This window comes from Argopecten irradians, unplaced genomic scaffold (assembly GCF_041381155.1).
Source record: "Argopecten irradians isolate NY unplaced genomic scaffold, Ai_NY scaffold_0152, whole genome shotgun sequence".
Taxonomy (NCBI): domain Eukaryota; kingdom Metazoa; phylum Mollusca; class Bivalvia; order Pectinida; family Pectinidae; genus Argopecten; species Argopecten irradians.
The window spans coordinates 1-71,481 of NW_027187619.1; the positions used below are offsets into that span (position 1 = coordinate 1).

At 36.4% G+C, this 71,481-nt stretch overlaps 2 protein-coding genes and 1 long non-coding RNA gene across 16 annotated transcripts; 1 reads left to right on the forward strand and 2 right to left on the reverse strand.

Moving 5' to 3' along the window:
- Positions 1-7,542: 7,542 nt before the first annotated feature.
- On the reverse strand, positions 7,543-28,547 carry LOC138311900 (uncharacterized). Of its 4 annotated transcripts, none has more exons than XR_011206785.1 (6): positions 28,093-28,533; positions 24,189-24,284; positions 17,560-21,732; positions 15,715-16,028; positions 9,515-15,428; positions 7,543-9,376 (listed from the first exon to the last, which is right to left on the reverse strand). XR_011206785.1 is itself a non-coding variant. In XM_069253051.1 (5 exons), exons 1-3 carry the CDS (start codon positions 28,168-28,170, stop codon positions 21,559-21,561), a joined length of 348 nt encoding a protein of 115 aa, XP_069109152.1. In that variant the 5' UTR covers positions 28,171-28,547; the 3' UTR covers positions 7,543-15,428; positions 15,715-16,028; positions 17,560-21,558. The 4 variants fall into 4 exon arrangements, 2 of the variants coding, with proteins under 2 accessions (XP_069109152.1, XP_069109153.1); XR_011206786.1 differs by having other exon boundaries at positions 7,543-15,428; positions 17,560-20,056; positions 20,118-21,732; positions 28,093-28,483; XM_069253051.1 differs by having other exon boundaries at positions 7,543-15,428; positions 28,093-28,547.
- A 6,555-nt stretch (positions 28,548-35,102) lies between these two features.
- On the forward strand, positions 35,103-43,846 carry LOC138311899 (uncharacterized). 2 transcript variants are annotated; one of them, XR_011206784.1, is made up of 5 exons: positions 35,103-35,350; positions 37,612-37,721; positions 38,515-38,628; positions 40,555-40,691; positions 43,127-43,846. It is a non-coding gene; the product is annotated as an uncharacterized lncRNA (long non-coding RNA). The 2 variants fall into 2 exon arrangements; XR_011206783.1 differs by lacking the exon at positions 43,127-43,846 and adding an exon at positions 42,086-42,169.
- Positions 43,847-49,997: 6,151 nt separating this feature from the next.
- LOC138311897 (uncharacterized) lies at positions 49,998-59,554 on the reverse strand. 10 transcript variants are annotated; one of them, XM_069253041.1, is made up of 6 exons: positions 59,009-59,554; positions 55,598-55,729; positions 53,632-53,854; positions 52,360-52,701; positions 50,939-51,177; positions 49,999-50,679 (listed from the first exon to the last, which is right to left on the reverse strand). In XM_069253041.1, exons 4-6 carry the CDS (start codon positions 52,474-52,476, stop codon positions 50,598-50,600), a joined length of 438 nt encoding a protein of 145 aa, XP_069109142.1. In that variant the 5' UTR covers positions 52,477-52,701; positions 53,632-53,854; positions 55,598-55,729; positions 59,009-59,554; the 3' UTR covers positions 49,999-50,597. The 10 variants fall into 10 exon arrangements, with proteins under 10 accessions (XP_069109150.1, XP_069109142.1, XP_069109143.1 ...); XM_069253042.1 differs by lacking the exon at positions 59,009-59,554 and adding an exon at positions 57,119-57,240; XM_069253049.1 differs by lacking the exon at positions 59,009-59,554 and having other exon boundaries at positions 49,998-50,647; positions 55,598-56,193.
- Between the last annotated feature and the right edge of the window lie 11,927 nt (positions 59,555-71,481).

The following is a 71,481-nucleotide window of genomic DNA, read 5'->3' on the forward strand; positions in this document are numbered from 1 at the left end:
CGGTGAGATTAACAGGTGAGGAAATTGGGGCATCCATAACCTGGTCATGTAAATCCTTTGGTAATCGCACTGTTGGGACTTGGTTAGAGTCAGAATTAGTCCAACGGTCAGTTGTCTCCCCCTTTTTGATGTATGGTTGTCTTCCTTTCTTAAACCGTCCAGCGTTTTTCTTTGAATTTACCATTATCTTGGTTCCAAAATAATCTTTTCCTTTGAGTGTATGGGTCTGTTGAATGTTTCAGAGGCTGATCATTGCTCTTTATATACACAGCAATATCCAATCAGGAGGCTTGTATCAGTAATCCTATTCATTAGAGTCGGGCTGGACACTTGACAGGCAGACACCTACCCCCTATGGTTTAAGCACCCAATCAGTTACAATCTAAACTATCTATCTGTCTTTCATCTCTGCTGCTCTAATGTAAACATTCTGTAATCCTATCATTTGGTGTCATACTGTTTGGAAAGAGGTGATTCTTTATTGTACTGTCTGTTTCTTGAATTTTCTCTCTCTATTTTTACACTTTATTCTGATTTTTTTGCACAAAGTCCAAAAAATAGGGGGTATAGGAGTTATGGGTGAGTTATCTCCCCCTGATCTTCAACTTTATTTCAGTTGTTCATATTTTTCTGTAGTAAACTAACACTACTATAGATATAACCAACACCCAAAAGTCTAGGTTAAGAATTTATTGAGATATTTAATTTTACATTTCAAAATAGATTCATTTCTCATAAATTTTCTTGCAGGAATCTCCATCTCCGACACGGGTAGATAACTTGCAGTAGCAGACCAACGCATGCAGTGAGCCAACTCCCACTTTGGAATCAGACCTTATGGGCATGTAGCTTTCCAAAAATGGTAAATTTGAAAATTATGTGAAATGCTATAGGGACCGCAGAATCAAACCAAAAATAGAATCCTGGAAATCCCCTTTTGGGCACAAGATTTCATAGAGGGGTGAATGTTTCGGAGGCTGCTGATTGGGTATTCAGGGTGGATAAGTTTCAAATGTTTAATTTGTTGTTTGGGCAATACATGTAGATGTAAAATATGTAAAGAAATTTTAAAATTCTATCAAGTCTGTTTCTGACAGGGTGAGTTAATAAAGATTGGAATTTTATGAAAATTTTGGTCATTTTTTGGTGCGGAATTCAACATAAGATGGCACCCCCCACTTAAAAGTTTAGCAAGATGGTAGATTTGAAAAAAAATTTATTCACAGGTATGTGAGATGATCTTCTTCAAAATTAGTGATGGTTGACCAGACTTGAAAACTTCATTTAACCTGGACATTGGCAAACGTTAACATTATCGTCTATGGCAAATCATTTGGTTCTGCGGTCTCTATAGGATGACAACCGGATATGACGTTTTCATCAGTCAGCGTCCCTAGACACCGATACATTGGACCCGTATATAACTTAACTACAAGAGAAATTATCATGGAGGTGTTTTGGCAGAATTTACAGCAGAAACTAGATTCAAGAGGCCAGTTTAACGGAAACAGAAGCCCGTGTAGAGTGTGGATAGGGGCTGTAGACCAACGTGGTTATGGGCGCATAGTGGTCAAATGGCCAAATGGACATAGTACGACCGAGCGAGTACATCGGGTGGCTCTGATGGTAAAGTACAGGTGGTTTAAGACTGATTTCCCACGAAAGGACATTCACGGCAAGACTCTAGAGGTCAGTCACCTCTGTCATAACAAGCTATGTTTTAATACTGAACATGTAGTTATTGAGACGCACGAGGCAAACCAGTCCAGGAATCATTGTAAGCTTCAGAACCAGTGTTCGGGTGGTCATCGTCCCTCATGTCTACTGTGATCAGCAGGTAAGTGTGACAAATATTGTGTTTTTGATGTCAAGGTCGCCTAATATCAAGGTCAAGTGACACTTACATACATTTCTATAGGTATTCACATTGACCGAGTATTAAGGCGACCTGAAATTATACCAAAAATTATACCCATTGCCATTTTGAGTTCAAACTTATTCTGGGGCTCTGTTAGGCACTTTACGTAGGTTGGTGGTTTTCCTCCGGAGCCTCAGGCTTTACACAAAAACTGAAATTCCTTAAATGACCACGGCCTCTATGGCCTCATCAATCAATCTGTCTAGCCGTCTGTATGTCTTTCTTTCTATATTTCTGTATAATTCTGTCATCTATTTAAACCATCTTGATGGGTTTTTTTAGCCCACCATCATCAGATGGTGGGCTATTCAAATCGCCTTTCGTCCGTGGTCCGTGGTCCGTCCGTCCTTCCGTCCGTTAACAATTCTTGTTACCGCTATTTCTCAGAAAGTACTAAAGGGATCTTTTTCAAATTTCATATGTAGGTTCCCCTATGGCCCTAGTTGTGCATATTGCATTTTGGGACCGATCGGTCAACAAGATGGCCGACAGGCGGCCATCTTGTATTTTGATAGTTAAAGTTTGTTACCTCTATTTCTCAGAAAGTACTGAAGGGATCTTTCTCAAATTTCATATGTAGGTTCCCCTAGGACCCTAGTTGTGCATATTGCATTTTGGGACCGATCGGCGAACAAGATGGTCGACAGGCGGCCATCTTGGATTTTGATAGTTAAAGTTTGTTACCGCTATTTCTCAAAAAGTACTGAAGGGATCTTTCTTAAATTTCATATGCAGGTTCTCCTAGGACCCTAGTTGTGCATATTGCATTTTGGGACCGATCGGTCATCAAGATGGCCGACAGGCGGCCATCTTGGATTTTGATAGTTAAAGTTTGTTACCGCTATTTCTCAGAAAGTATTGAAGGGAATTCATGCAAATTCCGTACATAGGTTCCCCTAGGGCCCTAGATATGCATATTGCGTTTTGGGACCAATCAGTCAACAAGATGGCCGTCTGGCAGCCATCTTGGATTTTGATAGTTAAAGTTTGTTATTGCTATTTTTAAAAAAAGTACTGAAAGGATGTCTCTCAAATTTTTATATGTAGGTTCCCTTAGGGCCTTAGTTGTGCATATTGCATTTTGTAACTGATAGGTCAACAAGATGGCTACACGGCCGCCATCTTGGATTTCATTGTTGAAGTTTGTTGCCACTATTTCTTAGAAAGTGCTGCAGCGATCTGTCTCAAATTTTATGTGTAGTCGTGTTTGAAAAAGTTTGAAAAGCAGGGAAAAGATCCCTCTTTCCATTGTCAGACATAGATCATTCATTGGTGGGCGCCAAGATCCCTCTGGGATCTCTTGTTTCTTCTGTTAAATACATTTTCTCTTTTTTTATTCTAATATTTACATGAAAAAAACAACTAAGATTATGTTTAAGTTTCAATACTTTAATGTTTCATTTTATTTTTTTCAATCATAACTCTGTCTTTCACATAAATTTCTTCATCAATTTTACATTCATGTAATTTGAACATTTTGTCTCTTTTAGTTCTCTTCTGAACTTTACGTTGTATTGAATTACTTCGCGATTTCTCAAATAAATGTCTATTTTGTTCTTTTTCCAGATGTTTCGTCACAGAGCTCCCTGCAGCAATAGGTGATCCAATAGCACTACACAGTTCTCTAACAGCTTTGCCGGGTCCATGGTTCACGGTATACACAGCCCTATGAGCTCTCCCAGAAAAGTTTCGAGTAAAGTTCACACTAGGGGGGGGAGTGACCTCTTCAGCCGCCTGTTCACAGATTCCACCTTTTGGGTCGACAGATTCCAAAGAGTCATTTCCAACACAGAATCGCCAAGACGACTGTTCACCTTTTCCATAAGTAAATCTTCTCCGCCACAGATCTTAAAATCACTTGGTAAGTATGTGCTGTTTGTAAGCCAGTTCTTTGTTTTAGTCCCAATACACACTAGAGATTTGGTTTTACACACAGAATGTTTACCTTGATAGCACTTCACGATTGCCTCCCTTACACCGCGAGCCGCACGTTGTAAGGGAACTAGACTACCACAGTGTCTGTCATAAAGGTGAGATAACTCTGCCTGGCATCGAGCAGCTAGATCACAGCTGAATTTTCTCTTGATAGTTTGTCTCTCTTTCCTTGTTGATCCTGGCATTATTTCTTCAAGTTTAACACACTTAGAGATGTTTTTTCTAAGATTTCTTGTTATATGAATAGGGTCCAGATTGTGTGTTGGCTTTGTACTTGAATCACCGAGTTTATAAATCTTTTCAGCTGCCTTGAATGCACCAGTGTCCGAGTCCGTGACAAGCTTGTCTACCTCCAGACCATCTTCTCTGAGCTTCTGCAGACTTTCAAAACAGTATGCTTGCTCATTACCAATCGATGAGGCTACAGGTAAGTTTCCTTTACAGTCTCTGGTATGTTCACTACTACAGGGTGGCCACTTATTGCACAGTTTGTTTTTGGTGACAAGGTCTAACACATACTGTTCCTTGGTATTGTGTTCTATGCTGCTGAACATTACTTGAGTTGCTGGCTGAAATGGTGTCTTTCCTCCACCTGAATATAATGGGTTGTTGTAAGTCGCATCAACCATTAGGTTAACTTTGTTCGGCTGATTTCCTCTCAGGGTGTTGATTTTTTGTACACGCTTCCGTAGTTCACTCATGTCAGTCTTGTTAATTTCCTCAATTTTGTCACACACTTTGTTAGCACTTTTCTGCATTCCTCTCTCTGAGGGGGGAGGGATATTGGCACTCATCAGGGTAAGTCTCATTGCAGCGTTACCAATTCTACTCTGTGTAAGTCCGACTTGTACTGCAGAGTTCATTTTCACGGTGTCTCGCCCTTTCTTCCCTGGTTCCTTCATGCCTTCATATAGAGAATACACACCTGACACATAGGTGCACTTAGTACATCTTAGTCCTATTCTCCATCCCAAGCCCCGACACTCCTCTGTTGTAAAGTTAAAATCTAAATTTCCCTTGCATGAAGGCTTGTGACTGTAATGTTGGTGTACGGCATCATTCCACATATCTCTCATTTTCCCAATGTTTACAATTCTATTGGTCTCCAGTTCCTCACTCTCACTGTCAAAGAGAAATAGAGAGGCAATTAATAGAATAGTAAACATTGAACATGATATTATATGAATGTCTAATAAGTCTCAATTTTATGTAAATCTTATGTTTTTCTTATGTTTCATGTAGCTTATGACTTACCTCGAGGATGCATGTTTGGCGACCGGTAAAGGACGAAGCATTCTGTGAGAATCGGTGAGATTAACAGGTGAGGAAATTGGGGCATCCATAACCTGGTCATGTAAATCCTTTGGTAATCGCACTGTTGGGACTTGGTTAGAGTCAGAATTAGTCCAACGGTCAGTTGTCTCCCCCTTTTTGATGTATGGTTGTCTTCCTTTCTTAAACCGTCCAGCGTTTTTCTTTGAATTTACCATTATCTTGGTTCCAAAATAATCTTTTCCTTTGAGTGTATGGGTCTGTTGAATGTTTCAGAGGCTGATCATTGCTCTTTATATACACAGCAATATCCAATCAGGAGGCTTGTATCAGTAATCCTATTCATTAGAGTCGGGCTGGACACTTGACAGGCAGACACCTACTCCCTATGGTTTAAGCACCCAATCAGTTACAATCTAAACTATCTGTCTTTCATCTCTGCTGCTCTAATGTAAACATTCTGTAATCCTATCATTTGGTGTCATACTGTTTGGAAAGAGGTGATTCTTAGATCTTACTGTCTGTTTCTTGAATTTTCTCTCTCTATTTTTACACTTTATTCTGATTTTTTTTGCACAAAGTCCAAAAAATAGGGGGGTATAGGAGTTATGGGTGAGTTATCTCCCCCTGATCTTCAACTTTATTTCAGTTGTTCATATTTTTCTGTAGTAAACTAACACTACTATAGATATAACCAACACCCAAAAGTCTAGGTTAAGAATTTATTGAGATATTTAATTTTACATTTCAAAATAGATTCAATTCTCATAAATTTTCATGCAGGAATCTCCATCTCCGACACGGATAGATAACTTGCAGTAGCAGACCAACGCATGCAGTGAGCCAACTCCCACTTTGGAATCAGACCTTATGGGCATGTAGCTTTCCAAAAATGGTAAATTTGAAAATTATGTGAAATGCTATAGGATGACAACCGGATATGACGTTTTCATCAGTCAGCGTCCCTAGACACCGATACATTGGACCCGTATATAACTTAACTACAAGAGAAATTATCATGGAGGTGTTTTGGCAGAATTTACAGCAGAAACTAGATTCAAGAGGCCAGTTTAACGGAAACAGAAGCCCGTGTAGAGTGTGGATAGGGGCTGTAGACCAACGTGGTTATGGGCGCATAGTGGTCAAATGGCCAAATGGACATAGTACGACCGAGCGAGTACATACCTCAAAAAATACCTCTAAGTTCACAGGTTTGATGGAAGCAAATACTAAATCACTGAACAACTTCAAGGCCCAGCTTATAGTGTTTATATGTCTGTAATTTGTTTCATTATTTGTTTCATTATATTCTAACTCAGGTGACCGTTAAGGCCCATGGGCCTTGTCTTCTTCTTGCTTCAATACTCTCATGTGGTTTAATACAGTTCAGGATTTGTCCATTTCTGTTCACAAACTGGTATAAATCAGCTTTCCAAAGTAACTAGTCGATACACACCAGACCGGTGATCTTTCAAACTTTACATTTAAAATATTTCAGGTACATATGGTCACAGCATCTATATTATTAATTTCATGATCCATCATGGGTTACGTCCCCTTGCATCAACATTACGTTAGGGGTCACGTTCTGGTGACCTTTCAAATATGCCAATCAAAATGTTTCTTCCAGATCGTTTCATGAACAATCCTTAAATTCAAGGATTTCCTTTCCTTAACTTTTAAATTCTGCATAGGAAAGCATTACGGATTTTTTTTAACTTAAGATTTCCTATGGAGAAGTCTAAGTTAAGGAAAGTTTGAGATACTGGTACCTGAGAATCTTGGAAGTGAATCTCAACGGACTAGATTGTCTAGTTGGGAAAAGATGTCGGAATTATTTTTTTCGTGTACGAAGTCAATTCGCCCAAAGAGCACAACAAAGTCAAAGCCAATTGCCTAATCTTTGAATAAGTGTATAATTAGCATTGAATTGTTGGTAAAGACTATGATGCGAATTTGGCATAATTCTAAATTTAAAACGGACATGGTTAATTTTCTGATCATTCATGTTAGGCCATACAAAAAATATTTGTGTTTCCGGTAACCCGACCAACTCTATAAAATTAGAGCCTACTCAAAAACTTTTTATCAGTTTTGTCCTCAAGCAAACAAATAACAACCTCAATTTTGTTTGGTTTTGCACAAAATTAGGAATGTGGGTACAAATGCGGTAAATTTAAGACACTAATAATAACCGGGAAATCAAATCCATGGTTTATATAAGGTTGAATAAAGTCTATTTCAGTTTTTTTACTGCAAGAAACAGGGATGAAGAGGAAAAATAATGTATATAAAAAAATTCAAGGGTGTTACCAGAAACAAGAATATTTTTTTATTTGGCCTTAACCTGACCCTGATCAGAACCTGCAGCTCGTTTGCTGCTTTAACTCACTGCAATTAAAGACAACATAATCAAATTGATGTTGAAATGGTCATTTATTTGATGACGTAGTTATCATCAAAAATTGGTTGTCATACAAGTATTGTAATCGCATTACGTTATAAATGAGAAACAGCAAAGATGGGGTTCAAATCTTGCCATCTTGCTGATACAAGATATATCGTGTACATGTATTCATGACCAGGGCTAAAAACCAGAGATAAAACTGTAACACAGAAAAAACTCTGGAAAACTTTCTGAAAATAGTGAAACATAAAAAGTTATCTTGCTGATACAAGATATATCGTGTACATGTTTTCATGACCAGGGCTAAAAACCAGAGATAAAACTGTAACACAGAAAAAACTCTGGAAAACTTTCTGAAAATAGTGAAACATAAAAAGTTGTCATACACAAAGAAAAATATGTAGTACATGCATATAGAAATATAAATGAGAAGCAGCAAAGATGGGGTATAACATATACATCTTGCCATCTTGCTGATGCAAGGATATATTACTCTTGTATTCTTATCCAGGGTTAAAAACCAGAGAAAAAACTGTAATACAGAGAGAAAAAAACTCTGGAAAACTTTTCTGACAATAGTGTAACCACAAAAGTTGTCGCACACAAAGACAAAACTAATTCAGTAAACACATATAGTAAGCACTTCCTAAATATATATAAACTAGCATTAAATTAGGACGCGGGTCATAAGTGTGGGTTAATAAGTAATGAAATTAAAATACAAATTTCTTAATCACCGTACAATGGCTTTTTCTTGAAAAGTTATCTGCAGACTGGGAAGTGACAATGCCCCCCCACATGCGGTATATGTAGACACATTGATACAATATAATCTTTTGTATTGATGTCCGAAATAAAAAACCAGAGATAAAACTGTGATACAGAAAAAAACCTCTGGAAAACCTTCTGACATTAGTGTAACGACAAAAGTTGTCATACACAAAGACAAAAATATGAAGTACATACATACAGATATATAAATGAGAAGCAGCAAAGATGGAGTACAAATCTTTCTGATACAAAGATATATCACTTTTGTATTCATGTCCAGGGTTAAAATTCAGAGATAAAACTGTAATACAGAAAAAAAACTCTGGAAAACCCGACAATAGTTTACCATATAATAGAGAAGCAGCAAATATGGGGTACAAATCTTGCTGATTCAATGATACAATACACTTGTATTCATGTCTGAGGTTTTAAAACCAGAGATAAAAAAACTGCAATACAGAAAAAAAACTCTGGAAATCATGACAATAGTTTACCATATAAAAGAGAGGCAGCAAATATGGGGTACAAATCTTGCTGATACAATTATACTCTTGTATTCATGTCTGAGGGTTAAAAACTAGAGATAAAACTGTAATTAATACAGAAAAAAACTCTAGAAAACCTTCTGACAATAGTGTTACCTAAAAACTTGCAATTATGCAGTACATACATGTACATATAGAAAACCCTTAGATATAAATGGGATGGGAGTCATTAGGGGAAGGGGGTGGGGGTGGGTGGTATTAAATAATTAATAAGTTATGTTGGTAAATTTCATAATCACTGTACACTGGTTATCTCGTTTTCAGATTTCATTGGTCAAATAATCTGCCGCTGATAATATAATATTGTATCTAGTATTCATGTCCAAGGTTAAAAACCAGAGATAAAAAACTGTAACACAGGAAAATAAACCACCTCTAGAAAAACTTGACAATAGTGTAACCTATAAACTTGTCATACATAAAGACAAAAAATGCACATATATATGGGTGGGTTATTAAACAACAAGTGTTGGAATTAATATATATTTCCTAATTTAGCCGTACAATGGAAATATCTTGAAAAATTATCTGCAGGCTGAGACAAGCGGGGCCCTTTGATTGATTGATTGGGCTTAACGTTCTTGTTTGGCCCTTAAAAATGAGCAGTACCTGACATGTAGTCAGATTTCATTGGTCAAATAATCTGCCACTGAAACTTTAACTGACCAATGATTAAGTGCAGGATTCAAGGTTTATTTATTCTCTCTGACTCATAAAAGTATGTAAGAAGTCAAATTTTTGTAATAAATATGTGATATATGGCATAAAGCAATCAAAATATTAGTGCTCTTAGCATATATACATGTACATATATAATTGAAAAGTAATCAAGAGCACTTAACAGGTAATGAATTAGGTCAGAAAGGCTACTTGATAAAGATTGATTTTGAATTAGTTTACATAAATTTTCTAAGAATCTGCCATTTGTATCTAGGTTTTACCATTAAATATATTGAACTTTCCTTGCATTAGTTCTTGACTTGAATAAGTATTAGTGCATTTATTTTAGAATAAGATTTATTTCTTAAAATATTACTGATTCCTGTGCTCATTTTAAAAAGATAAAATACATTGCCAATGTTGATTTACATAAATTACAATTTCTCTCATTTTGCAGAATACGAACCTATCTTCGATTCATGATTCTTCATGTAGATTAATATAAGCGGTTCTAAATGTATACATAATTTTGCTATCATTTCATTAAGTTCTAATAAATTACTTTACTATGTCAAACTGTGTCAATATCGTCATACAGTTTCTGAATAAATTGATGACTTAGTCTTAAATTCATCTTTTGTAAACTAGCTATTTGATTATATATATTCAAACATTACTTTAAGTCAGCTCTGGATAAAATATCTTTAACATGTGACATTAATTTAAAAGAATTTACAAAAGTTAATTGATCTAATATCTTTAACATGTGACATTACTTTAAAAGAATTTACAAAAGTTAATTGATCTAATATCTTTAACATGTGACATTAATTTAAAAGAGTTTACAAAAGTTAATTGATCATTTACTTAATGTTATAAGGTTGTGCAAAACATAATTCTGTATTTTATTTCAATAGCAAGCTCGCCAAAGAGCATGAAATTGTTTGTACACTTTCTTGATTTAAGGATGCCTTTACAAAATTGCAAATGTCTTTTTCTATAACATTTGTATTTTCAAATCTTCACACTTTGTATGGATACATTTTCAAAAGAACTGGCATTACAAGTGAATTGAATATCAACAGGAATAGATAAGTTTCTTTTAGATAGCAAATAGATTTACTTGCTAAAGCTAACATCAAAATAAAAAATGTATATATACCTAGATATGTATACCCTTCTAATAAATCTAATTCTGTATTAAATAATATACCTAGATATGTATACCCTTCTAATAAATCTAATTCTGTATTAAATAATATACCTAGATATGTATACCCTTCTAATAAATCTAATTCTGTATTAAATAATATACCTAGATATGTATACCCTTCTAATAAATCTAATTCTGTATTAAATAATATACCTAGATATGTATACCCTTCTAATAAATCTAATTCTGTATTAAATAATTGAAGTTGTTGGACTGGTTTACAACTTGAGAATATTATGATTGTTCCCCTCGATTTAAGATGCTTCACCGCCGACAGAGCATAAATGATGTTCATCATTTGAACAATAATTTGTAATTAATCCTGTCTATTCATGCCTAATTAACACCAAAAAAAAATAATATAAAATAATTTATTTCGCCTTAAGTGCTTGTGCAATCAGTACTTCATTCCATATAGGATATAGTGCCATAGAATTTTTTCGGGATACAATTAATTATTTTTCATATTTTTAACTTGAAGTAAAATTAAAAGCTCAAACTTTTCAAAAGTGGTAATGGTGTGAAGTAAGTAACTTTTGTAACTGAAGAAAAATACTAAATCGTCTGCTTCTGTTTTTGATAGTGAAAAAATACCATTTGTCAGCGGTGGAGCATCTTTAAATAGGATTTGACGTTTGAATCTATTTGATGTTTTTAAATGATAATTTATTAATTAGGTTAAATGATAATTTATTGATGACATAATTATAAAAAAATTGGTTGTCATACAAGTATTGTAATTGCTTTACATTTCTATTCAGCATTATAAATGAGAAGCAGCAAAGATGGGGTTCAAATCTTGCTGATACAAATGTACAATGATATAATACTCATGTATTCATATCCAAGGTTAAAAACCAGAGATAAGACCAACATAGTAAAAACTCTGGAAAACCTTCTGACAATATTGTAACATAAAACATTGTCACACCAGAAACATATGTTTTTGTTGACGTAAGATGGACCTCTGGTTTATACATTAAAGGCATTTTCCCTTGGCTAACTTTAATTCATAGTTTTGCATCAATACAAAGATTAAACATATCATAGTCATGATTTTTGAAAGCATGAAAATAAGAAAATTATACTTTAATTTTAGACAGTCAGACATTCAAAACTGGAAGTGCATTTTGTATTACATTATTGTATGTAAGTTAAAATGTTATTTTTTTATTTCCAAAGTCTACTAAAACTATCTGAAAATTATTGAACTTTTATAACATATCAAAGTTATTCTCCTATATTTAACTATTTAAGAGCATATTTAAAGAGCATATATATCGTTAGCCTATACAGAAGTACATCTGCCAATCTAAAAATGGCCCATATATATGTTTCTGGTCACACAAAGACAAAAAATGCAATACATACATAGAAAACTCGTGATTTTTGTAGACGCTTGATGATTCTTAACAGATGCATAAGTGCTTTAATTCTTTTGAAACCATACATAAAAATGATATTGGTCAAGGAAGTAATATCAACAGTTATTTTCCATATAACACTGGATCCTTATAGACAAAGGGACAGATCGCCTTGAAAATTCAACAATCTTTTGTCCACACTGTTAGAATTACTTATTTGCCCCATATAAAAATGATATACAATGTACACGTATTTGTTTCAAAATAAAATTCATAAATCCCATAATTTTGATTTTTTGTTCACTTACGTACTGATGACATCTACAGTACCTGTAGGTGATATTTAGAAATAAAGTGAGATAACTCCTTAATTGAATTTGTTATCAACGACAAATTAAGACAGTATAGTTTCAAATTGATCTATCTTACTAAATCTTATTCCATATCATATTGATTTTTCAATGATTATTTTATTACCACACTTTTTTCAATGCTATTTTCTGGTCTACAAGGCAGATGGTCATAACAGCTCAAGCCAGTATGTGTAGAAGGACAATGTTTTCAAAAATAAAAAAATATAATTTTTGAAGTTTATCTTAGAATTATTGACTAAAGAATATAGAAATTAAGTCCTTTGGAGTGAGAATGTGAATTAGTAGTTTTAGTGATAGGGTCAGTTCGTACGCGCCTCCCACGTCAGTCCCGTCTAGTCGTTTGTGTCCTGTCATTTGGGAGGTTTTTCGTCAATGTCTTGCAGAGTGAGTAAAAGGATTAAAGAACTTTACTTTTCTATATTCATTAATTGAATAATATAAAATGAAATTTGGAAAAAAAAAAAATTACCCAAAAACAGGCCACACAATGACAATTTTTCCAAAGATTATGATCAAGAATTATTTTTCAAAACATACTTGTTATTGCAAGAGCAAAAAATGACCCTTCTGGCCTTCATAGACTAAAACATAACATTACTAAATGTGTCATTTTTAGAATATGAAATTCTGAATTATTTGGAAAATATAAGTCAATATAATTTGAAATCAGAGACAAGAATTTGAATTTGTTATCTTCAGTTGTGCAATGTTAGATTTTTTAGAATAAATAGATGTAATTATAATGTATATTCTTAACCTTAAGACTTTATTTTCAAATGATGGGAGGTTTCTGTTATGATGAAAAAAGGCATTCATCTTTTATAAGAATAAACGTGCTAAAAATCTTTTGTCTCCCTTGACACTAGTTCACTAGATAAGTCTCTTTATCAAAAATAGTTTTCTCCTTCTACCATCATACTGATATGATCTAGTTGCTAAAAACATAAAGATGATCCACCGCTGACATACAGTATTTTTTCTCTATCAAAAACAGGAGCAGATGAATTAGTATTTTTCTTCAGTTACAAAAGTTACTTACACAATTACCACCATTGAAAAGTTTGAGCTTCTTTTTTTATTTCAATAGAAAAATATTAAAAATAATCAATTTTGTTCAGAAAGAAATCCATGGCACTATGCCTTATATCGAATGAAGTATTGATTTTGCATGTACCAAAAGCAAAATAAATGATTTAATATGTATTTTTGTATTAGAGACATACATACATCATTAACTATCAACTACCGTTCAAATAATAATGGGTATCGTTTATGCTCTGTCGGCGGTGGAACATCCCAGAGTAACAAAATTCAATGAAATATTTCGTAAATGATTTTGGCACTAGTGTGAAAACTTTTTTTATTAAATCGATCCTGGTATTAAGGATCTGCTCTGGTTAAAAGTAAAATTTGTCTGACTATACAAACGATAATCTAAAGCAATATTTTGCAAATTACGTGTAGTTGTCTGATAAGTTTAATATTCATGAAATTGACAAAACCAAAGTTTGTTTTAAAGCAAAAATAATAACACACTGTCAACCCATATTTTTGCTCAGAACAGCTGTGTATGTCACCCCTACCCCCTAAATTTTGAAGATGAAAATACCTCGTTTTTGCCAGATTGAACGCTTCCCAGAAAAAGTTCTGATGACTGACTTTTTCTAAGATTTTGCAGCTCAAAGTTGTTTCTAAAACCATCATAAAAACAGGGGGTCAGCGTGTTTGGTGTTTTGTCCAATTACAAAATGTGTTATTTTTCAGCTTTTCTTGTAAAAAATTCAAAGAAGTTGATCTTTCACTAAAATGTAAAAAATAAAGACCAATATGTTATAATCTCCCCCTTAAATGCTTATCATTGACATCTCAGTGATCATAACAAAACGATTTACAGCAAAAATTAACTCAATATATCTAAAACTGTTGTTGCACTGACAAGTTAAGTAAAACTAGTGAAGCTAAAAAGGTGAAATTTCACCTCTCTACAAATTTAAAATGTAAAAAATGCACATTTTCAAAATGGCCGCCAAATCAAACTCATATATGAAAAATTTACAACAAAAAGAAGTCCACTTCGTAACATATTTTTATATAGCAACTTGCTACAAATTAAATGGTGAAAATTAGTTTAAAAAAATCTTTAATTAAAGATGAATCGAGACTTCAACGAGACGGAAACCTCACCAGAGCAGATCCATTAGTGGTATTCAGTTTGTATTGATAGTGTGTATAACTGAAGTATTGACCTTCAAAGTTTAATAATTCATTAACATCTTTATCTCTCTTTAATGAGTGAAAAAAAAGAAACTGACTTTGATTTACAAAATGTAATTTACTAAATTTCATAACAGTACCTGAATGGAAAGGTACCGGTATCTGCCAATCACTATTTATCAGGGATCGTCTGCCATCGGGTGTCACTATCCTGATAATTGACACTATCTTGATGGTATCACTATCGAACATTTTGGATTGTCAACAGGAGTCACCAGACTTCCTTCTTTTGAGATGAGATAAGAGCCAGGCACCAAATGAGGTGCAGATACTGGAGTTGCCATTCGGGTTGTCACTATCCTGGTGGTTGTTACGATCCAATGGTGTCACTATCTTCATGGTTGTCGAATTCCTGATGGTTATGGCTATGGGTTCGAATCCCATGTGGGGCAGTTGCCAGGTACTGACCACTGGCCGGTGATTTTTCCCCGGGTACTCCGGCTTTCCTCCACCAACAAACCTGGCACGTCCTTACATGACCCTGGCTGTTACTATTCTGATGGTTAATTGCCACTAACCTCATGGTGGTCACTATCCTGACAGATGTCACTAACTTGATGGTATCACTTTTCTCCGATGCCTACCGTTTTGGGTTTGCCAACAAGAGTCGCCAAACTAAAACTTCCTTATCTTGGATTGAACAGCCAATGAGTCCAGAGCCTTGCAGAACCCCAAAAGTGGTCAAGATACTGCAGCTGTCATTGGAGAGAAATAGTGAAATCATTCAGTAAAGTGGAAATCATGATATGACATGTTTAAAGTTTCTTTTAAAGATTGCGGTTACAAAATTCCACTAATAAAAGATAGCTGCATGTTAGCTACTTGGCAGACATATTTTTCCCAAATTACTACTCAACAAGGGTACTAGGGAAACATATATACAGATTGTATGTTGATTCGAAATAACATGAGCAATAAAACTGCAATTTAACTTTACAATTAGATGTAAGCTTTACACATGAGGTTTTATAGTAAATGTACCTGTTTGGAGCTCTGCTAATCACTAATGGTCACCATCACGGAACGTCTGCCATCGAGCATCACTATCCTGATGGTTGTCATTTTTTTGATGGTGTCGCTATAATCCTGATAGTTGTCACTTTTTTATGGTGTCACTATAATCCTGATGGTTGTCGATATACTGGTTGTCACTATCATGGTGATCATCACAATCCTAAGATGCCAATTATTTTGAATTGCCAACAACAGTTACAATAATAAAACTTCCTTTTCTTGGGGGTGAACAGCCACTTAGAAGAGTTATGAACCTTGTAGATCACCAAAAGATACTGCAGCTGCCATTTGGGGAGAAAAAGTGAAATCAGTTAGTTTGGTGAAAATTATATGATATGATTGAACCCAGTGGTTACAAACTTAACTATTTAAATTCAAATTAGCTGTCTGTTAGCTATTTTAGACATATGAGCCCCAATATGCAATGTGCTCAACAAGGGTACTAGGGAAACCTTTATTCTTGCATGAAAATTGAGAGAGATCCCTTTGTAGTTTTGATAAATTATCAATGGACACAAGAATTCCACGGAAGTGGATGTGTCGCCTGCACAGCATCACAAAAATAGTTATTTACAGTTGAAAATATTGTTAATTATTAGGTGAAGTTATCAAGTCCCGTAACTCTTGCAAATATGGATGGATTTGGACCAGTATCAAACCACTCCCAGATCTTATTAATCAATATACCAAAGGAGAAGGTACGTTAAGACTCGAATATGGCCTCAAAATTAATTCTCCTGTAAAGAACAACATATTTTGCCATATAACAGCTGAATACATTTGCTAACACATTACATCTCGAAAATATCCCGCATGTGCCAATTATGTTCACTATGACGTCATCAACATGCAGTTTCCCGCCATTTTTCACAAAAATCCTTGAAAAATCATACTTTTTGAGTGGTTTTCTCTAAAAATGAATGTGGCCGCCTTCGTGGAGCAGAAAGAGATTTTCACACGTTGTGTATCGTGTATTTACGCATATCCATGCAAAATGTAAAGTTGCTCCAAGGTGGCGGCCAAATTCATTTCAAGCCTTTTCTAACCTAAAGATGATGAATTTCTAGCAAAATTTGGCGAGAAGAGGAAAATCATCAATTTGATGACGTCATAACATGGCTATAAAAAAATGTTTTAATGAATGGCAAGTATGAGAGTATTTATTGATATGAAATAGATGGGGATCAGAGTTATTTTTTTCGGCCTGAAAAATTAAGGCCAAATACTGGTCCTATCATATCTGCTCCTTTGGTTGAAATTGGACAATACCAAAGTTATCAAGTGAAAACCATGGATTTATCTGTTTTGACAATTTTAAAGTCCCATTACTCTTGGAAATATTGATGGATTTTGACAATTATTGAACTCATCCGAGATCACATTGATAAAAAGCAATATACCAAATGGTTGAAATTAGACAATAAATACTAAAGCTATTGAGTGGAAACCATGGATTTATCTATTTTGACAATTTAAGGTCCTGTAACTCTTGTAAATATTGACAGATTTTGACAATTATCGAACTCGTCTGAGATCTTATCGATATAAAGCAATGAACCTTTGATTGAAATCGGACATTAAATATCTAAGTTATCGCACAGAAACCATTTCCCAGACGACGACAGTGCAGACATAGTGATACCTAAGTATTTCCGAACGGACACTGGTCCAAGGATAAAAGATAATTTGAATGACCCACCACTTGATGGTGATGGGCACAAAATACACACATGCAGTTGCAATAACACTGTAGTTTAATTTTACAATTCAATTATAGCTTTTTTTAATATAAGTTTTTAATAGTAAATGTACCTGAATGGAGCTCTGCTAATCACTACTAGTCACCATTACGTCTGCCATCGGGTGTCATTATTCTGATGGTTCTCAATATTGATGGTTGTCACTATCCTGGTGGTTGTCTCTATCCTGATGGTTGTCACTGTCCTGATTGAATCACTATCCTGGTCCAGATGCTCTGCTAAGCATTATGGGTCGCTATCAAAGAGCGTTTTCTATCTAGTGTCACTGTCCTGATGGTTGTCGCATATCTTCATGGTATCACTATCCTGGTGGTTGTCTCTATCCTGATGGTTGTCACTGTCCTGATTGAATCACTATCCTGGTCCAGATGCTCTGCTAAGCATTATGGGTCGCTATCAAAGGAGGTTTGTCCTGATGGTTGTCGCATATCTTCATGGTATCACTATCCTGAAAAATATGAAAATATTTGAAATTATTATGACATCAGGATCATGTCATGTATTGCCATTGTGAATTTTTTTTATTTACAATATTTACATTTTTTATTTACAATATTAACATTTTATTTTTTTTTTTTTTTTTTTTTTTTTTTTTTTTTTTTTTTTTTTTTTTTTTTTTTTTTTTTTTTTTTTTTTTTTTTTTTTTTTTTTTTCATTTTTTTTTTTGTTTTTTTTTTTTTTTTTTTTTCATTTTTCATAAAAACACAATTTTAATACCCCAGAACATTTATACATTTGAAAGCTGCCAAGGTTGGGGCCTTGGGGTCAGCCTTTTAAATATAAACAGATGTCCCCTCACAGGGGGGCTTTCATTCGTCACACGTTAACACTAACGATCTTTCTAACTTATAACTTTCTTTCTAACTTTCATACAAACTTTCTTAGAAACATTTTTTCAAACTTTCATAAGCTTTCTTACAAACTTTCATCAACTTTCTTACAAACTTTCTTACAAACTTTCTTTCTAACTTTCTTTCTAACTTTCTTACAAACTTTCTTACAAACTTTCTTTCTAACTTTCTTTCTAACTTTCTAACAAACTTTCTTACAAACTTTCTTTCTAACTTTCTTACAAACTTTCTTACAAACTTTCTTTCTAACTTTCTTACAAACTTTCTTACAAACTTTCTTACAAACTTTCTTTCTAACTTTCTTACAAACTTTCTTACAAACTTTCTTTCTAACTTTCTTACAAACTTTCTTTCTAACTTTCTTACAAACTTTCTTACAAACTTTCTTTCTAACTTTCTTACAAACTTTCTTTCTAACTTTCTTACAAACTTTCTTTCTAACTTTCTTTCTAACTTTCTTACAAACTTTCTTACAAACTTTCTTTCTAACTTTCTTACAAACTTTCTTACAAACTTTCTAACTTTCTTACAAACTTTCTTTCTAGCTTTCATTCCTTTTATTACATACAATTTAATTCTACAACTTCTCTACCTGTTGTCCTGGATTTAGATGGCATTGTGCAGGAACGGGGAGGGAGGGGGATGCAAGGGCAAATGGTTACTTTAGATACCTTAGATACTTTAACGTGATACTTTATAAGGTCGACCTGAAAGGTCAGGATAACCTAACAATTTCGCAGAAACTTGCCTAAATTTCCAATATGGTCCCAACCAAGTGTTTTTTTCCGGGCCTATGCAAAATCCAAGATGGCCACTACAGTGTCCATTATCTAAAACTACTTCTACTAGTATGATTTAGTAATACTTGTCTGAAATTATCCGGACATGATTTCAAACATATGCTATTTTTTGGATTGATCCGAAATCAAAGATGCCTACCCTGACCACCATCTTCTATCTATCAACGCAACATGTCTAAAACGATCCTGACATTGTCCTTACCAAGTGTACTTTAAAATACATTTTCAACGATGGGCACAAAAATTGCCATCTTGAAAAAAAATTCATTTCCTTTTTCAATGGAGCCAAGGTTGTTAAATGACTTTATGGTCTCCTGTATTTTAATTAGGGACCTTTCACCTTTTGATGACCAGTTCAAATCCCACGTGGGGCAGTTACCTGGCACTCATTGCTGGTCAACGGCATTTCTTCACCGATGACCCTGGCTGTTAATTTGGTCAACTGCAAGTGTACATATAGAAAGTAGCGGTTAGAATGTTATTTACTAAATGCGTGCTTAATTGTGCTAGGGTATATGGGTAGGGTAATGTGAGTATTGTTAGGGACAGGGACGAAATATTCCTATTAACTACTTTCTGTACACTTCAGTTGAGTCAAAATTAAAGCATTGCAGTCGTATCACTGCAAGTGTTCAGTGTCCTCAAAATCTTAAGTTATACCTCAAATAACAATAATTGGGTACTGCAAATGGTCAGTATCCTCAAAATCCTGTGATTTACCAAGTCTTGCAGTCGTATCACTGCAAGTGGTCAGTATCCTCAAAATCCTGTGATTTACCAAGTATTGCAGTCGTATCACTGCAAGTGGTCAGTATCCTCAAAATCCTGTGATTTACCAAGTATTGCAGTCGTATCACTGCAAGTGGTCAGTGTCCTTAAAATCTTAAGTAAGTTATACCTCAAATAACAATAATTGGGTCACTGCAAGTGGTCAGTATCCTCAAGATCTTAAGTTATACCTCAAATAACAATAATTGGGTCACTGCAAGTGGTCAGTATCCTCAAAATCCTGTGATTTACCAAGTATTGCAGTCGTATCACTGCAAGTGGTCAGTGTCCTCAAGATCTTAAGTTATACCTCAAATAACAATAATTGGGTCACTGCTAAGTGGTCAGTGTTCTCAGGATCGCAAGTTCTATCTCATAACAATAATTGGGTCACTGCAAGTGGTCAGTATAATCCTCAAAATCCTGTGATTTACCAAGTATTGCAGTCGTATCACTGCAAGTGGTCAGTGTCCTCAAGATCTTAAGTTATACCTCAAATAACAATAATTGGGTCACTGCAAGTGGTCAGTATCCTCAAAATCCTGTGATTTACCAAGTATTGCAGTCGTATCACTGCAAGTGGTCAGTGTCCTCAAAATCTTAAATTATACCTCAAATAACAATAATTGGGTCACTGCAAGTGGTCAGTAGCCTCAAAATCCTGTGATTTACCAAGTATTGCAGTCGTATCACTGCTAAGTGGTCAGTGTCCTCAAGATCTTAAGTTATACCTCAAATAACAATAATTGGGTCACTGCTAAGTGGTCAGTGTCCTCAAGATCTTAAGTTATACCTCAAATAACAATAATTGGGTCACTGCTAAGTGGTCAGTGTCCTCAAAATCTTAAGTTATACCTCAAATAACAATAATTGGGTCACTGCTAAGTGGTCAGTGTCCTCAAAATCTTAAGTTATACCTCAAATAACAATAATTGGGTCACTGCTAAGTGGTCAGCGTCCTCAATATTTTGTGATGTATTTCAATTAACACCTTATTGGGATCACTGCATGAGTTCAGTGTCCCACAAAAACTTTAAACCTTAAAACTATATATATTGTATACCAATTTACAATACCAATAGACCAAAATTTCAGAAATTTTTCAAGAATTTAAAAAGTGGACACTGGCAGCCATCTTTGAATGCAATCCTGGAAAAAACCCTTTATGCACACTCCAAAGAGTATGTCTGTCAAAACCTTATAGCATTACATGATATACCTCAAATAACCGGAAGTTGTATCACTACACGTGTTCATGTGTTCCTCACAACCTACCACATAACCATATCACTGAATGCATTCCGTATCCCAAAAAATCTTACAAAAATGTACCTCAAACAACCTTAAGTTGTAATAATAGTAATTCGAAACGGAGCAAAAACAATGTCCCTTCTTCGTTTAGGGTACAAAAGTATGGAACGGAATTTGGGAGGAAATTACCAAATCACCTAAATGGGGACTGATCTTAGATGTTGGAATGAACAACCAATTAATGGTGTATACTACTGTATACATTTTTGGGTGAGGGACAGGAATTGGGACGATTTTTGAGGGGTTACCACATCCTCAAGCAACATCATTCCATGGACAAACAGATAAAGGATATTACATTACAATACATTATATATGACATCACATTACATAATCCTTATGCCAAGCTGGTCTGCGGGTGGCACGACCAGATCTGCGGATAGGAACAGGTGATGCTGGGACTGGTACTGCGGGGACAACAGAGCTGGAGCTAGGCTGGTCAGCAGCAGGGACAGGGAAAACCTCTCCTCGGCAGCAGCAGGTAGCGTACACAACCTGCAAGATCACAAGTACACATTTCAGTAAACAAGTATAGGCGCATATTACAAAATATTCAGCAGATATACAAGAGAGAATATTGCTGAAATATTGGCCAGATATGTTCATGGTTTATGAAAAAAATGATATCATTTATGAATATGAAAGACTCGTGAGTATGTGAATATGAAGGATATGGATATACTAGTAATCAACTTGAGGGCAAAGAACAATATTTATTTGTATGTCACAATTTATTTTTAAAAACTGTACGTACATTTTTTCATCCCGAGTGCAGATTATCCTTATTCTTCCTACACATACATTAATATGTATATGAAAGGAACCATGGCACAAATAACTTCTCCAAATATTGTATTAGATTTGTGTTCTCAGCCATGTTCCTTTTTGCTCAATTTTGACCTATTGTATTCCATGACGGCCATCGTGGTTTAGGTTACTGGTCTATAAAAGTTGCACAAAAAAAGACCTCAAAATAATTTTAGCCACTAGTAACAATACGATCTATAACTTAAAAACAAAAATGAACTTGCTAACGGATCCCTGCTGAGCAGTGAATAAAGAGAGATAACTCTTACTGGTTTTAGAAAATTTGAAACCGTGACAAAATTTGTTATTTTACTCACAATTATGGTATTTTTCACTTTAAAAATTTAGAATTTGATTTAAACATCTTTGATGCTGGTCAAAAAAATTAAAACGGTCGACACATCTGCAGGTCACCAGAAATGACCTTACGAAATTTCATGGCAATCCGACTTTAAGTTTGAGAAAATGGTCAAAGTCCCGGCAGAAAAAGAAGACGCAGAAGAAGAATAACTTATTAAGTTAGAAATGTATCAAGAAAATATGTAAGAATCTGAATATAACCTTAACTTGTTAAATAAACTAGATAGACCATTCACACCTAGTCATATTCATATTTTATTTAAAAGTATTAAGGGATGTAAACTTAACGTATTTTTGTCTAATTGAAAAAAATAAATGCTTGGTAATTAACAGAGAGGAAATACATGCATACACAGGAAAAGAACAAATATAAAAATACCTTTTCAAAGTTACCAAAGATACATCAATACAATGGTTCCAGTATAGACTACAACACCGTATACTCCCTTTGAATAATTACTTAAAAATTAAAAATATTTCTGAAATAAATTATGTAATATCTGTAATACAGAAGTTGAAACCAAAGAACACATATTTTGGTATTGTCAAAAATCTTTCCAAATATGGCAAGATATGAAAAGAAAAATATATGTAAAAACTAATAATGTTAAAAAACTAATTATGTTATGGAATTTAAATTAGAAACAGTACATGTTTTGGTATTGTCAAAAATCTTTCCAAATATGGCAAGATATGAAAAGAAATATATATGTAAAAACTAATAATGTTGTGGAATTTAAATTAGATACAGTACTCTTTGGTGAGACTGAAAATTTGTCAATACCACTCAATTTTGATATTCTATAATAAATTATGAAGTTTTGTATTTTTTCCTGTATCATGAAAAAAACAAAACATAAATATGGAAGGTTTGATGGAGTTTTTGTTTACAAAATATGATGTTGAAAAAAAAAGCTGTCAATACCAAATAGGTGTATTGAGAAATTTGATAAAATATGGATCAATTGGAAATACATTTTTGAATAGTTCTTGAAAATATGCCAATCAATGTTTTGTATGATGTTTTATGTTGTAGTACTTTAATATGTATGATTTGAATTCTTTTTGGTTTGTTTGCGTATTGTCTATAATTCTTTCTATGTGTGTGTGGTGTTTTTTCTATTTTTTGTTTGTTGATACAAACATTACATTTTCTCTAGTTCTACTACAAACATTAATCAAAAACAATAAATTCCAAATCATTGTTATCAGAATACTCAATACACATGTAATTTTCTTGATTTGTTTTCTGCAAAAAGTTACATATGCATGTCCCTTCAACTAAAATGGCTTTCAAAATTTATCTATAAAAATTATATTTATATTGGTACATGCTTTGAAGGACAATATTGTTTGAGGAGTTGACCTCATGATCAGGGCACCCAGCTCTGGCAGCTCTTATCAAAACACTAATGTGTATGTATATACACATCATATACAGCTGGGGGAATAAAATATACATGATATTTGTACTGTAAAAAACACACACACACACACACACACACACACACACACACACACAATAAGTTCCCTAGGGACTCCATTGGGGGGGGGGGGGGACTTACAAATTGTGAACTATATGACCCTGGGATCACGTAATTCGGCTTTGGCTATGAGAGGCTTCTGCAAATTTCTAATGAATTTGGTTAAGTGGTTTTAGGAGAAGTCGTCGAAGATATAAATTGTTTATCGCTATACAAACAGAAGGCGATTAGGTTAAGTCTCACGTGACCTGAACACTTTTTCACGGTAGGGAATAATGAATTTTACATCTAAAATCTTACCACAGCCTCCGCAAGAGAAAGTCCACGGCTAACCACCACTGCGAGCGACGTCGCAACCCGGTCAACCAAACTGCGGAAGGAAGTGTAAAACACAACCTGCAAAGAACAAGAACGACAGAAGTTCAGATAAGATAAAAAAAATCACGACACACATCAACAATTGCTTTAGATTTATACCGGTCGTGTGTAATATTATGAAAAAACACATGGATAATATCAAGATTTTCTTTGGATTTCTTTGAAATGGGGGAGAATCCATTGCTGTTAATTTATCGAAACCCTATACATATATGCTTGCATACATACCAAGCTGGATACACATTCCCTAGGTGAAGGACACATGGCAAATGATGAGTGACCTTATAAACCTATTTCATTTGTCTAGGAAGCTGTTCCTGTTATTTACATCACAGGGATCTGAGAATTAGTTACAGATTATATATAATCATGGACCCACCAGAGTACCCCAAGACCATTACGTTTGATTGGATCCCGTGTCATCTGGAAAATCCTGTTGATATTGAATCTATTGAAAACCACAAGGTTTGACGAATTAAGCTGTGAAAGTCATTCAAATGACTTCAGAGATGCCTTATAAATATTAGCCTCAACACATATACTGTAAAGTTGTTGTATTTTATGCGTTATGTATGTTTAGATGGAAACATACCTGCAATTATAATTTTACAATTACTAATAACACTGTAAAAATGTGAAATGAAATTGTAGACCACAATTTGGCTTCATGGTCTGACCGTATGTACTCATTTCAATTCACTATAAATATAAATATAATGCCAAAAATCATTTTCAGCTCTTATATGTGCTTGTAAAATAAAAACCTATGGATAGAAAGTAGTGTAATTCTCAAAAATTGGTTACTTTTGGTAATGAATAACATATTAAAAACTCATCTTGATTCACGAGTATGAAAAATACGGCACCTATAACTTTAAAAAGAAATAATTGATACCATAAAACATGTATATACTATTGACTAAAAATTTGTGTTAGGTCCCTGTGTTTAAACTTGTACATCTAAAATGTTTGTTTTTCCCGTGCGAAGTTGATCGGGTCACGACAATTACGGAAGTGTTTCGTACATGTATGTTCACTGGAGTTTTGACGTTCTGTCAATAACAGATAGTTGAAATATATAAAAAAAATACCTCTATATATACTATTTTATATAATGACTTATGTATAGTATAAATATAAGAAATACCTCTATATACTATTTTATATAATGACTTATGTATAGTATAAATATAAGAAATACCTCTATCTACTATTTTATATAATGACTTATGTATAGTATAAATATAAAAAAAACACCTTTATCCTATTTTGTATAGTATATAGGGGTATTTTTGATATTTTTTTTTATATTATTGACAGAACGTCAGACTCCTGTGGTATGTGCCTTTAGCCTATACATTGTAGCTACTAGTACATCGATCGGGCCAAGAAAATGTTTTCCGGAGTTTCCGTGAATTTATTGTGGGCCACATTAATTATTTCATATTTTTTTTATGACTTCACATTTGGTGTCAGTAACGTATTACCCAGTTTTATTCAACATCTTATGCAGGGATCTAGAGAACGTGGCAATTTTCTTGTAAATGTTTGCGATTACAAAAAAAAAAAAAAAAAAAAAAAGGCCAAAGAGGCCTTCACCTGAGTGCTGCTACAGAAAGAGCATTGCAAAGTTGGTTCAAATCTGTTAAAAGTATTTATGAATCAGAATAAACTTTAAAGTTGAACCTTCGTATTAGAATTTTTATTTTGATAGTGTATTATGTTACCAAACCTTATGCTTAAAATTCCAATTTGCTTTGCCAACGTTAAACAACAAAACCAAACTAGAAGTCAGTCAGTGTCAGTGATTTTATAAATTTCACTATTTAATCTATGAAGAGTATTTGGTTCCATCAAACCTGTGAATTCAGAAGCAGACATTTTGGCCCCGCCCCTCTGGTCCCTGGGGTCAGCCAAGACCAATATGGATATGGTGTTAAAATGCTATTTCATGGCTAATAATTCTAACCCAGTTTGACTCATTTCCTATTAAAACTAAGCAAATAATGTTCATAAATGTATTTTTCCTATATAAACTATAGTAAATTTGACCCTTCCCCAGGGGAAAGTCTGAGATCCGAGGGCCATGCAATTCACAATTTTTGTAAAGGGCCTTATGACCTTCCAATCTATGAAGAGTAACTGGTTCCATCAAATCTGTGAATTCAGAAGAAGATTTTTGAAGTTTTAGCCTATTTGACCCCTTTTGGCCCCGCCCCTAAGGCCCCTTGGGGTCGGTCAGGACCGATATGGATATGACGATAAAATGCTGTCACAGGCAAAAAATCTAACCCAGTGTGGCTAATTTCCTATGAAAAATAAGCAAATAACATTCATAAATGTGTTTTTCCTATATAAACTATAGTAAATTTGACCCCCCTCCCCAGGGGGAAACATGAAACCCCAGGGTCATATAATTCACAATTTTCGTAAAGGACCTTAAGACCTCTCCATCTATGAAGCGTATTTGATTCTACCAGTTCCAAAAGAAGATTTTTGAAGTTTAAGCCTATTTGACCCCTTTTGGCCCCACCGCTAAAGGCTCCTAGGAGTCGGTCATGGAAAATTTGTTAATAGGATTCAATGGCCATTTCATAGGGATAATTCTGACAACATTTAACTAATTTTCTATTATAAATGACCAAATAATGCTCCAAAATGTGTTTTCACTACATAAACTATAGTAAACTTAACCCCCTCCCCAGGGGGAAACCTGAGACCCCAGAGTCATGTAATTCACAATTTTTGTAGAGGGCCTTGAGACCTTTGAGTATTTGATTCTGCCATTTCTGGAATTTCAGAAGAAGATTTTTGAAGTTTTAGTCTATTTGACCCTTTTGGCCCCACCCCTCAGGCCCCTAGGGGGCTGGGACCATATAATTCACAATTTTGGTGGACCTTTGGCTATAAAATCTGCAAAATTTCAACAAATTTGGTTCAGTAGTTTTGGAGAAGAAGTCGAAAAAGTAAATTGTTTATCGCCATACGACGCACGACCGACGACGACGGACAAAAGGCGATTAGAATAGGTCACTTGAGCCTTCGTCTCAGGTGACCTTAAAACTGAAAAGTTACCTATATTGTACCTTTAACAGAGCTCTATCTAAAGTTTACATGTATACTATGATATATTGTCAATCTCCTTATTTATTACATATAACTAACAATATTCAGCATCAAAATTACATCAGCCACCTATTTCAATCATTCGCTAAGTGGAATTAAAGTTATAGTAATAGCACAGGCGTTTGGCTCTATAGACATTTTCTCCATATATATATGTATGATACTGTACAATATTACATAAAGAGAGCAAAATGTCTATAGAGCCAAATGCCTGTGGTAATAGTAAGTATACCTAACAGGCTTTACAACCTTTAGAAGTTGGAAAGTATTTATACATGTACAGTATCTCTTTACTATACGAGTTTGAATGTATAATTAAGAAAAAAAGCACAGACCATTTCCACGCAGCCTCGCTTTCAATGCTTTCAACTTTTCTTTACTTTAATGGTCAGAACTGGGAAACTAAACTTGACCGTCGTATTAATATGTGAGAATTTTTGGAAGGCCAATGAACGCATTTAGACTGGTTTTCTTTGCCCGACTATTCATTTTAAGTGTAATTATTACTTTATTAATATTAAAATATTTTTAAAATCAGAATCATCTATTATATATATATTGCCGTGAATATGAGAAGGCTTCATAAGTTGAAATAACTTGTTCCCGATCCCATTGTTCTTTCACAGATAAAAAATGTTTTAAATAAGAAAATAACTTAAAACTTTAGTCTGGACTAGGAATAAAAACGAACGTTACATACCTTACCACAGTACACAAACTTGCCTAGACACTGAAGGATCACCTCCAATGCCAGGAAGAGCGCAACGAAGAGTTCCATGATGAATCTTGGATAGGTAGCAAAGAGCGTGCAGTATCGTCAGAGAAAATCTGAGAAGTGGGCAGAGATCTGGCGCCAAATTCAGAACCAACAATAGTCCTCGTGCCACGTGACCAGCATATTAATCCAGCCAGTAGGATACTACGACCGGTTAGTGAAAAGTGGTCAACTCACCACATCACGGGGATCACACAGGGATACGAGAATTACTGATTTCTGATTTAGACCTTTAAAACGTCTAAATATGTCTTAGGGCACTCTGGTCTAAACTGTGACTAATTCTCAGATCCCTGTGGAGGATCTGGAAATTAGTTTAGAACGTTTCTAAATTTTTTTTTTTTAAATTTAGACCCTTAAAATGCCCCATATTCCCAATGAACGTCTTAGAATAGTCTAAGACCTGGCATGAATTTCAAACTAACAGTATAAATATATCCAGACGTCTTGTGTCTCTCACCTGTTTTTTTTAGAGTATTTATCTTGCAATTAGAAAATTAGATAATTAGCGAATTGACCCACGATTTGTTTGTTTTTAAATCCAAACCATATAATGATGATATATATACCATAGGAATATCCTATCCAATACATATTGTCAGAGAGGAAGTAATTTATATGAAAAAGTAGCCTAATTCACCCTTTTGGCCCGCCTCTCAAGCCCCCGGGGGTCAGCCCTATCATTTGTGCAATTTTGAATCCCACCGTATATGGATGCTGCTATTGAATTAAGAGTGCTATCCCGTGCATATTTTCTGAGAAGTCGTTTTATAGGAAATAGCCAAGTGACCCCTTTTGACCCTGCCACTCACGATCAGTCCCCATGGGGTCAGCCTCGTCATTTGTACAATTTTGAATCCCCACTCTACAAGGATGCTACCATTGCATGATGAGTGCTCTTCCATGCTTAGTTTCAGAGAAGAAGTCGTTTATATGACGGGGAGTCAACCCCATCTTTTTACTATTTTAATCCCCCCTATAAGGATGCTACCATTGCATTATGAGTGCTATCCCATGATAAGTTACAGAGAAGAAGTAGTTTATACGGTAAAAGCCAAATTGATCCCATTTTGACCCCGCCCCTCTGGCTCCCGGGGGTCAGCCATCATTTGTATAATTTTGAATCCTCACACTATAACGGGATGCTAACCATTGCAGTTTTGGTGGCTCCTCTCATGCTTACCGTGACAGACGAAGTCCGTTTGACATGGAAATAGACAAATTTATCCCTTTGACCCCGCCCCTCAGGCCCCCGTGTTTTGAATCCTCACTCTATAAGGATGCTACCATTGATTGTTTTTTTTTCAATTAAGAGTGATATTCGCATGTGCTTATATGGTAACAGTCCAAATTGACCCCTTTTTGACCCACCGCCCCTCCAGACCCCCGTGGGTTAGAGTCCCATCATTTGTACAATTCATTTGTAATCCCCATCCTATTAAGGATGTTACCATTGCATTAAGAGTTGATATCCCATGCTTATATTGGTAAAACAGCCAAATTGATCCCTTTTGACCCCACCCCATCAAGTCTCGGGGGGTCAGCCCCATCATTACAGTCAGTATAATCCATAAGGATTCAATTCTTTTAATTCCTTGAATCTTATGGTTCATCAGAAAAAGTGCATTAATATATACAGTGCAACAAAACTTACAATATACAATAAGTATACAATAACATAGATATTTAACACACAGACACACATAAAATAGTACAGATACACCCAACACGTGCACGACCGCTACGCTAGTGTAGAGGGTGTTTCTACATTTGTTTCAAACAGTGTTTATTCTTTTGTTCATGGCCAAAAACTATAAATTTTTCCTAAATTGGATAATTCTTTATTATTCCTTGTTTCCAGAAGTTGAATAAATTTGGCCATGCGAGGATTATTATGATGATATTTTTTGATAAAACGGTTTCTAATATCTAAGTAATTATTGCATTTAATTATGGGATATAAATGGTACTACGTCGTTCAATGTCATTCCATTATTCACAAACATATACCATTTTTGAATGTGTCTGTCTATAATTTCTATATCTACCGGTTTCTAACATTTAATATTGATGAGAAGGATTGCTATCATTCAAATTTTGTGAATTCCGGTGAGTGATTATGGGAAGAAGTCGATTGTTGAATGGACGGACGCCGGACGCCACAGTATCGCTTAAGAAAAAAAAAGGCTTCTCACCAAGCGCTTCGCGGCTCTTGTCGTTTTCAGAATTTCATGGTATTCAATTAATAAATCACACAGGATTAACTTACGTTTTAAGAGAACGTGTCCACCACTTTAGTCTGTCTAAGTGTGGTATAATGCACTGGGTCTAGCAATGAAAAACGTATTGTTCAGCCGTCTCATGTCGCAGCTGTGGTGAATGCCGAAACATAGAGAACGTACAGCGTGCCAGACACAGGGTACACAAATCACGTGACACATTTGCATGACAATACTAACAGCTTTGGGGAATGCTGGCACAAACATCACCAAAACAAGCCGATTCGGTTATACCACTGGGAAATCTGCGAATTAGAGAAGATTTTGCGAAGTTATTTGTATTAGATGTCACTAACTATAATCGGTAATAAGGAACATCGCAGCGACAGTCTCAAAAATGATTGATTCCTGACATTGTTTCTTATTATTACTGGCTCAAGTATGCAGGACTCAATCCTTGGTCTTCTTCGGTTCTGTAAAACATTTCGAATATTGAATTAATATGTAAAAATGGTGAAGATTTTTAAAGCGTCTTTATTGCATAATGCTTGTTAAAGTATAAATGGTATGTTACCTGCTAAAAATTTTGGTTACTCACAACATTTACGGTTGATTTTGAAATGATTATAAGTCTTTTAACACCCAGTTTCAACACTCTATTTCTTAAAAGGTATATAAATATATATATATTAATACAAAACTGTCGGTAACCTGGGTTTCTTACACTGATGTTGTAGATATTACGCTGATAATCAGGCGGAAATCTGTGGAAAGGCTTTATAGCTGTGGGGTGTTTCCGGATTCTAGCTACACTTTGTTCTTATGGTTTGCGAATGGAGATTTAGCGTTATAGTAACGCAATGATTTAATCCTTATTTACGTTCATATCAATTGATTAAATCTCGGTAAGTTTGCTCAGTTTGGAGAACCAGTTAACACATGTTTTTATAAGGAACACTAGGTCCGAGATACCTCTGGCATATCAACCCCCTGGATTAGAAATTATGGACAAGACTGAGGTCTGGTTTAGGGCCACAGAGGCGACAGTAGTACTCGAAAACCTGGAATAAGCCGACCACCGCGTTTTGGTATCGGGCCAGGTCATATACGATTCCAGACTACTTACAAAAAATTTTACCACCGAGAATCGCCACCTTACCTTGGTCCTTTTCAAACAAATGTATAATTTATCTTACTCATAGCCATCCCATTTTCCATCACGCATGCAACGTTTCTAGTGGGTCAACACAGTAGTTTCTCTTCTTCCGCTACTTGCCTCGTCGTCGTTCGCCATATTTTCTCGTAGTATGCCAAAATCATCTTTTTAATCTCGACGAAATTGCTATATTTGGGTAGATATGAAATTTCATTTGTTGATATAGACTAAGGTTAGTGGTGCTTCTCGCGTGGTAAATGCTGAATCGGAGATCGACCTGGCCCGATATCTAAAACGGTGTCAGACTTATTTTCAGGTTTTCGAGTTACTACTGCGCTTCTGGCACCCTCTAAACCAGACAATTATCGTATCATAAAGGCCAAGTCTGGTGTCTAGGGCCAGAGTATCTCGGGCTAATGGCACCGTAATAGAAAATGAATTTAAAATAGTTTGAGTTCTATGTTATCATTTAAATATAAAACATTTTTTAAAATTAAATCACCCATTAGTTTCTGAACTATAGTATGCAGAAGTTGAAACGATTGTATTTGGTATAACGTAATTACTTATGCAATCTTGTAATTCCCCAGTATCATGTATGTGTTACAGTGGATATATTTTCTGGAATGATAGTGCAGTGTTATTGTAAGTTTCTTATTAAAAGAGGTGTGAAGGAACCAGTCATGTGATGCTTGTACCATGTTGTCTGACGATAGTATTGCGTTCCCCCTGTTTTTCTGGTAACGTTATCATGAACATTTGTCGTTTCAACACAGACAACGAGCAAATCTCCTTCATTCTCTTTGCTGACGGGAGGACCATCGAGTTATAGTCTTAGTTTCCCTTAGCTAACTACATTTTTGTTGTATTTGTGCATAAATATAAAGTTTTAAACATTATACCAATGGTCTGATATGTATAGTTTTTCCAGATTAATATGTTTTAATATGATTTTGAATGCATGTAAAACAAGTTTTTTTTCATGGCGTTGTCCAGAACCTGACATTCAAAACCTACAGTGCATTTTCTATTATTGGTGTATAAGTCTAACGTATTTTTTTTATCCTACTGCATCTAACCCCTCCTGCCCCCAGGGGGTCAGAGCCCAAAGTTCTGTTCTCCTTCCCCCAAGGATGTTTATGGCCAAAATTTGGTCACAATCCAAGAAAAACTCTAGGACAAGTAGCGATTTATAGGATTTACCTCTATTTCCCCTATTGGGCACTACCCGTCCTGCCCCCGGGGGGCCAGAGCCAAAATTTATACAAGTTCTGTTCCCCTTCCCCCAAGGATGTTTGTGGCCAAATTTGGTTACATTCCATGCAGAACTCTATGACTAGTAGCGATTTATAGAATTTACCTCTATTTCCCCTATTGGGCCACGCCCCTCCTGCCCCCGGGGGATCAGAGCCAAAATTTATACAAGTTCTGTTTCCTTTCCCCCAAGGATGTTTGTGGCCAAATTTGGTTTAAATACGTTCAGAACTCTAGGACAAGTAGCGATTTATAGAATTTACCTCTATTTCCCCTATTGGGCCCCGCCCCTCCTGGCCACTGGGGGGGATCAAGAGCCAAAATTTATACAAGTTCTGTTCTGTTCCCCCTTCCCCCCCCCCCCCCCCCACCCCCCCCCCCCCCCCCCCAATGATGTTTGTGGCCAAATTTGGTTACGGGCCCCACCCCTCCAGCTCCCCGGGGGCCAGAGCCAAAATTTATACAAGTTTTCTGTTCCCCTTCCCCCAAGAATGTTTGTGGCCAAATTTGGTAAACAATCCATGTTAGAACTCTATGACTAGTAGCGATTTAAAGGATTTACCTCTATTTCCCCTATTGGGCCCCGCCCCTCCTGCCCCCGGGGGATCAGAGCCAAAATTTATACAAGTTCTGTTCCCCTTCCCCCAAGGATGTTTGTGGCCAAATTTGGTTACAATCCATGCAGAACTCTAGGACAAGTAGCGATTTAAAGAATTTACCTCTATTTCCCCTATTGGGCCCCGCCCCTCCTGCCCGGGGGGGGGGGGTCAGAGCAAAAATTTATACAAATTCTGTTTCCCCTCCCCCAGGGATGTTTGTGGCCAAATTTGGTCAAATTCCATGCAGAACTCTAGGACAAGTAGCGATTTAAAGGATTTACCTCTATTTTCCCTATTGGGCCCCGCCCTTCCTGCCCCCGGGGGTTCAGAGCCAAAATTTATACAAGTTCTGTTCCCCTTCCCCCAAGGATGTTTGTGGCCAAATTTGGTTACAATCCATGCAGAACTCTATGACTAGTAGCGATTTAAAGGAAATGTTAACGGACGGACGGACGACGGACGACGGACGCCGCGCCATGACATAAGCTCACCGGCCCTTCGGGCCAGGTGAGCTAAAAATGGCGAAGTTGCTAAGCTTTCTAATATCATATATATATGTTTGTGGTATGGGGCGATGCATACAAAGGATGGGCTTATCCCCGTGTGCCTAGGGTGCCATGACAGGAGCGATTTGGTTTTATTGCTATACATGACTATGAAAGTTATACATGGATATTGCTTTTTTTGTATGTTTGCTTGTTTGTTAGATTATTTTAACGTCCTTTAAACAGCAATGGTCATGTAAGGACGGTCTCCCGTGTATGCCAGTGCGTATCGTGGGTGAAGTGCGAGGTGCATGTTTTGGGAGACTGCGGTATGTTCGTGTATTTATATTTTGTATGTATTCTTATACGGAAGGGAACTTAAAATTCCCCATGGTGTTATTGGAATATATGACACTGTTGTGCCTTATTATAAGTCAGATGAATGTTGAATAAACCGTACGAGCAAAACAGGTAATCTTGGAGAGCGAATTTAAGAAAATGTAACAGACAAATGGACGGATAAATTAAAATTGCATGCGATATCCCCTGTTTCGGTAAAAAGGGGGATAATTAAAAGTCTGTAAATGTCTTATATTGTTTTGAAATACTGTCCAAAGACTATTACCATTATCATGTCATTAATAGTTTCCATTTTTAGCTCTAGAAGAGAGGGGATTTATGGAATCACTTTGGCGTCGGCGTTCGAAATCCCAGGTTAAGGTTTTGGTGCAAATGTTGCCCATACTGCTATCCGTCACAATTAACATTAATTTCTACAATCATTTTGTAATTGTTGTGATGGGTATGAAAAATCATTTAGATAAGCAAAATGCTGGATTTTGAGAATTTCAAGAGGCCCAATGGGCCGAAAAGTTATGTTATGTAATGACATTACTATATTTTGTAATACTGGTAAATTACAAAGAACCTTAATTAAATCAACAAATCAATGCTTTATTTGAGATTGTAAATCCAACTATGATTATTTTTTAAAGATAACAAATTCCCAAAAACGAACACGTTTTAAAATGTTTTAAACTTGCTATACTCCGTAAACCTTCCCTGCTATACTCCGTACACATGTTATTTTGAAATGGCTATACTCCGTACACAAGACGACTAAATTACGTATTGAAAACGGCATTTATAGTACAAATCATGTTGTTATATCGGTCTAATTACAATAGTATATACTGACATGAATATTGTACTCAGAGGGACGATGGTCCCAAACCACGGATGACCATATTTGTAAAAGTATTTAAATGAGTATTTGAGAGACTGTATCTCATTGGTGGACCAATCAAAAAACTACAGTACCCGCTTCCGGTTTTGAATAACATCGATCGCCGCCATATTGCCTACGCTTCGTAGTATGCCTAGACTGAGGATAGCATCATAACGTCTTACGTTATGCCAGAAGCCATGCCTGTATCAACAGCTAGCCAAACATTAAGCCGTTGAACAGAGGTAAGCGAATGAAACAGTATTTCGAAATCCCTGCGATGTACTGTACAGTTAAGGGACAAGTACAAATGTACCTGTCTCTATACTGTTGTTTTCCTCAAAAAAATAAAATGGACGAAAATTTACCTATGAAAGATGTTGAATATCAATGTTTAATGACACTGCTACATGTATACCAAGTAGGTCTCATGTCTATGTAAGCCTTAAAACTGACAATGCAAGTTAAAAACCAAGCATTTGAAATTAAAAAAATATATATATCTAATGATTCATGAAATACTTTTCGAAAATTATTTCTGAGAGTGTCCAATCCAAGGTAGTGGCAGCCATTTTCTTTTTGCTCTGCTTAAATTAGTTACCTTCACTGGCCAACCCACTATATAAAGCACGGGACTTGACACACGTGCGTCTAGCCCGAGAGACTCTGGCCCCAACACCAGACTTGGACATTATGGCAGATAGATGTCTGGCGTAGGGCCAGAGCACAGTAGTACTCGAAAACCTGGAATAAGCCGACACCGTTTGGTATCGGGTCAGGTCATCTCCGATTCAGACAGTTTTGTAAACATTACCGCCGAGAAGCGTCCCTTACTTTGGTCTTTTCAACAAATGAATATTTTTTCTACCCGTACCAATCCATTTTACCACGCATGCACCTCATATTATCTCAATACAGTAGCTTCTTTTCCGCAGTTTGAAATATCCCTCCTCGCCATTGCCATTTTCTCATATTATGCAAAGCTACTGTATTGAGATGATATGAGATGCATGCATGGTAAAATGGATTGGTATGGATAGAAAAAATATTCATTTGTTGAAAAGACGAAGGAAATGGACGCGTCTCGGCGGTAATGTTTTGTAAGCAGTCTGAATCGGAGATGGGCTTATTCCAGGTTTTCGAGTACTACTGCGCTCTGGCCCTACGCCAGACATCTATCTGTCATAATGTCTAAATCTGATGTCAGGGCCAGAGTATCTCGGGCTATTACGTGCGTCATTCTAAACATATCTTGTCTCAGGTACACATGCCCCTATATTGCAAATAACAATGTCAAACTGAAAATAAACACTGCACTCACCTGGCAAGGTTTAATCATATAGTGAAGTAATACATGAATGTGTTGTCAGCTAGATCTCAAATGGGCCATATTCACATACCATGTGATACCTGATAACGCACGTGATACCCGATAACCCACGTGATACCCGATAACGTTTGTGCGGGACTAGCATTTCCAGTGGTGATGGAATGTCACTCGTTGTAATCTTCCTGCTGAAATGACGTTAGCACAGGATATCATCTTTTGACGTCATTCCATTACCAATAGAAACAATAGTACTGCACAAACGTTATCGGGGCCCGGCACCATAAAACTTTCTCAATAAATTTTGTTTGCAAACATTTGTGAGAATCCGCTACGCGGATTCACACAGTTTGCAAACACAATTTCTTTCATACCCCGATGAAATTAAAAAATAGTGACTTCAATGCTTAAACATAACACTTCAATATACACTATTTATAGGTTTTACGGCATTTACGCGTACATTGACACGTGTGTGTAATTGGTAGCTAAGTTGTCGCTCGTTCGGGACAAGTAGTCACGTGCACATGGCCAGTTGAGTGCATATGTGGACGGATTATTATTTGGATTTCTATTCACTTGACAACGTGTGAAATTTTGATTTTGACAAACATCTAAATAAAAGCTTAGAGGAGTTGACATGTTTTTTGCTAAAACAAGCCCTATACAGAATTATAGCTAATGACTTTGTTTACGTATTAGTAGGCGATACACAGTGGACAACTGCTAGGTGTATATGTACATGTATAGACTGATCATGAGCGCACGTGTGTCAATTCACACGCTTTATATAGGGGTCAGTGAGCGCGTCGGAATGTAAAACAAATATGGCTGCCCTTGAATGGGGAATGTCTCAAACGATTCTTGAAATACAAGTATACTTGTTTTCCCTTTAATAACGTTACTAATCTTAACTATGATTTTTTTCACATCAGAGTAGACCTACTGTAGGCTACATTGTGAATCTGATTATAATCATGAAATATTACTTAACAGGATTGAGGAAAGGTGAAAATGTACCGTCCAGGACCTAGCCGGATGTAGCTGCAATATTGTAGCTCAAAAGACTTTTAGATAGATAATAGTGTCGTCTTTAGAGCTACGATTGGTGCCTATTACTGCTAATGGAGCAAGTAATGATTATGCAAATCATTATTAAATCGTTGCTATCTGCTTTAGGGTTGTTGGGCAGGACCAGAAGGACAGCAGTGCAGTGCTATGCTAAGGCAGCAGAACGATCTTCATGCGGGGTGTGGATGAAGAAGGACACCAGTATCTTCTGTAATTTGGTATCTAAATTGTTGTAGTTTTCATATTTAGTATATCCCTAACTTAATTGTATAGACTGTTTTTGTCTATGAAACTATCGAGCATCCTCGAACAAACTTAATATTGACTGAGAATATGTCTGCACTTCCTATACTTTAGGAGAAGTTTTTGTTCAAGGATGCGCTCTATGGTTTCTAAAACAACAACCTATAAAAAATCGCAAAAATTGTCAAAAATTTCCACATTTTCATAATTTATGCATATTTTGAGTGGTTACCATGGCAACTGAAGCTGCAAAATTAGATACCTATAGAAAATAGCAAAAATTGTCAAAATTTCCACATTTGCATAATTAATGGTTACCATGGTAACTTCATCTGCAAAATTAGAAAACAGTCATCATAGATGAATTAGGGATATACTAAATATTTAGAATACAACAAATGAACAGGTTTGAAAATTTGATGGATTTGGGGGCCAAAAAGGGCCCAAACCATACATAGTCCTTTGATACCCAGAATCCTGACATAAAGGGGAGTTGAGCAAACTATATAGGGTTCTGCAATGTCCCCTGTTAAATGGAGTTATTACTAAATTTGTGTAGCAGGGGGTATTAGTCGTCCACTCTGGCGACAGTTCTAGTTGTTGTAAGTAAATTAAGCCTGATAATGTGTTTCTGTTAGATACACTTTATAAAATTAAATTTTGTGAAATTTGAACATTTAAATGGCTAGAAAATGTGTTTTGTGGAAAGAAAATACAATTTTATTCCCAGCAAAAATCACATTGAAGTGTATATTTCTTTGTTTGCAGGTGAACATGACAATAGCCATTTGTTTAACTTCGGCCAAAAATATGGAATCACACTGTAAACATCACATCAATGTCATCGGTCCAGCTTTCATCAGTTGTCTAGGAGACAGTAAGGTAAAGGACAAAGTGTAGGAGACCATAAGGTAAAGGTCAAAGTGAAGGAGATTGTAAGGTAAAGGTTGAAGTGTAGGGGACAGTAAGGTAAAGGTCAAAGTGAAGGAGACTGTAAGATAAAGGTCAAAGAGTAGGGGACTGTAAGGTAAAGGTCAAAGTGTAGGGGACAGTAAGGTAAAGGTCAAAGTGAAGGAGACTGTAAGATAAAGGTCAAAATGTAGGGGACAGTAAGGTAACAGTCAAAGTGTAGGGAACTGTAAGGTTAAGGTCAAAGTGTAGGGAACTGCAAGGTAAAAGTCAAAGTGTAGGGAACTGCAAGGTAAAGGTCAAAATGTAGGGGACAGTAAGGTAACCGTCAAAGTGTAGGGCACTGTAAGGTTAAGGTCAAAGTGTAGGGCACGGTAAGGTTTAGGTCAAAGTATAGTGTAGGGGACAGTAACATTATAGTCAAAGTGTAGGGGACAGTAAGGTAATGGTCAAAGAGTAGGGAACTGCAAGGTAAAGGTCAAAGTGTAGGGCACTTTAAGGTATAAGTCAAAGTTTAGGGCACTGTGAGGTAAAGGTCAAAGTGTAAGGGACAGTAAGGTAAAGGTCAAAGTGAAGGGGACAGTAAGGTAAAGTTCAAAGTGTAGGGGACAATAAGGTAACGGTCAAAGTGTAGGGAACTGCAAGGTAAAGGTCAAAGTGTAGGGCACTGTAAGGTTAAGGTCAAAGTGTAGGGCACTGTAAGGTTAAGGTCAAAGTGTAGGGCACGGTAAGGTTCAGGTCAAAGTATAGGGGTCAGTAACGTAACGGTCAAAGTGTAGGGAACTGCAAGGTAAAGGTCAAAATGTAGGGGACAGTAAGGTAACCGTCAAAGTGTAGGGCACTGTAAGGTTAAGGTCAAAGTGTAGGGCACGGTAAGGTTTAGGTCAAAGTATAGTGTAGGGGACAGTAACGTTATAGTCAAAGTGTAGGGGACAGTAAGGTAATGGTCAAAGAGTAGGGAACTGCAAGGTAAAGGTCAAAGTGTAGGGCACTTTAAGGTATAAGTCAAAGTTTAGGGCACTGTGAGGTAAAGGTCAAAGTGTAAGGGACAGTAAGGTAAAGGTCAAAGTGAAGGGGACAGTAAGGTAAAGTTCAAAGTGTAGGGGACAATAAGGTAACGGTCAAAGTGTAGGGAACTGCAAGGTAAAGGTCAAAGTGTAGGGCACTGTAAGGTTAAGGTCAAAGTGTAGGGCACTGTAAGGTTAAGGTCAAAGTGTAGGGCACGGTAAGGTTCAGGTCAAAGTATAGGGGTCAGTAACGTAACGGTCAAAGTGTAGGGAACTGCAAGGTAAAGGTCAAAATGTAGGGGACAGTAAGGTAAAGGTCAAAGTGTAGGGCACTGTAAGGTTAAGGTCAAAGTGTAGGGCACGGTAAGGTTAAGGTCAAAGTATAGGGGTCAGTAACGTAACGATCAAAGTGTAGGGAACTGCAAGGTAAAGGTCAAAGTGTAGGGAACTGCAAAGTAAAGGTCAAAGTGTAGGGAACTGCAAGGTAAAGGTCAAAGTGTAGGGCATGGTAAGGTTAAGGTAAAAGTCAAAGTGTAGGGGACAGTAAGGTAACAGTCAAAAGTGTAGGGGACAGTAAGGTAACAGTCAAAAGTGTAGGCTATTAACAAAATTAAGTCAGAATAACTATTGTAGCATTGTGACTCCTTTTATTATACCACCCGCAATGAAGTTAATGGGGTATACTGGAATTTGTTCGGCAAACTCCTCCTAAACTACTTGACAGATTTTGATTAAATTTGGTACATAAAACCCTGATATAAAGGGGATATAAGAAAACTATATTGGGTTCTGCAATTTCCTCTATTAATGGAGTTAATATTAATTTTGTGCAACAGGGAGTATTAGTTGTTTACTCTGGTGACAGTTAGTCTACTCCTTTGTTACTTTACAGGTAAAATGAAAGAAGCCACCGGCTCCAACTAGAGGACTTATCACACATTCTGGGGATGACGAGGAGGACGAAGATGACGTCATGCTAACCAGATCTCTTCAATGAAAAAGGCACTACAGCCAAAGACATCAGTAGAGGTGAAGTTACTTTACAATATGGTAAATTTGAGATATGTCTGTTGATCACTACCAGGTCAATATCTCACTAGACCAGATGCATTAATTTATTAGCTCACCTGGTCCGAAGGACGAAGGTGAGCTAATGCCATACCATGGCATCCGTCGTCCGTCCGTCCGCCAACAATCGACTTCTTCTCCATAACCGCTGGTCGGAATTCAACAAAATTTGACTGGTAGCATCCTTATGGGTTAATGACTGAAAATTGTACAAAAAATTGGGCTGACCCCCCAGGGGCCTCAGGGGCGGGGCCTGAGGGGTGGGGCCAAAAGGGGCTAATTTGGCTATTTCCATATAAACGACTTCTTCTCTGACACTAAGCATGGGATAGCATCCATACTGCAATGGTAGCATCCTTATAGGGTGGGGATTCAAAATTGTACAAACGATGGGGCTGACCCCCAGGGGCCTGAGGGGCGGGGCCAAAATGGGTCAATTTGGCTATTTCCATATAAACGACTTCTTCTCTGAAACTAAGCATGGGATAACACTCATAGTGCAATGGTAGCATTCTTAAAGTGAGGATTCAAAATTGTACAAATGATGGGGGCTGACCCCCGGGGCCTTAGGCGCGGGGCCAAAAAGGTTAATAAGGCTACTATTTTCATATAAATTACTTCCTCTCTGAAACTATGTATTGGATAGCATATTCGTATGGTATCTATAGCATCATTATATGGTTGGGATTCAAAATTAAACAAATCATGGAGTCAATTTTGCTATTTTCCTAATTGTAAAAGTCTTTGTGATTTTTGAATCACTAATTACTAAATTACAGAATTACTCAAAAAAAAAAAAAAAAAACAGGTGAGCGATACAGGCCCTCTGGGCCTCTTGTTGATAGTTATCTATACTTGTAGTTAAATTGACTGAATTTATTTATAAGTATTTATACAAATTCCATTACCTGTGGATGTCATCAGGAAAGTCACTAGTCACAGCAGTAACATATCACTCACACACAGCATGTTATAGACCATGTTTCTGACAAAGCCTAATTGGTGTAGCTCAAGCTGGTATGGATGTATCATTTAATCATAACGCATTTTATGACAAAAACATTGGAAAGTCATGTATTACAACACATATCAGGTAAAACTTGTTATGCAGAATGTATATTTATATGTTAATTGATAATTTGGAAAGGACTTGCATGTAAATGGGCATAGCCTAGGCCTCAGATGTCCAATCCATCTGATGTACATTTGTAAATAAAAAACGACGAAATCTTCTTGAAATTGAAATACATTGTCATGTACTAGGTAAACAAGCTTACCTGTATCATGGATATCGGAAATATTGCTTGCTTTCATTAAGAGATTTTACATTTTATCTTTTATCTTTGAATGCACAGAAAATCTTCAGACTCTGGAAGAATGGCGACAGGAGATGCTTGGGAAAATTACATCACCAGTTTACTGATCTACATCTATGTCCCTGCCCATTTGGTAAGTAACTTAAATTGTATTGAATGTAGATGAAATAATTTTGTTCTTATACCCCCTGCAATGAAGTTAGGGCTATACGCTGGAATCAACTTCCCTGGATGTCTGTCCTTATGTCTGGATGTCTGTCATCTGCAAATGTTGTCCGTACAACTCCTCCTGAACTGGACCAATTCTGATGAAAATTCACAATAATGTGTAGATATAAAAGAACACTTATTTTCCCAAACTTTTGATTGCCAAGGTAACCAAGTCAATATACACAGGTTTTGTAATATAGGCAATAACTTTAGACTTTGAATCAATTTTGTAACAGATGGATGTCTATTAATTACCACATCACATGGTTTAATAATAACAATGGATACCTTGGAAACACAATATAAATATATCACATACACAGCCTCCCAAAACATACAGACATTCACACACACAACACATTGTACACAGGCGAGGCTGTCCTTACATTACCTGATAGCTGTTAATAAGACATTAAGTCTAATAAACCAAATCAAACCATGGAAACAAAAGAGAGGCTTCTGGTTGATCATATATAAATGAAGATATTGTCCGATTAAGCCACAGAGTTTTTGAAAGGATGACAAATACAATGGCTGTCATTTGGTTGTCATTGTTACCAAATGAAATGTCAAAATGAACATAATTGAACTTTATCCATGGATTAAAACAACATTTGGTTGCTATGTTCCCAAATGAGTGGTAGCGGGGATATTAGTTAACCATTTGCTTGCAGTGCTAGTTATAACTATAAAAATGTTTTGTGTGCTAATTGGTTATTAGGTTGCTTAGAATATGCTTTATTGTATTTCCTTTTAATGCTCATGAGCCACTATGGATAAAAACTATTGAATTGAACTCTTCCTTTTGTCAACATCAGTATACCTATACATAATTTAATTATTTATTTATTTATTTATTTATTTTACAAGTGTGCCAGATTTGAAGTGCTTCTGGATGAACATTGCAAGCTTCCTAAGACTGACACCACCCTTTGCTGAAGTTGAAAATTTTGTTCAGGAGCAGTCTACTAGGGTGATCAATGGGAGGTCAATTAAGAAATGTGGCTCAAGGATGTTTCAGAGGATTCCATTGAAGAAAGGAGTAACACATTTGGTCTTTGTTCAAAACTGTAAATGTATATTATGTTACATTATATGGCAAATACAAATAGTATGAATGCTCACATAGTCACAATTCACCCAGAATTACATTTGGTTAATTTCAGAATAATGTCAAGGACAAATTTCTTAAAAATAACACAGTTGGTTAAAAAATTGTACAACAGAAACGTAAAACTATTTCTGAAGAAATTTGATTTACACAATGGATGAAGCCTGGGTGGATAATGTTATCTGTACTTTAAACAAGATATCAAGAAGAAAAGTTACAGGGCTATAAAGAAATTTTTGCAGAGTCTTAAAGAAAAATGTTGTTGTCCAGTGACAGCAAATTTCTTATCAATTTTGAAGAGAAGGTGTATTCTCTTTGCCAACATGTCTCTGTTGTATAGACTGGGTGTTTAATGTCATTCCTCTTTATTCAAAAGCTGACATAGATTTTCCAAGATTCAACATTTTTTTAGTCCCTATCTGATTCAAATTGTCTAATGTCCATGATCTGTTCATCCGTTCTTCCTTCTGTCCTTCCCTCCATATATTAAACAATTCTTGTTATAGCTATTTCTCAGAAAATACATAAGAGATCTATCTCAAATTTCATATTTAGGTTTGCCTTAGTGCCTAGTTGTGCATATTGTATTTTAGGACTGATTGGATAACAAGATGGCCGACTGGCAGCCATCTTGGATTTTGACAATTATCGCTATTTCTCAGAAAGTATTGAAGGTATCTTTCTCTAATTGGGTATATTGGTTCCCCTTGGTGCCTTTTTGTATTTTGTATTTTGACCAATGCAAGATGGCAGACTGGCAGCCATCTTGGATTTTGCCATAGCACTATTTCTCAGATAATGCTGAAGGAATTTTTCTCATATTGCATATGTAAATTCTTCTTGGTGTCTAGTTGAACACATTGCATATTGGGTCTGATCAAAAACAAGATGCCGCCAGGGCAGCCTTCTTGGAATTCAACAATTTATGAAGTTTTATTGGTATTTCTCAGGAAATACTGAAGGAAACTCTCAAATTTGATATGTAGGTTTATTTTTTATTTTAAAAATATTTTATTAAATCAAAGAGATTCAATTTTGGATCGGACAGCAGACAAAGCCTATATATGCCCTCTCCACATGATTACATGCATATGTACTGTATAAAGAAGCATATTTTAAGAGCATATCTTTACTAATAAAAGCATACTGTATACTACATGGATATTTCCTCTTAATTTCGCTATTGGTATGCATGTAACTTTCACAGTGTTGTTATTTTCCCGATAGATAATTAGCAAAATTTCCCCCTCACGAAAATGTCCACGTTTACAGTATTGGCACTGGACTGGATCTATAAAATAACATTTAATAGTTTGAATTTTTTAATAATTAACTTATTCATAGTTATTTACATATGTATATAATAGAAGAAATTACCTAAAGCTAAGAACAATTAACATGCATATCTTCCTGTTGTATTAAACTTTCATTAATAACGGTATTAATTGATCTGTATTAAAAGAAAAGCAGAAAAAATATATGTTGAATATTTGGTTTTAAGGCAAATTTTGTGTTATAGGTTATTACTGGAATCGGGTTGTCCGTCTGTCCGTCGTCTGTCCGTCCGTCCGTCCGTCCGTCCGTCCGTCCGTCCGTCCGTCCGTCTGTAGATGCAACTTTGTCCTGCAAACTCCTCCTAAACTACTTGACAGATTTTGATAAAATTTGGTGCACAGAACCCTGACATAAAGGGGAATTGAATAAACTATATTGGGTTCTGATATGTCCCCTATTAATGGAGTTATTACTAAATTTGTGCAGCGGGGGTTATTAGTTGTCCACTCTAGATCTGGCGACAGTTCTAGTTTCACCAATTTTAGCATAGGCTCTAAATACATTTCATTGACACAAACTTCAACTTTTAGTGATACTCGAAATAATTTTAGATAAAACTGGAGTCAGCATGTGCTGGTACATGTATTAAATTCAGATTATCTAGCTGCTGAAAATTGAAACTTTTTCAACAGATATTTTGCATCAGCCCTGGTCATAGATCATAGTTTTTTTTCTGCCATATTTTATTTTAAAAGTTATTTACCATACAATCGTATTTACTGAGTCAGGATGAAGGAGAGGGGTGCTTTCAAAGTATTTATACATTTTGCGGTGATACATAACTTAATATGTGCGTTATTATTACATTATGTATTATTTAATAAACTATAATTAAAACTTCTTACATAGTCTTATGTTTGTGTTATTATTAAGCTACATGTACAACAGGTCGGGTATACAGTAAACCATGGTTATAACGAACCTTTGGGGATGACCTTATTCAGTTTGTTATACATATATTACAGACATCTTATAGGAACCTTAACAGGAAACGAAAATTACCAAATGTTAGAAACATGCATTCGCTGTAAGGATGTTCATTATAAACGTGTTTTACTGTACATTAACCTATTACAACCAACTTCCAGAGGTTATCTTGGAACAAAGAAGATCAAATATACAAGTCCTTGTGTGGTGACATACAGAATCAAATACAGTTGTTACAATGTGGTGACAAATTAATATGGTGGTATACACATCAAATACAAACGTTATCATGTGGTGGTATATTCACCTTATAGACATCAAATACAGACGTTATAATGTGGTGACAAGTCGATGTGGTGGTATACACATCAAATACAGACGTTATAATGTGGTGACAAGTCGATGTGGTGGTATACACATCAAATACAGACGTTATAATGTGGTGACAAGTCGATGTGGTGGGTATACACATCAAATACAGACATTATAATGTGGTGACAAGTCGATGTGGTAGTATACACACGCCTTATAGACATCAAATACAGACGTTATTATGTGGTGACAAGTCGATGTGGTGGTATACACGCCTTATAGACATCAAATACAGACATTATAGTGTGGTGACAAGTCGATGTGGTGGTATACACACCTTATAGACATCAAATACAGACATTATAATGTGGTGACAAGTCGATGTGGTGGTATACACGCCTTATAGACATCAAATACAGACATTATAATGTGTGGTGACAAGTCGATGTGGTAGTATACACGCCTTATAGACATCAAATACAGACGTTATCATGTGGTGACAAGTAGATGTGGTGGTATACACATCAATCAAATACAGCAGACATTATAATGCGGTGACAAGTCGATGTGGTAGTATACACGCCTTATAGACATCAAATACAGACGTTATCATGTGGTGACAAGTAGTATGGTGGTGGTATACACACAAAATACAGACGTTATCATGTGGTGACAAGTCGATGTGATAGTATACACACCTTATAGACATCAAATACAGACGTTATCATGTGGTGACAAGTCGTTGTGGTGGTATACACACCTTATAGACATCAAATACAGACATTATCATGTGGTAACAAACCTGACACGTCCTTAAATGACCCTGGCTGTTAATAGGACGTTAAACTAATCAAACAAACAAGTATTTGACGTGTATACCATTACATCGAGTAATATAATTATTAGTAACCACGATGTGGCCCCCGTATCCCCAGTATTTACATGTAAAATAATCTAACTTTGCAAAGGAGACTTTTGGCCGATACTGACGTTGCCCATCTGTCTTCAAGTATACATTTTATTAGAATGTGGCAGGTAACGTTGTGAAAGTAAATACATTAATATTTAGTTATCGTAAATAAACATATTCAATACATCCTCTAACAGTCGTACGCCGATCACCAACATGTCAATCATGAGTATTTAAAATTCCCATTAGATTCATTGCTTGAGTTTATCAAATTATTTAAACATTAGCGTTACTATGATATTATATGGTCGTGAATGTAACTATATTGAAATGCTAGTAATCAACTATATATATATATGCTCTGATTTTCCACTAAATTGTCATTGGCTAATGGGTGGTCAATTGCAGGTAAAAACGTTGAGTTAATATTACATAATTATGAACTATTGTGAATTTCACTGTCCAATTGTTGATTTCAACAGGGTATTGTCCTATGGCCATTGTTTTTCTTGTAAGAAATATGCACCTGTTAAAACATATTCTACAATTGTATATCTAATGTAAATTATGGACCTTTGATTCGGTTAATATGGTGTTATATATAAGTCCATACTTGTAATTGATATATGCATTCATTTTTTTTTCACTATTACAACATTTTAAAATTATTCATCGTTTTTTCATTAATACATACATATCATGCATATCCAGATTCCAGTTGAATTCACCAGGGAATGGTGGCGTTTCCATTTAGAATCTGGAATCCGATTTCATACTAAGTATATTTTCAAATAAAACGTAATTTCGATATCCGAATACCTGAATATCGCTACAGCAGATCGGATTCATACTAGGAGGGGTTGCCCTTATTCGGCACGAATAAAAAAAACATAATTATGTCATTGTATCCACATTGCTTTTTAACCCTGGCTACGACCCTGGAAGTTGAAATCGTGATTATTCCATGAATCAATGGATAAATGAATTGATGACACAGGACAACAGACAGGAGATAAAATATATTCACTAATTTTACCTAAAATTGCTATAAATGCCAAAAGAGAATAGATGACAGGAATGACATCAAGCATCCTAAATCTCGAGGGGTTATGATCACGTATACTGTCTAGGATATTATAATGTTGCAACGTCTGTTATTTTGACGTGCACAAGATGCGTGATCACATTGCATCAACACTTATAACGTAATGTCTGTTTTTTAACGTGCACAGGATGCGTGACCAATTGCATCAATACTTAATAGCCTCAACTTGTACCTTGTATGGTGATAGTTTTCTATAGCTAGTACTCAGACATATATGGTGCTTGTGTTCTAGTACCCAGACATGTATGGTGCTTGTGTTCTAGTACCCAGACATGTATGGTGCTTGTGTTCTAGTACCCAGACATGTATGGTGCTTGTGTTCTAGTACCCAGACACGTATGGTGCTTGTGTTCTAGTACCCAGACACGTATGGTGCTTGTGTTCTAGTACCCAGACATGTATGGTGTTAGTGTTCTAGTACCCAACATGTATGGTGCTTGTGTTCTAGTACCCAGACATGTATGGTGCTTGTGTTCTAGTACCCAGCTATGTATGGTGTTAGTGTTATAGTACCCAGACATGTATGGTGCTTGTGTTCTAAATAGAACATGTACCCAGCTATGTATGGTGCTTGTGTTCTAGTACCCAGCTATGTATGGTGTTAGTGTTCTAGTACCGAGATATGTATGGTGTTAGTGTTCTAGTACCTAGATGTGTATAGTGCTTGTGTTCTAGTACCCAGACATGTATGGTGCTTGTGTTCTAGTACACATATATGTATAGTGCTTGTGTTCTAGTACCTAGATATATGTATGGTGTTAGTGTAGTACCTAGATATGTATAGTGCTTGTGTTCTAGTACCTAGAAATGTATGGGGCTAGTGTTCTAGTACCTAGATATGTATATTTGGTGCTTGTGTTCCAGTACCCAGATATGTATGGTGTTAGTGTAGTACCTATGGAAGAGAAAACAAATCACTTGTTAGTTTATTGTGATATTTCAAAAGCTTCCGACTGGGTCTGACACAAAGGTGTACTTGTAAAATAATAATGGTATTTCAGGATATTTCTTGTTATGGTTGGAAAATTATCTTATTTTTGGATAACAAAAAGTAATAACAATAATCCATTTTCTGAAGTAGGTAGGATTAAGGCTAGAGTCCTTCAAGGCTCAATACTTGGTCCTCTTCTTTTTGTTATCTTTCTGAACAATATTGCTGAGCTTGAATCTTCTACATGTCTTTTTGCGGACGATAAATCTAATAAAATCCTCATCTTCATGCAGAGAAATTGAATATGTACTTAATAGCAATTTAGAAATGATAAACAGGTGGGCAAAAGCATCGCTTGCATCTTTTAATCCCAATAAGACTGAAGTTCATCTTATTTCAAACTTGAATTGCATTGATGAAGATTTAGATCTGATTTTTTGATGACATTTTTGACATTTGAGTTGACATGCCACATTGTGGCGTAATAACTATAAGTCTTAATTGAAGTAAATCTAGAGAATTTGTTTTAACACACTATACAGTACAGATAACTTGAAAACAGTTTTAAACAACTATATCATTTATTTGTATTTGTGAATAAATTCCATAATATTTAACAACTTGAAAGATTTCACATGAGGATGAATTTAAGTTAATTGATAAGAAGCAATAGGTGCTTAAAAACAAGAAAAACACCAGGTTAAAGCTTTAGATGTCAACATATTCAGTAAACATCGTATGACAGCATCATAATGCCCATACCTACACTCTAGAAATTAATAATAAAATTATGCCCTACAATGATTGCACAAATTCTCAATAAAAAATAGGAACTCCTTCATATCAATTTCACAAATGACATCTGATCACACATATTACTCTACTTTGTAAAACAAATACAGCAACTATTATACAATGTATATAAGTTACAAATGACATCCCAGATGTCCACAGAATACATATAACAATAAACTTTCAATAGAAATAACAACTGAATGTCTCCATATGACAAACATCTCAATTAAAAATATTATTTTCTTTAAATAAACACAACTGACTAGCTGCAAATGAACACCAGATATTCATATATCTTTTTTTTCCAAGAGAAAATATCAACTGTTTGTTTAAACCATTAAATTGACAAACTCAACTCAATAAATACTGTTCATGATCAAGTCACATAAGAACACATCACATATTGTTCCATATGAACACATCACAGTACAAGCTAAGTTCAAGCACTAATTCTCTCAATTCCATTTGGAAATCTGAAGATTGGTGACACATATTATGGTTCCTTGTTGCTGTGTTTGCCAGCTTCAGGACCTCCTGGACTCGGTTCTCTGTCTGAAGTTTGTGCACCATAAAATGTCCTTTCCCATTTTGCATTTGCATTGGAAATGGTCAACATGGCTTCAGACAGAATGAACAGAACTGGAAATTGCTTGTCACCTGTGATGTGATTACACATTTTTCCCATACTGGCCCATGAAGTTCAAAATCAGCTGTCACAGATTAATCAGTCAGTTCATCCTCTAGTTTGGTTGATTGATTGATTGATGGGGCTTAAACGCCTTAATGTCCTTGTTCCAGTTATAACCAAGCCTAGGACACTCTAGTTTGGGAAGGTCCTCCTGTGGAACAATCCCTGGGAACTTCCTGGCAATGGCCATCACATCTGTTGGTGTGCCATCAGACCGTGTAGCAGGGTTAAGGTAACCCAACTGCATCCTCAAATGGAAACTTCTTGATCATCTTGTCTACAACAGTGCGATAAAATTTCCTGAAAGACCTGTTAGAATAAAAATGAAAATATTTAGTGTAAAGTTTTTCTATGGCAAGTTATCACAAATGAAATTGAAATTAGTTTAAGTAATTAGTATTGATAATAAATCATAACAAACTTCTATTATTGTTATTATCATCCTGGAAATACATTTAATTCAGATTAATGCAAAATTTTAAATATCCATGATTAATCATGTTGAAATGTTTTACAAGTTATTTTTAATACATATTCATGATTTATACACTTATTTTGTTTAACTTACCCCAAAATTCTATTGGTCAAGGATGGGGAAATGCTGTCCTCTTTGTCGACTATGTATGCATAGCAGAATGGTCCAATGTCCACAATGCTGTCTGGAATCTGGTTGTTGATGTCGTCAAACTCAACCTTGGTCAAATGATCAGCTTCCCGGATGACTTTGGCCTTGACGAATCTGCCCAGGAATCTCCCCAGTAGACGTCTGATCTCCTTTGCCATATAACCAATCCTAAATTCATCAGCCTGAAGTATAATGGAATGTTATTAGAGAAATTCTAGCTTAATATGAATGTATAAATAGGTTAATCTAATAAACATTTTAAATATTGAAGAATTATCAAAGATCAAAAAGTGTTGTGTAAATAATCAAGAATTATCAAAGCTAGATTAAAGGGACAATTCACTTAAGCTAATTCTTTTACATAACCAAGAAGCAAAATATACATAAATGTATTGTTCTACATTTCTTATGAAACATATAACATAAAACATTGACAAATTCCACGACATTGTTAAGTATTTTAATTAATATCGTTGAAATATCAAATCGTTGATCAATACGATTTAGCAGGTACAATATGGACGCTGTACCCATACCCGAGCCAAAGTCACGCACGTTAAACAAATAAACTACATAACAACTGAGAAGGTGATAAAATGATTTTTAGACAAGACAATTCACCTAATAAGGTAAACATACTACTGTCAGAGCGATTTGAGCAGTTCTAGACAAAAGTTGCCTTACTCTACGAGCAAGGGACAGGGCTCGGCATACAAGAAGTTCGACCACAATGTGTAATGGCGGACAGCGAGCGAGTTTGAACATCTACACAAATGTCACCACCATGGGCTTTTCAGACATATCACAGTAAAACCGACTGATTTAATTTCCATTAAAACTGGATTTTTTCCTATATAATTACAAATTTTAATGTTCTCTTGGACTGAATTGTCCCTTTAAGACATAGGTGTGTGATAATCATACACAAATATATATAGACTTTACATTGATAAGAACTACTAATCATACTCATAATCATATACAGATAAAAATATTCTGTCATATTTTTTTTTCAAAACAATTGCCATATCTTCTTGTCATATTAGAGTTTTAGTACATAACGTGACCTTTTCTCACGTTTTCATTGGTTCAGTCCCCAGGCACTATTTAGCCATCATAAGTCCGGGACAATGGTTTCCCGTGGGATACAATGGTTTCCCGTGGGATTATGGCATGGTTTGGCATGCTTTTTGTTATGTACGTCGACATTGAAAAAAATGACGTCACTGTCGCTATTTGCGCTGTTCACTGGCAAACAAGCTATATGCAGACGACGTTTTGCAAAACACTATGATGTCATGGTTTGAAAACTTGAATGCTGAGGAATTTACACAGGAAAAAACGGCTCGGGTACTATGCCATACCTTGACAACACTATAAAACAATAGTGCCCTCAAAAGAAATAGTAATAGCTGAAATGTTATGTTGAACTCGTTGAATGACTCTAGGATGAAAGCCAGAAATAAGTAGTACATTCTCATCTATGAAGATGATAGTTGACCAGCAATCCTCTTGATGCGGACAGGCTTCTCCACGTCATCACGAGAATTGAAGTAGCTCTGGAGGGCTGGCCAGTGATCTAGGAGGCACTTCACTTTACACACTTCTCAAGGCTCAACCAATGGGTAGAGCAATGTTTCAGTATCTTGGTTGGCTCCACATCACAAAACTTTGTAAATTCTATGTACTTCTCTTTCCTGCCTGAGCTGAAAATATATAATTTAACATATTTCTCAGTTAAATAATTAAAGATGTTCCAGGCCAGCCCTAATGAATTGTTTGTTTCCCCTTTAACAACCCATACCAGTGTTGGGTAGGTAGGTAGTTTTTTTTTTTTTTTTTTTTTTTTTTTATTAGACAACAAATACCTCAAGTTATTAGTTTTCTTTCTAAAACTGAAGTTATAAAAGCATAAAATGTATTATAAGAAAAGAAACAAAACAGAGAAAACAAAGAAAAATTAGAAATGAAAAAATATTTTTGGTATGGAAAATGCCAATAAAATATTTTGGGTAGGGAGTGTTTTGGTGGGTAGGTCGGAAAGGGGAAACAAACAATATTTTATTTTAAGCCCCACCACTGACAGAGCATAAATGATTCTTATCATTTTAACAACGATTGGTATTTAATCATGTATATATATATGTCTGATTAACACAAAAAACAATATAATTTTGCTTTCGGTTGCACGCGCAATCAGTACCTCATTCCATATAGGACATAGTGCCATCGATCGATTTTTTTCCGGACGCAAGTAATTATTGTTTAATATTGTTATCTTGAAGTAAAATTAGAAGCTGAAACTTTTCAATAGTGGTGAAATGGTGTACAGTAAGTAACTTTTGTAACTGAAGAAAAATACTAATTCGTCTGCTCATGTTTTTTATTGTAAAAAAAAATTCTATTTGTCAGAGGTGGAGCATCTTTAACATTCCCACAGTTTCAATCTATCATCTCAACAAACACCCACTGAAATATCTTCACTGAATGATAAATGTTATAAATACATGTTTTCAAGTGGGACTATATGATATTAACACACATTACATCATATGAGATCTTTGTCTTAAAAGTTTAAATCTTATAAAGAATTTGGGAACCAATTACCTCAAGCAATATATACAAATTATATGTACCTGTAATAGAAGGTGTCCACCAATAGATCCTCGATGGGCATAGGGAGGGTCTTGACAGCTGCCACAGTGCACAGGTTGCTCAGATGGCAGCTACATCCAATATCAAAAATATAAGGGTGTTTTCTCTTTGATGTAGGTCATCAGAGAGTTGTGTCTACCTTTCATAACAGAGTAGTTATCTGGGACAAAGGAAATAACATTCTGCAAAGGATTATCATGATTCCTGCAAAAAAAAAAAAAAAAAAAATAAAAAAAAAAAAAAAAAAAAAAAAAAAGAATCAGTTACAAATCAAAATTACAATAGTCTTAACTAAATATCTATTAGCCAGTTAAGCACAGCAAAATTTATTGAATCTAGGAAATTTATTATTTGAAATCAAAAATAACATATCTGGATATTGATTTCTTATTTTTAATCATTTACGGTAGTTTTCTGCGTATTGCCAGCGGGCTATACAATTTTTTATATCAGAAGATGCCTAATGCAGGCTATCTGCCGATGCGGGCTATCTGTGAAAACTATTACCAAATTATAACAAGAGATCCCAGAGGGAGCTTGGTGCCCACCAAAGATTGATCTATGTCTGACAATTGTCAGATGGATCTTTTCTCTACTTTCCAAACTTCAACTATCAAAATCAAAGATGGCGGCCTGTCGGCCATCTTGTTGACCGATCGGTCCCAAAATGCACAACTAGGACCCGAGGAGAACCTACATATGGAATTTGAGACAGATCCTTGCAGTACTTTCTGAAAAATAGTGGTAACAAACTTCAACAATCAAAATTCAAGATGGCGACTGGCATGGTCAGCCATCTTGTTGACCGATCGGTCCCAAATGTCAGTATGCACAACTAGGGCCCAAGAGGAACCTTCATGTGTTATTTGAGAATTATCCCTTTAGTACTTTCCGAGAAACAGTGGAAACAATTTTTTACTACCAAAATCCAAGATGGCTGCCTGATCCCTTTAGTACTTAATGAGAAACAGTGATAACAAACTTTAACTATCAAAATCCAAGATGGCTGCCTGGTGGCCATCTTGTTTACCGATTGATCCCAAAATGCAAAATGCATAACTAGCTATAGGGCCCTTGGAGAACCTACATATGAAATTTGAGAAAGATCCCTTCATCACTTTCTGAGAAATAGCGATAACAAGAATTGTTAACGGACGGACTACAGACGAAAAGCGATTTGAATAGCCCACCATCTGCTGATGGTGGGCTAAAAATATGCGGGCTATACATGTATGTTGGAAATAGTTCAGGTAACCCTCTCACTATTCTAAAATATTTTTGTATGAGCTATTATTCCTTGCATTTAAAACCTATTTCCAAAGAAAAAAATATGTTATTGATAGCTTTACATATCTTTGAATAAACCTATAGCCCTTTCGAAATGAAATGACTATAAAGCATATATATATGTGTATATATATAGACTCATGAACCATTATTAGTATATCATATACTACATATGTCCTGTCAAAAATCAACTGTATTTTCAAGGATTACATCAAAGTATAACCCGAAGGCAATCTGACTGTGTGGGTTATCTGTAATTTATTTTTCAAAATCATAGAGAATGCTTGATTTTGCTTCCCCTGGGCTATACCCCGGCGCGGGTTATATGCAGGTAATTACAGTAATTTTCTTTTTACATTCAAATTCCAACAAGATGGGTTTTTTACATACAGGCTATAGCTTACTTCATTTATTTTAGAACTTAATACCTTATGAAAGATATCCTTACAAGAACATTTGTTGAAGGTATATTTGCAGATGTTCTGAGAATTGCTGACGTTACAAATAGGCATGGCCAGGGACCGTGAGACAGTCCTGCTGTTTAAGAAATGAACCATTACTGCTAAGATCTCAGGTGCTGAACTACTTCCTGCTCTAACGTTGGGGCAAGGGCTTTCTTCACTAGCATGGTGGTCTTTGTTTGACTACAGTCAAACTTACAGGAAATCTTAAGCTTGATATCGGGAAACATTTTCTTGTAGATCTTTGTGAAATGATCAGCAACATATGCATTGTAGGGAAGATTGTGCTCTGCCAAGAAGTCACAAAATAGGGTCTATGCTGTGGTGACATCTACAATAAAAAAAATATGCATTATAAGGAGGCTAAGTCGATTTAAGTATTATTTATCTAGTATCTATTAATGTTTTAACACATTGAAACCAATAATACTTATATAGAATATGTAAAATGATCTGACTGTGAATCCTCGTTTTACCCGAAGGCATTGATCCTGACATTATCTTATGTATGCAACCAGTGTATCCAGTTATATTCCCTGCCTCTATAATACATGTTGATCGAGTTGAATGACATCAATGACCTGACAGTACTAGTGAAGGCATACATGATTGTGTCCATGAGTCAGATGTTGACAATACCGGTACTTATATATAATTTTAGGCAATAGTTATACAATATGTACATGTGTTTCTGAGATGGATTCCAAAAAATATAGATCTTTTTAAATTTGTTTCAATACTAAACTAATGGAATCAATATTGACAATAAATAAAAAAAAAATATCAATGACAACCCTATTGCTAATTAATATACACATATCTAATGGACAACAAATTGCAAGCATATGAACAATATGTTCCTAAGATCTCTAAACATATATATAAATGCAATTCATAATTCTTTATGATTCTATATACTTATTTACAAGACAATTGTACAAGTGTATCTGTATATAATAATATTAGTATGAACGAAAATGTTCATGAGAGAAATCCAGTTCCTCAATTATTAAAAACCAACAGTCAGTGAATGATCATTGGAAATCCAATATTTGGGAAGTTCAGCCCTACCTACAATGACATCACAACACTTAAAAAGTTATAGTGTCTATATATCCTGGTGTTAGACTTGTAATGTGTACATACCCCTGGTTCTAGACTTATAGTGTCTACATAAACATGGTGTTATACCTATTTTTTTCTGAGACCACAGGAAATTGGTGTATAATATATAAATCTACTTAATTAGTCTAGTATAAATTAGTGTAACCCTGGTCAATACCAGCAGCAATATATTGCTTGGCTAGAGAGAACTTTTCTTTAGCTCCATCGGTTGAGTGTCAGACTAGTAATCATGAGGTTCTGAGTTCGAACCCTGGCATAGGCAGGTATTAAATTTATTGTAAATCCTGCACCCTGTTACATTGGCTCCCATGTAGGGACTCGGGAATGATACTTCACAATACCTGCGAAGGAATCGTTGTGACCCCTAGAAACTCGAGGACGAGTTGATACCTGGAGGGGGAGTATGTAACCCTGGTCAATACTAGCGCTCGGCTAGAGAGAACTTCTCTTTAGCTCAATCGGTTGAGCGTCAGACTAGTAATCATGAGGTTCTGAGTTCAAACCCTGGCAGAGGCAGGTATTAGATTTATTATAAATCCTGCACCCTGTTACATTGGCTCCCACGTAGGGACTCGGGAATGATACTTCACAATACCTGCAAAGGAATCGTTGTGACCCCTGGAAACTCGAGGACGAGTTGATACCTGGAGGGGGAATATGTAACCCTGGTCAATACTAGCGCTCGGCTAGAAAGAACTTCTCTTTAGCTCAATCGCTTGAGCGTCAGACTGGTAATCCAGAGCTGAGGTCCCAAGTTCGATCCCTGGCAGAGGCAGATATTAAATTTATTGTAAAATCCTGGTAATGTTGGGAATAGGTTGAAATTTCATGGTCGATCATCAGTTTTATTTAACCAATCAATGATCGATTAAAATCGATTACTTTATTCCTTGATGTATAAACAAATTTCATATAAAAAAATCCTTCAAAGGCTTACGATTGCGAGGCCTCTCGGTGCTGTCATTTTTTTATGTCGCTTGATTTTCTTCACTTTATACTTTGTTTTATCATGGTGTCCTAAAATTCTGATGAAACTCGATTACAGATTTCTTACTCGATTAATTGATCAAACACCTCGAACCAACGATACTCGACGAACTCGACTAATCGGAACGCCACTATAAGTTACGTTATTAAAGCTGACAATGCAAGGTAAAAAATATTCAAATGATTAAAAATAAAGTATACATGTACTTGTATTTCAAGAATCGTTATGAGACATTCCCCTGTCAAGGACAGCCATTTTTGTTTTACATTCAGACACGCTTACCGACCCCTATATAAAGCGTGTGAAATTAATTGACACACCTGCGCTCAGTCTACACATGTACATTTACTCCTAGCATTTGTCCACTGTGCATCACCTACTAATATGTAAACAAAGTCGTTACCTGTAATGCTGTATGGGGCTTAATTGTTTTAGCAAACAAGAGGCCCAAGGGCCTTAACGGTCATCTGACTACCTTGGCAATAATCATATAGGAAATTAATTAGATATAGTGTCATGGTAGCCATCTTCGATTTCGGATCAACCAGAGATGTAACAACACTTTGTCCGGACCTTGTCAGGATCATTTCATGCAAGTTTCAGCCAAATCGCACCAGTAGAACTTGAGAAGAAGTTCAAAATGTGTTTTCAAGATGGCGGCTGTGGCGGCCATCTTGGATTTCGGATCGACCCGAAAAATAAGAACACTTTGTCGGGACCATGTCAGGATCATTTCAGGCAAGTTTCAGCCAAATCACACTGGTAGAACTTGAGTTCAAAATGTGAAAAGTTAATGCACGGCGGATGGCGCACGGCAGACGACAACGGACGAAATATGACGAATATAGGTCATCCTGACCTTTCGGGTCAGATGACCTAAAAAACACGTCAACTAAAGCTGAATAGAATTCCAAATAATAATCCGTCCACATATCGCCATGTACATCATCATACTCGATGCACTCAACTGGCCATGTGCACGTGACTACCTGTCCAGAACGAGTGACATGTGCGCATAAAACCTAAATGTATATTGAAAATTTATATTAGCTTGTATTGGACATAATGGCACTTATTCACATACCACGGATACCCGTTAATGTTTGTGCAGGACTATTGTTTCTATTGGTGATGGAATGACGTCAAAACACAATATCGTGTACGCATGCTAACGTCATTTCAGCGGGGAGATTACGAAGTTCGCTACTTTAAATAGGGGGTTGGCCAGTGAAGGTAACTAATTTAAGCAGAGCAGAAAGAAAAATGGCTGACACTTCCTTGGATACGACACTGACATAACTGAGGTATATCTCATCACAGGAGCTTGATATTCTGTCAATAATATTTAGTATAAATATATAAAAAAATACCCCTATATGTTTTTTTATACTATAGGGGTATTTTTTTTTATATATATATTTATACTAGACTAAGTAGATTTATAAGAGCGCAGCTCTCTGCGCGGCCGAAGGCCGCGTAGAGCGAAGCTCTACTAACCATAATACGTGTGTGATCATAAAGATTCCAATACATTCCAGTACCCCTTGGACTTTGAAATTGTGTCCCGCAGGAAAAGTCTCGCGCCTCCATGTAGGCAGCCATGTTTTAATTCTCGTTATCAGCACGACGAGATTTGAAATTTCTTTACTAGACGAAATGTGTTATCAGTATACGTTTTAAAATTACTGTACGTAGTTTTAATTTACACATATACAAGAACAACACAATAAATGTACTGGTCCAATATATACTGTGTATGTTCTAAAGCGCACGGAACCGTCAGCAGTGAGATCACAAAACCTGACGCCAAAGATGACGGCACAGATTCGGGCATATTTTTGATAGCATTTGCATCTGATAAAAACAAGATTGAAGTACATGTATATTGAACTATTCCATTTGGATTATTTTGAATTCTCTCTAACTATCGATAGTATGTGCATGTCAGTGAAATATTTTATTGTTAATCTCGTAGAAAAATATAGACAATATAAAGTTGTGATGTTATAATCTTTTACATGTAGCTGCGCTCTTCTGAGGCTTTGCCTTAAATTCATATTATATTATAGACAGAACGCCAAGTTCCTGTGGTCTCAGAAACAATTTTCAAAAAAAAAAATTTCATTAGGCCTAACCGTTACAGTAGACCTAACCTTATATATTTTTTTAGTTTCAAATGCATACTTTTTAACTTGCATTGTCAGCTTTAGGGCTTACATAGACATAAGACCTACTTGGTATGTAGCAGTGTCATTAAACATTGATATTCAACATCTTTTATAGGTAATTTTTCGTCCAGTAGGCCTAACGTTATATTTTTTTGTGAGGAAAACAATAGTTTTGAGGAGAGTAGGCCTAGTTACTGTACTTGTCCCTTAACTGTACAGTACATCGCAGGAATTTCGAAATGCTGTATCATTTGCTTACCTTCTGTTTCAGCGACTTAACGTTTGGCTAGCTGTTGATACAGGCATGGCTACTGGCATTACGTAAGACGTTCTGATGTTATCCTCAGTCTAGGCATACTACGAAGCGTAGGCAATATGGCGGCGATCGATGTTATTCAAAACCGGAAGCGGTATTGTAGTTTTTTGATTGGTCCACCAATGAGATACAGTCTCTCAAATACTCATTTAAATACTTTTACAAATATGGTCATCCGTGGTTTGGGACCATCGCTCGAGTGTATCACTCTTTTAAAGGAGTAGAACTAAATACCACCGGGCAAGGAAGTCCACGCACTAGAGCACTAATGAATATGCATGAGGTCAAATTTGATTGACAGTTACTAAATTATAATGCATCAAGACAGTTAATTTACGAGTTTAGCGATGAAACACAACGTTTACATGTAGAAGTAGAAGTTTAACGCATATTACAAACACGACAAAGGGTATACCCGTGTGTTTGTATAAAACATTCAGTGGTATATTGTTGTTTTCAAATCCCACGCACTAGAGCACAGTACACCTCAGGCGGGGGTAACCCTTACTAACGACATCACATATACCAATGATGGGGCACCACAGGTACCACATATTACGTTGTTATTGTCAGAGATATCCGGCAGAGTAAATCATTCTTCAATTTAACCAAGAAAAGTCTGAATTTTGCAAGAAAAACTTATGTTTTTCAAATCCCAAGCACTGAGGCACAGTTCACCTCAGACGGGGGGATACCCTTAATGACGTCTTATATACCAATGATGGGGCACCACAGGCACCACATATCACGTTGTTATTGTCAGAGATATCCGGCAGAGTAAATCAGTCTTCAATTTAACCAAGAAAAGTCTGAATTTTGCAAGAAAAACTTATGTTTTTCAAATCCCAAGCACTGAGGCACAGTTCACCTCATGCGGGGGTTACCCTTAATGACGTCACATATGACAATGATGGGGCACCACAGGCACCACATATCACGTTGTTATTGTCAGAGATATCCGGCAGAGTAAATCAGTCTTCAATTTAACCAAGAAAAGTCTGAATTTTGCAAGAAAACTTATGTTTTTCAAATCCCAAGCACTGAGGCACAGTTCACCTCATGCGGGGGGGGTACCCTTAATGAAGTCATATATGCCAATGATGGGGCACCACAGGCACCACATATCACGTTGTTATTGTCAGAGATATCCGGCAGAGTAAATCAGTCTTCAATTTAACCAAGAAAAGTCTGAATTTTGCAAGAAAAACTTATGTTTTTCAAATCCCAAGCACTGAGGCACAGTTCACCTCAGGCGGGGGGATACCCTTAATGACGTCTTATATACCAATGATGGGGCACCACAGGCACCACATATCACGTTGTTATTGTCAGAGATATCCGGCAGAGTAAATCAGTTTTCAATTTAACCAAGAAAATCTGAATTTTGCAAGAAAAACTTATGTTTTTCAAATCCCAAGCACTGAGGCACAGTTCACCTCATGCAGGGGGGTACCCTTAATGACGTCTTATATACCAATGATGGGGCACCACAGGCACCACATATCACGTTGTTATTGTCAGAGATATCCGGCAGAGTAAATCAGTCTTCAATTTAACCAAGAAAAGTCTGAATTTTGCAAGAAAAACTTATGTTTTTCAAATCCCAAGCACTGAGGCACAGTTCACCTCATGCGGGGGGTACCCTTAATGACGTCACATATGACAATGATGGGGCACCACAGGCACCACATATCACGTTGTTATTGTCAGAGATATCCGGCAGAGTAAATCAGTCTTCAATTTAACCAAGAAAAGTCTGAATTTTGCAAGAAAAACTTATGTTTTTCAAATCCCAAGCACTGAGGCACAGTTCACCTCATGCGGGGGTTACCCTTAATGACGTCACATATGACAATGATGGGGCACCACAGGCACCACATATCACGTTGTTATTGTCAGAGATATCCGGCAGAGTAAATCAGTCTTCAATTTAACCAAGAAAAGTCTGAATTTTGCAAGAAAAACTTATGTTTTTCAAATCCCAAGCACTGAGGCACAGTTCACCTCATGCGGGGGGTTACCCTTAATGACGTCACATATGACAATGATGGGGCACCACAGGCACCACATATCACGTTGTTATTGTCAGAGATATCCGGCAGAGTAAATCAGTCTTCAATTTAACCAAGAAAAGTCTGAATTTTGCAAGAAAACTTATGTTTTTCAAATCCCAAGCACTGAGGCACAGTTCACCTCATGCGGGGGGGTACCCTTAATGAAGTCATATATGCCAATGATGGGGCACCACAGGCACCACATATCACGTTGTTATTGTCAGAGATATCCGGCAGAGTAAATCAGTCTCCAATTTAACCAAGAAAAGTCTGAATTTTGCAAGAAAACTTATGTTTTTCAAATCCCAAGCACTGAGGCACAGTTCACCTCATGCGGGGGGGGGGGGTACCCCTAATTACGTCACATATGACAATGATGGGGCACCACAGGCACCACATATTACGTTGTTATTGTCAGAGATATCCGGCAGAGTAAATCAGTCTTCAATTTAACCAAGAAAAGTCTGAATTTTGCAAGAAAAACTTATGTTTTTCAAATCCCAAGCACTGAGGCACAGTTCACCTCATGCGGGGGGCGGGGGGTACCCCTAATTACGTCACATATGACAATGATGGGGCACCACAGGCACCACATATCACGTTGTTATTGTCAGAGATATCCGGCAGAGTAAATCAGTCTTCAATTTAACCAAGAAAAGTCTGAATTTTGCAAGAAAAACTTATGTTTTTCAAATCCCAAGCACTGAGGCACAGTTCACCTCATGCGGGGGGGTACCCTTAATGAAGTCATATATGCCAATGATGGGGCACCACAGACACCACATATCACGTTGTTATTGTCAGAGATATCCGGCAGAGTAAATCAGTCTTCAATTTAACCAAGAAAAGTCTGAATTTTGCAAGAAAAACTTATGTTTTTCAAATCCCAAGCACTGAGGCACAGTTCACCTCAGGCGGGGGGTACCCTTAATGACGTCTTATATACCAATGATGGGGCACCACAGGCACCACATATCACGTTGTTATTGTCAGAGATATCCGGCAGAGTAAATCAGTCTTCAATTTAACCAAGAAAAGTCTGAATTTTGCAAGAAAAACTTATGTTTTTCAAATCCCAAGCACTGAGGCACAGTTCACCTCATGCGGGGGGTACCCTTAATGACGTCACATATGACAATGATGGGGCACCACAGGCACCACATATCACGTTGTTATTGTCAGAGATATCCGGCAGAGTAAATCAGTCTTCAATTTAACCAAGAAAAGTCTGAATTTTGCAAGAAAAACTTATGTTTTTCAAATCCCAAGCACTGAGGCACAGTTCACCTCATGCGGGGGGGTACCCTTAATGACGTCACATATGACAATGATGGGGCACCACAGGCACCACATATCACGTTGTTATTGTCAGAGATATCCGGCAGAGTAAATCAGTTTTCAATTTAACCAAGAAAAGTCTGAATTTTGCAAGAAAAACTTATGTTTTTCAAATCCCAAGCACTGAGGCACAGTTCACCTCATGCGGGGGGTTACCCTTAATGACGTCACATATGACAATGATGGGGCACCACAGGCACCACATATCACGTTGTTATTGTCAGAGATATCCGGCAGAGTAAATCAGTCTCCAATTTAACCAAGAAAAGTCTGAATTTTGCAAGAAAACTTATGTTTTTCATATCCCAAGCACTGAGGCACAGTTCACCTCATGCGGGGGGGTACCCCTAATTACGTCACATATGACAATGATGGGGCACCACAGGCACCACATATTACGTTGTTCTTGTCAGAGATATCCGGCAGAGTAAATCAGTCTTCAATTTAACCAAGAAAAGTCTGAATTTTGCAAGAAAAACTTATGTTTTTCAAATCCCAAGCACTGAGGCACAGTTCACCTCATGCGGGGGGGGGGGGGGTACCCCTAATTACGTCACATATGACAATGATGGGGCACCACAGGCACCACATATCACGTTGTTATTGTCAGAGATATCCGGCAGAGTAAATCAGTCTTCAATTTAACCAAGAAAAGTCTGAATTTTGCAAGAAAAACTTATGTTTTTCAAATCCCAAGCACTGAGGCACAGTTCACCTCAGGCGGGGGGTACCCTTAATGACGTCTTATATACCAATGATGGGGCACCACAGGCACCACATATCACGTTGTTATTGTCAGAGATATCCGGCAGAGTAAATCAGTCTTCAATTTAACCAAGAAAAGTCTGAATTTTGCAAGAAAACTTATGTTTTTTTTCAAATCCCAAGCACTGAGGCACAGTTCACCTCATGCAGGGGAGTACCCTTAATGACGTCACATATGACAATGATGGGGCACCACAGGCACCACATATCACGTTGTTATTGTCAGAGATATCCGGCAGAGTAAATCAGTCTTCAATTTAACCAAGAAAAGTCTGAATTTTGCAAGAAAAACTTATGTTTTTCAAATCCCAAGCACTGAGGCACAGTTCACCTCATGCAGGGGGGTACCCTTAATGACGTCTTATATACCAATGATGGGGCACCACAGGCACCACATATCACGTTGTTATTGTCAGAGATATCCGGCAGAGTAAATCAGTCTTCAATTTAACCAAGAAAAGTCTGAATTTTGCAAGAAAAACTTATGTTTTTTCAAATCCCAAGCACTGAGGCACAGTTCACCTCAGGCGGGGGGTACCCTTAATGACGTCACATATGCCAATGATGGGGCACCACAGGCACCACATATCACGTTGTTATTGTCAGAGATATCCGGCAGAGTAAATCAGTCTTCAATTTAACCAAGAAAAGTCTGAATTTTGCAAGAAAAACTTATGTTTTTCAAATCCCAAGCACTGAGGCACAGTTCACCTCATGCGTGGGGGGGGGGGGGGTACCCCTTGTTACGTCACATATGACAATGATGGGGCACCACAGGCACCACATATCACGTTGTTATTGTCAGAGATATCCGGCAGAGTAAATCAGTCTTCAATTTAACCAAGAAAAGTCTGAATTTTGCAAGAAAAACTTATGTTTTTCAAATCCCAAGCACTGAGGCACAGTTCACCTCATGCAGGGGGGGGGGGGGTACCCTTAATGACGTCATATATGCCAATGATGGGGCACCACAGGCACCACATATCACGTTGTTATTGTCAGAGATATCCGGCAGAGTAAATCAGTCTTCAATTTAACCAAGAAAAGTCTGAATTTTGCAAGAAAAACTTATGTTTTTCAAATCCCAAGCACTGAGGCACAGTTCACCTCATGCGGGGGGTACCCTCGATGACGTCACATATGACAATGATGGGGCACCACAGGCACCACATATCACGTTGTTATTGTCAGAGATATCCGGCAGAGTAAATCAGTCTTCAATTTAACCAAGAAAAGTCTGAATTTTGCAAGAAAAACTTATGTTTTTCAAATCCCAAGCACTGAGGCACAGTTCACCTCATGCGGGGGGTACCCTTAATGACGTCTTATATACCAATGATGGGGCACCACAGGCACCACATATCACGTTGTTATTGTCAGAGATATCCGGCAGAGTAAATCAGTCTTCAATTTAACCAAGAAAAGTCTGAATTTTGCAAGAAAAACTTATGTTTTTCAAATCCCAAGCACTGAGGCACAGTTCACCTCAGGCGGGGGGTACCCTTAATGACGTCTTATATACCAATGATGGGGCACCACAGGCACCACATATCACGTTGTTATTGTCAGAGATATCCGGCAGAGTAAATCAGTCTCCAATTTAACCAAGAAAAGTCTGAATTTTGCAAGAAAAACTTATGTTTTTCAAATCCCAAGCACTGAGGCACAGTTCACCTCAGGCGGGGGTTACCCTTAATGACGTCTTATATACCAATGATGGGGCACCACAGGCACCACATATCACGTTGTTATTGTCAGAGATATCCGGCAGAGTAAATCAGTCTTCAATTTAACCAAGAAAAGTCTGAATTTTGCAAGAAAACTTATGTTTTTTCAAATCCCAAGCACTGAGGCACAGTTCACCTCATGCGGGGGTTACCCTTAATGACGTCACATATGACAATGATGGGGCACCACAGGCACCACATATCACGTTGTTATTGTCAGAGATATCAGGCAGAGTAAATCAGTCTCCAATTTAACCAAGAAAAGTCTGAATTTTGCAAGAAAAACTTATGTTTTTCAAATCCCAAGCACTGAGGCACAGTTCACCTCATGCGGGGGTTACCCTTAATGAACGTCATAATATGACAATGATGGGGCACCACAGGCACCACATATCACGTTGTTATTGTCAGAGATATCCGGCAGAGTAAATCAGTCTTCAATTTAACCAAGAAAAGTCTGAATTTTGCAAGAAAAACTTATGTTTTTCAAATCCCAAGCACTGAGGCACAGTTCACCTCAGGCGGGGGGTACCCTTAATGACGTCTTATATACCAATGATGGGGCACCACAGGCACCACATATCACGTTGTTATTGTCAGAGATATCCGGCAGAGTAAATCAGTCTCCAATTTAACCAAGAAAAGTCTGAATTTTGCAAGAAAAACTTATGTTTTTCAAATCCCAAGCACTGAGGCACAGTTCACCTCATGCGGGGGTTACCCTTAATGACGTCTATACCAATGATGGGGCACCACAGGCACCACATATCACGTTGTTATTGTCAGAGATATCCGGCAGAGTAAATCAGTCTTCAATTTAACCAAGAAAAGTCTGAATTTTGCAAGAAAAACTTATGTTTTTCAAATCCCAAGCACTGAGGCACAGTTCACCTCAGGGGGGGGGGTACCCTTAATGAAGTCATATATGCCAATGATGGGGCACCACAGGCACCACATATCACGTTGTTATTGTCAGAGATATCCGGCAGAGTAAATCAGTCTCCAATTTAACCAAGAAAAGTCTGAATTTTGCAAGAAAAACTTATGTTTTTTCAAATCCCAAGCACTGAGGCACAGTTCACCTCATGCGGGGGGTACCCTAAATGACGTCACATATACCAATGATGGGGCACCACAGGCACCACATATCACGTTGTTATTGTCAGAGATATCCGGCAGAGTAAATCAGTCTTCAATTTAACCAAGAAAAGTCTGAATTTTGCAAGAAAAACTTATGTTTTTTCAAATCCCAAGCACTGAGGCACAGTTCACCTCATGCGGGGGGTACCCTCGATGACGTCACATATGACAATGATGGGGCACCACAGGCACCACATATCACATTGTTATTGTCAGAGATATCAGGCAGAGTAAATCAGTCTCCAATTTAACCAAGAAAAGTCTGAATTTTGCAAGAAAACTTATGTTTTTCAAATCCCAAGCACTGAGGCACAGTTCACACCTCATGCGGGGGTTACCCTTAATGACGTCACATATGACAATGATGGGGCACCACAGGCACCACATATCACGTTGTTATTGTCAGAGATATCCGGCAGAGTAAATCAGTCTTCAATTTAACCAAGAAAAGTCTGAATTTTGCAAGAAAAACTTATGTTTTTCAAATCCCAAGCACTGAGGCACAGTTCACCTCATGCGGGGGTTACCCTTAATGACGTCACATATGACAATGATGGGGCACCACAGGCACCACATATCACGTTGTTATTGTCAGAGATATCCGGCAGAGTAAATCAGTCTCCAATTTAACCAAGAAAAGTCTGAATTTTGCAAGAAAAACTTATGTTTTTCATATCCCAAGCACTGAGGCACAGTTCACCTCAGGCGGGGGATACCCTTAATGACGTCTTATATACCAATGATGGGGCACCACAGGCACCACATATCACGTTGTTATTGTCAGAGATATCCGGCAGAGTAAATCTGTCTCCAATTTAACCAAGAAAAGTCTGAATTTTGCAAGAAAAACTTATGTTTTTCAAATCCCAAGCACTGAGGCACAGTTCACCTCATGCGGGGGTTACCCTTAATGAAGTCATATATGACAATGATGGGGCACCACAGGCACCACATATCACGTTGTTATTGTCAGAGATATCCGGCAGAGTAAATCAGTCTCCAATTTAACCAAGAAAAGTCTGAATTTTGCAAGAAAAACTTATGTTTTTCAAATCCCAAGCACTGAGGCACAGTTCACCTCATGCGGGGGTTACCCTTAATGACGTCACATATGACAATGATGGGGCACCACAGGCACCACATATCACGTTGTTATTGTCAGAGATATCCGGCAGAGTAAATCAGTCTCTCCAATTTAACCAAGAAAAGTCTGAATTTTGCAAGAAAAACTTATGTTTTTCAAATCCCAAGCACTGAGGCACAGTTCACCTCATGCGGGGGTTACCCTTAATGACGTCACATATGACAATGATAGCTCCACATGGCAAAAGGGCGCAGCCTTTCTGAGTTAATTAAAGTTGTCCTGTCTAATCAAGGGTATTAAATCAGTCTTCGATTTAACCAAGATCCAAAGTTTCCTTGCATGTTTAGAAAATTCAGAAATAATGTGTTCACAGCGGCCGTAATCATTGCTTATTAGTAAGCTGCAGGCCTAAAATTACTACGGCATCCTTTGAACTCATCGTAGATCCCTTTTATACCATGTATTTTGAGGATTTTAACTTCAACGTTGTTTATTTTCTGCGGCTTTAAAGTCAAAATTTTAGAAATCATTTAATTGTGAATGCCGTCATAATGCATTATGCAACCCTTTGGACCTATAACATAAACTTGCACACCATCACCACAATGTTTGTTTAACTCAAGAAATTTGGCTGAATTGATTTAATAGTCTTGCTTAGACATATAAACAAATTGATATTTTAAGTAAACATTTTTGGAAATTAGTAGAATCCCTTGATGGATATTTTTAGTCTAGTTCATGTGTATTGAATCTTTATTATAAAAGGTTTGAGCAGTGATACGTGCTTGTAACGTTTTAGGAAATGCGCAAACGGCCGCAAACGGCAAAATTTTCTTAAAATGAAGTAACGAAAAATGAGCACTGCAGGAGAACCCTTTTGTCTTCCTACGTTGCCCCCTGCAGTTGCACATTAAAGTTTAATGAACTTGTTACCCACTACTTGACTGATGTAAAATATGCCAAAAAAAGATGGATCTTTTGTATCTTTTCTCTATTTTTTTATAATTCTTTACCTCTTTTTTTGGGCTTTCCTCTTGGGAAATGTTTTATAACATGCGGGGAAACTAAAAAATGAAGTCAGTTAATAAAAAAAACATAGCCACGCACCTGTCACCCATGGGTTTTTATTTTCAGATTGGTCACCTGAGTTTCGATACAGAATGAAACAAAGACATACACTGTATATAAGCACCACCATATATTGGCCTATCAGGCCCATGAAATCAGTCAGTGATGATATCAATTTAACCTTTTAAAGATGCTCCACCGCCGACAGAGCAAATTAATGTAAACAATATTTTTTGTTGTGTAATCGCCGAGCATTTGAACAAATTTACAATTTGGTGTTTAATCGTGAATGTGGATTCCTTTTATTAACATCAAAAATAATATAAAAAACAATTGATTTCGCCTATTGGTGTATGTGCAATCAGTACTTCATTCCATATAGGATATAGTAGTCACGGAATTTTTTCGGGATGCAATGATTAATTATTATTTTTCATATTTTAAACTTGAAGCACAATTAGAAGCTCAAACGTTTTCAATGGTGGTAATGGTGTAAACTGAAAAAACTAACTTTTGTAACTTTGTAACCGAAGAAAAAAATACTAAATCGTTATCCCCATCTCTGGTTTAGATAGTCGTGAAAAAATATCATTTTGTCATCGGTGGAGCATCTTAAATCTATAAAGCGTATTTGATTCCATTACACATGTTAACATTTCCTATCATTATCCTACTGAAAATTGAGCAAATAAATGCCTCATAAATGTGTTTCCTTTATATAAACCTATGGTAAAGGGCCCTATCCCCCGGGAAAATTCCGAGACCCCAGGGGAGCCATGATAATTCACAATAATTGGTAGAGGGCCTTGAGACCTTTCAATCTAAGAAGAGTCATTTCTGACAAACAAAATGATACATATTTCGTAAGGAAAAGTCACAGGGCTGAGACATATTTATTTGTGTTGTTAACAAGCAAAAACATCATTTTATAACCGTGCATATCGGAATTCAGGTGACTGTTAGACATATTATATCCTTATTGCCTTCTGCTCATTCTCAAACTCTTATCCTTTTGTAAACAATTCAAATTCTAACAAACTTCTTCTCCACATCTCGGTTTTTCTCATTTTACATTGTACAGCATGTACAAAAAACAACAACAATAAAGTTACAATCATGAATATTTTGTATTGATATATTATTTGTTTTTTTGCAAATTTTCAGCAAAAAAAAATATGTTTCCAAATCAAATTAATACACATTATTTGATTAATACATTTGATTTGCATTCATTATTAAATTAAAAAAAAAAAAATACCCTTAGATATATCATAGCAAAAGGTACATGGTTTGTCATTTTAATCCATAGAAATGATTTTGATTTTACTTTGAATTTATTTTTGGGCCTTTTATTTCGGATTATTAATATACTAGCTTTATACCTGTTTTTCCTCATTATCATTTTTAATCAAGGGAGATAAATCCTGTTTTTGAAGGAATTTCCACAAAGTGGAAAAGTTAAGATTAAATCACTTACCATGCATTATTCAACCAAAATTTAAGAACTGGTACAATATTTCCTGCAAGGTTCTAAACACTCAATTATAATTTCAACACAAATTTATTAGATGACCGCACGTTTCAAGAAATTGTCCGAGTAATATAAAACATGAAACTATGACATCTGCCCATGGCAACAACATCGTATTCTTCAATTTGTCCAATGTTTCACAACGGCAAAGTCGACTCTAAGCCTCTGTTTCAAATGGTGAGGAAGATGAAAATCACGATCCCGGTGGAAGATTTTCCCCAATAAAGGACAAAACACGCGTTCTTTTGTAGTCAAACCAAGTAAAACAAGTCACGAGACCATACCTCATTCATGAGCCATTTGGCCGAAATAAATATGGAATTGTATTAGGGGTAACTAGTGATCACATGAGTGTGTGTTTACTGTTCCAAATAGAGTGATATCCTGACCTGCATATTTATACATAATTAGAGGCCTTTTTGACGAAGATCTTATCTTCTCTGTGTTATATGAAATATGTTACTGAACCCTAAAGCAGGTAACAATATATATAAAATATAAAATTTAGAATTCTACGAATTTACGTCGCCGGGAGTAGCCCGATCTTCGCTGATTTTAGATTAACGTACGGTTCCTAGACCTATTGAATTGGTCCAATTCGCATTATATCAATTATTTACAAAACAGTGGAAATGGCCGTTTTATAACTCATAACAGTTCATTATTTAGAGTAACAAATAGTACAATATGTGCAAGTCAAAATGAAATGCATGTCAATCTAAAACAATTTGGAGTCTAAATATTTTCAAATAAATCAATTAAATCCGAAGAAAAGGACA

Bases quoted from the DNA above. Each gene is read 5' to 3' on its own strand.
- LOC138311900 (XM_069253051.1), bottom strand. From the start codon at position 28,170: ATGGAACTCTTCGTTGCGCTCTTCCTGGCATTGGAGGTGATCCTTCAG. The intron at 24,285-28,092 runs GTATGTAACGTT...TGTTCTTTGCAG, and splicing joins AGTTTGTGTACTGTGGTAAG to GTTGTGTTTTACACTTCCTT. The intron at 21,733-24,188 runs GTAAGATTTTAG...GTGATCTTGCAG, and splicing joins TTTCTCTTGCGGAGGCTGTG to GTTGTGTACGCTACCTGCTG.
- LOC138311897 (XM_069253041.1), bottom strand. From the start codon at position 52,476: ATGAGAATGTACTACTTATTTCTGGCTTTCATCCTAGAGTCATTCAAC. The intron at 51,178-52,359 runs GTATGGCATAGT...ATTATACTTCAG, and splicing joins TGTTTTATAGTGTTGTCAAG to GCTGATGAATTTAGGATTGG. The intron at 50,680-50,938 runs GTAAGTTAAACA...TTATTCTAACAG, and splicing joins TTGACCAATAGAATTTTGGG to GTCTTTCAGGAAATTTTATC.